This window comes from Corapipo altera, unplaced genomic scaffold (assembly GCF_003945725.1).
Source record: "Corapipo altera isolate COAL_440 unplaced genomic scaffold, ASM394572v1 2b, whole genome shotgun sequence".
Lineage (NCBI taxonomy): Eukaryota > Metazoa > Chordata > Aves > Passeriformes > Pipridae > Corapipo > Corapipo altera.
In genome coordinates, this window is record NW_020884874.1 from 6201649 (window position 1) to 6273737 (window position 72089).

The window sequence follows — 72089 nt, forward strand, 5'->3', positions numbered from 1 at the left end:
ACTTTAGCCTTTCCTGAATTCATTCTTCAGCTGCAGGCACTGAAAAAACAGCAGATAACGGAGCGTGTCAAGTCCAACCTTCCCCTGGGTTGCCACTTCGTTTTCACTTCTGAGTTGTGGGATTTATCCCAGAGATACTAATTTGTAGGAGTCAAGACATTAACAGTCTATTAAATTTTCACTCACACTCCACCAGAGAAGCTACTTTTCCACCAAAAAAGGTTCCCCCACACACACTGGTATTTATATTCTGTCCCTTGCCCATCCTCTTTTCTCAGAACAGGTTCCTATACTTCTTTCGCTTTGGCTTTTCTCAAGGAAGTTCAGGAGAACTACAGTTTGAAAAACTGAAATTAACAAAGCTGTACTAAGACTTTTCTGATTAACAGTGTGTCAGTTACAGAAAAAGGTTGAAAGGAATTTCCCTGCTTTTTTGTACAGCCACACTTTGGCAGATATGACTTCTGGGGAGAGGAACTCAGTCTCAGAGTCACAGTATAAAGCTGTTTTAGGCACTAACTACTCCACCAATCAAACACCTTAAATAAAAAAATATTCATCAGGCAAAATTGTTTCAGTGGAATCAAAGCTTCCAACAGCAAGAATTTCCAAGGAAATCAAGGCAGAGACTGGGTAAATGTCTGCTGCCCAGCATCTGCATGGCCCAGTTGCCGTGCTAGGCTGTGGGATGGCTGATGGGATCTTGACCAGTTTGCCTTGAAACTGGTGAGTGAGAGTGGAACCAGGAACAGCTCCAGTTTTCAGTTTTCATAAATTATGAGGAAAAGCACCTTGAAAATGAGTACAGAATTAAATTAATCAGTAGCAAGTAGAAAATTTTTAGAAAATGCAAATTGTAGTGTCTTAAATATATTCTCTATTTCAACTTATATGTTAAAAATGGTTCTCTTATATCCCGTTACAGTTTATCAAGCTTTATCTCCCAAATGATAATCTTCAGGTACATGAAAATCCACTGTCAAATACGGTACTTCCCACCACAATATAGTCTCCTTAGGAGACTATATTAGATGTGTATCCATTTATTTTTTTTGCAGAGGTGTATGCTTCTGATTTTCTCTGGCAAAAAGCAACCATATTCCCATTACATATTTTAAGTAGCAATGATTTTTTTGTATCTATTATACAGTCATTTCAAAGAAACAAACGCTTAGTGAACTGTTGTGGTCTTTTTTCTCTGCTTTATAATTTTTTATCAGAAAGTAACGCTGAATACACCTCTTTAAGTTATTATCAAATTGTTTTAAAAGAAAGAGAATAAAAGTGAGAAAGAAAACAGATTATGAATTGCTGAGTGAGGATTCATACTTTGAAGTTTAGACATATTTACATTTGTGTGGTTAAGATTCTCTTAGAATTTTTGTGTTTAAGATTACAAGTATTTTTACACAGGAAAATGCAAGCAAGCAGTTATTCACATTAGCAAAATCTTGTGTCAAGATTGTAGGAAGCAGTCCTAGGAGGGTTTATTTCACTTAGAATAATTTGGTAACAATCATTATGCATCATACCACTTTGGAAAGACATCAATTATTGTTACTGCTGCCCACAATTACTCACTAACTAAATGCTAAAATTGAGTCCTTTCATGGTCTCTAAAATCAGATTAAAAGATAAACAACTGCCCAGTTCATTCTGTTTAGACTCCTAAAATACCAGTGTAAAGTATTATTTTCTTCTATAATTCTCACCATTAGAAATGTTGTTGGTTATTTATAGCAGTGACACGGAAAACTTCTCAATATTTTTAAAAATATGGTACAGAACTGAAGTATTCATGTAGTTTGAAAAGATGTTTAGCTTGAGAGAACACTTATTACACCTTCAGCTAATTAGTGCTTGTGAAGAAAGTATTATACACTGCCATCTAACCCAGAAAAAAGATGTTTACTAAACACTGCTTCCTCTCCAGCAAAGAAGTGAGAATGGTAACAAAAGACTATCTCTGAAGTTTCCTTTGACTTATTTGACCAGGTTTCCAGTCTGGTCCTGTTTCTGCAATCTGGCCTGTGCATGGACATGTAAAGCTTCTGGACAGCATTTATGGGCCTTCACAAATAACTAAACAGCCTAGGGAAAAAGTGGGCATTAGGGAAACTCATAAGAGATTAATTTTTGGCAATGAATTTTAGAAGGTAAAACTATTAGCATTTAATCTTATTCTTTTAGACTTTAAAAAGGAATGAATAAAAATTTGGGGGCTTAAACTTAACTTCACTTAGAGACATCATTTATGAAAGCCAAGAAAGGACCAAGATGGTAACTCTTTCCATCATACTCTTCCCGTTCTTCTTTCAAAATTAACAGATGTTAACTCTGTTTTTACAATGCACAAAATCACACGGATTTCTTCTGATTCACGAAAAATATTAATTTTCCTTTTGGATGAGCACCTTTTTTTTTATTATTAATAACCACTCAAGAAATAAATTAAATGATCCAGAACGATCTTTCAACTTTTAGGTCTTTTGATTGATTAAAACAAGGTCCTATCTGTATAATCTATAAAGAGTAGTCTATTCCTTTATAGTGTATTCTACAATTCTGTGATTCACTAAATGAATTATCATGTATTATAATGGATTACCCCACTGTGACCCCCTACTAATGCCGTTTCTTATGGAAATGTTAATCATATAGACAGATGCACACCAACATCGATGTAACTTCATGGTTTATCTGGACAGGACATACAGAGAAAGAAACTCATCTCCTTTAAACCAAAAATGTCTGCCATATTTTGATGGGTGTCTGTTGCAGAGGATTACTTTTTAAGGTGAAGTTATTATCCAGAAGCTTACTAACTGGGAAATGAAAATTGGGGACATTTCAACATATCTCAAGATCAGATAAGGTGGATCAAATGGAGTCTAGATTTCAAATGAATAAAAGGACTGGTGGGAGTCCATGAATTCTCATTGGGAATAGTTTAATTAATGAATTATCAACTGAATTGCAATTACAGATGTTATCTGTAGGACCTGAGGACATTGGAAATTGATTGTGCTCATAGAACATACAGAGCAACTACCTAGTCTAAATGAGTTTCTTCTGCACTTACCTCCATATTAGAGTTTATGGTTGATGACATGATCTGCAATGGAAATGATATGCAATTGCCACAATCAGCTCTTAAACAGTAATTACATTGGTTTAATTATTAGGGATTCTAAGAGATGATCATTCTAGTTTGCCGAGTTTGCTTTTTTTATGTGAATGAGATGCAAAGAAGCATGCCTGTGTGTCATCACTTCACACTGCCTATGCTTTACTTTGTAATATTCTTTCTCCTATTGAAAAGAAGTCCCACAAAACAAAACATACAACACTAAAAAAGTGGAGACAGCCCACTATCTGAAAATTCAGAGAACCATGAACCTTCACTAAGCGCTAGTTCCCTCAAGTGAAAAACTTTTAAACGTAAAAGAACTTTTATTTTGCTCCATCTAACCTGAGACTGTACAAAACATATTAATGCTATTAAAATATGCTGTCTTTCATTCACCAGTTGTATATCTGATTCTGATTTGTGGTAATCAAGCATTTCTTGTCACACATTTCTTACTCATTGTTTGCATTATATAGGTATGACTTGTAAAGACTTGCAAAAGGTATTTCGCTCCGTGCCTGTAAAATAGACTCCAGTACGTCTTTTTATTTCACTCCTTTTGTTGTCACTGTTCTGGAAATTGGGAATTATGAAAGAACAGCCTAAATAAAAAGGGAAGCACAAGTAGATTAGAAGGAGCAGAATGAAAAAATGATTATCACATTCTGAAAACAGATCATGGAAACAGCATTTACACCATACCTAGTCCTAAGCAAGGCATATACTAGTCAAGATTATTGCTACTGATTCATAACTATCACAATAAGAATCACAGACAAGGCCCCTACCGTGTTAGAGACTGCAGAGAAATGGGACAGAAAAATTATCCTGTTCAAAATGCTTCACACTGAAGATTAAGTTAGTGTAAGAAAAAAAAATTCTGGATGTATCCTAAGTTCTAGCTCCAGCAGACTACCTACTTAACAATTTATTTCCACTTTTATTTGAGCTTTCTGTTAAAGATTGCTGTCAGGAAGAGTGTTACAGGGAGATTCACAGTTACAGTCATTGTCTTGCAAGGGTTGACAGGGAGCTTGTTTAATATAGCAAAGAAATCTTTTTCTCTTTTGCATTAAAGTAAATAGACTGTGGTTTAGGCTGTTGATCTTGTTTGTTTGTTTGCTTTTTTGTTTGTTCCCTGCCTCCTTTGATTCTTTTGGTAGAAACAATTATAGAGGGTCAAAATTTAATTATCTTTTACTGTGTTTCTCTCATCCATAATTTTCAATTTGTTAGATCTTATACAGAGACATTTGCAGTGATGGATGATTGAGGGCCTTCAAAAGTTCCTGTTGTTTATTATCCCAGGTCCTTTCACCTGTGGTTCTTAATTGATTTTCACTGTGGCAACTCTAAAGTGTCCCCTTCAATTACCATTTATTACCTTGTCTCCTGTCCTGTTCCATTCCAGAGTATTCTGTTCTGTTCCCTAAATGCCATGGCGATGTATAAATAACTAACAAACTTAATTTAATGAGTCTTTGCACACAATGCCTGTCCTAGCCCACTTTGAACTCTTACTGTAAAATTAGCATTCCAAGCTACAAGTACCTTTTGTTCTTGTTGATCTCATTAGCAGGTATATTTCTTCATACAAGATTAACTTAATTACATGGTTGCAGAAAAGTTTGACTCTTCTTTTTCTTTCTTTTTTTTTAAGGATAAGTCTCCAAACAATCCTGAAAATCATAGCTAAAAAAATTATGGATCCAAATTATATGTTATCAGATACCCTACCATGATAGATCATTTATTAGAAAGAGTTAAAAGAACCATTATATTTATAAACAAGAAAGATTTTCTACAGCAGGATTTGAAAAGCCAGAAACATATTAAAGGTAACTTCATTATCTAAAATGCCAAAAAGTTTAAAATGGTGTGGTAAGTCATTAAAGGTGCATCATAGACACTCACAAATATAGAATATGTAAAGCAAAAGCATGATAGCTGCTTCAAAAATCAAGTAAATGTCACCACAAAATATGACAGGGCATCTCCCCTGAGTGTAAAACATGAAAGTCAGAATCAAGGCGATCCATAATAGCCCACTTAAATTCTCTGCATTTTCTAGGTTTTTCATTAATTTTACATTTAATAGCCTCATTCCCATAAACTCCCCATTTTTAAAAAGTAGATTTCAGACTTATAAAATTTATATGTATATTTGTTCTCATCTTAAATGATTACCAATTTACCTATTTCCATACTTTCGTGATTTGTATTCTTTCTATATTTTACACCCTTTCCAAATAATATTTCATCAGCCAGGAGTAATAAAGTATACGCCACACTAATGATTATAAAAGTGGAAATGAAATGTGCTCAAGACTTAAGAAACAGTTTCTTAAGTTTCTCAGATTGAAATATGGTACTACATAACTTATTTGTGCAAATACAAATAATTGTTTCTCTAAGTGTAAATCTAGTTTGCTTTTCTACTAGAATGTCCAGAAACAAATATAGTCAACTCTTATAAACAAATAAATGCATTTTGTCTGTCTGTTATATTGTTTCAGGGCCAAAACTGTGTTAAAGAAAAAAATCAGCTTTGCATTAAAGATTTTTGCTCATTTTTGAATAATTGTTAACAATCAATTTTTCAGCATTTAGAGGTATTTGCAAATACAGGAGGTTCTGTTTTGTATAAGAATTATTATGATCAAATCCTCTAAAGACAAAAAATATACTAGTCATTTTTATCTGAGGAATGTAATTTGTAGAAAGATTTCTAAACTAGACTATGATTCAAATGAAAATATAAAATACACTGCATAATTAAAGAAATATTTTTGAAAGAAAAATGGGAAGCTATTGTAAGCCAAAAAGGTCTCTGTGTAAAATAAAACAAGACATGGATGGAAGTAAAAAATCCCGCTTGAATTAGCAGTAGACATGATAAACATTTTGCACTTGGGAACTGTGATTATCTTATATTGCAGTCAGACATTTAATTAGGTAGGTCCTAACTGTTGGTCTATATTAACTTCTTTGAACATACTGTCTGAATTGCCTTTAACATAATTTGAAGGCTCAGAAGAAAACTTCACATTAACTATGCCCCTTTTTAAGACATTTGTATTTAAAAATAAATCAAATATTAAAGGTGGATTTTATTTTCCCCCCATGCAACATTGAACATCAAGAAAATTCCAAATAGCTCTGCTTGTTCTGGTATTGCTTAGGGGTCTATGTTGCCAAGATCTGTACCACACAGCTGATCTAATTTTCCTCATAGTTCAGATGGAAAAATGCCAGAAAGTGACTTTGCCAAACACCATATGCCAAATGGGGACTCCCACCAGGATTTTTCAGAACACATTAAGATATTCATCTGGTACTCTGTAGGGGAACAACTTTCATGCAGAAGAGAAGGGTAAGGAATAAGAACTGAACAAACCAACCTGGTATGTTGTTCAATACATTTACATATACATCAGGTTAGAATTGTTTGTAGGGTGGAACAAATTATTCAGAAGTGCCCAAGAAGGTGTTTAGTTCCTCCCAGTTTTCCATAGAATTTTAGGTTTCTGTGTTCGCTTGCTTCTTACAAAATTTGGGATCAAGTATTTTGAGCAAGTAATGCACAAAGTACAGTTGTCATTAAGCTATGATATTCTCAAAAATTTTCCTGATTTTTATCAAACAAGGAGGCAAGAAGCACAATTTTACGTATTAAATGAAAGGTTCTAGTCACATATTTGCAAAACTTCAGCAGCTGTACCTTTTACCATAAGCTGGGAGTTTCTAGACTTTAATTTTGCTCTGACTGTTCTACTATACAAGAAAGAATTAAGTGAGAGACAGTTGCAGGAAGATGTTATCTCAGATTAAGAAAACTAAGAAGTCTCATTAGCCTCAAGAAGTAGAACAGCAGAGTTTATAGGGATAGTTGCCTCAAAGATGCACTTTTAGCAGCCACCTTGATTTCTTTCAATTTTTGTTTGGTCAACTGAAATTCTTACTCTGCTCCCCTGCACACTGGAGTATAGACAATCTCGTAGTTCAGTAATTGCTTCTGAACTGTAAACACTCCAGTCCTGGTTTTGAAAAAATAGTAGCAGGACAGTAGGACTGCTGTTCACTAAAGTAGATTGCCCAATTCTTAGAAAGTTTTGATATGTAATAGAGTCAATGCCAAAAGTAGGATTTTGAAACTTGGTTTGCAACTGCAGTTTCTATGTGGTTTGCATAAGTATATAATATACTAAAGAGAAAGTGGGTCTTGTGGGTTTGGGGTTTTTGTCAAATATTAGGGTACCATAATCAGGACACTAACAGACAAAATTCACAAATGTGTCACCTAAACCTCTATTCCAGGAAGCTGGATGATTTCTTACAAAAAAAAGGAGAAGGAGAGGAGAGAGGAGAGGAGAAGAGGGGAGGGAAAGGGAGAGGATCGTGGTCAGGAGTTTTTATTCCAGGGTGTTTAACTATAAAGCACATATTCAAGAGAGAACATGACTCTTTAAAACACTTTGTTCAGAATAAGTTGCTATTCTGAAAATAAAAAAAAATTCCACATCCTATCTTCGCTTTTTGGCAAAAAAATTTAGACAATATCTAAGAGAATATTTCATTTCCACTTAATGGAAATTTAGTCTCAGAAACATACAATAATATGAAAATAACCACAGGAAAAACAGAAGTTTTCAAATGCAATTTAGTGGAATCATCACGTTCTATCTTCTCTCTGCTGGATATGAATGGTGTACAGATTCTATCTTGATTTTTGTTTAGTAGACATCAGACTCCTTCTAAAATCACAGAAGGTATTTTGAAGCTCAACATCTAAATTCCAAGCGCACATCATAACCATTATCCCTTGGATTGTGGGAACGTGTTTCTTTCAAGTCATCCTGTAACCTTTTTCTGTGTTATCTAGTCCTTGTGAAATAATTTTGCTGTCATAACAGTTAGGCAACCAAAAATTTTAATCTATTCATCTGTTCATCTTTCTATCCGAGACTCATGTTTGCCCTTTGATTCTCATAATCTTATTCTGGTATAGCTTGTCTGTTCTTATTTTTACCCTGGCTTTTTTAATATCTTTCTTACTCCAATTCCCACTGCATATCTCTAAGGCTTTCAATTTCTTCATACTTTTTTGCCTTTTGGGCTGTGCTTTATATTTTATCTGCTCACCTGTGTAAATTTTCTCTTAAAAAAGGATCTGTGCAGTCTGAAAAGAGAAGAAAATTATTTTCAAGAACATCAAATACCCTGTCTGGAGGTGCCTACAATAAGAGTATTACTTGTCTTGCATGCAATAAAAATTGAGGATTGCAAGCTTTTCTATTGTGGCCTAAAAAATATTCTGTTGTGCTTCAAAAGGAGAATTTCCATACTTAGCCTATGGGTAGAAAAGGGAGATCAGCAAGAACAGAAACATCCTAAAACCCCCTGTTGCTTTCACACCACCCCTTTTGCAAGCTTGAAACAATTTTTCAGACTCAAATATTTCATTTGAAAATTGATAACATGCAAGAGAAATAGTGGTCACATTTGATCAAAAATTCGGGGCACTAAAGACTGAAACTGAATTTTTTACATTGCAATTGGATTCCTTTATAATGGAATTGACATCAGATGTTAAGTAGACCATGAATGCCAGAACTACTGCTAAGAATAAGAGAGGAATGAAGACTTTTAGCAAAAAATTGGCTAGGATATCACATTTGTAGCAACCATCATCAATTTTAACTGGAGTTTTCATTACAAGACAGAATTTTATCTAAAGGTACACTGATAAAACACTCTATACTTTTACAGAGTTAATGAGAAATAAGGAGATTTATAATAACTTGAGAAGACAACCAAAATTATGTTTTTTATGTAAGCCAATATATAAACTAATTCAAGGAAAAACGGCCTTTGATGACCAAAAAAAAATCACATTAATTTGACTGAAGAAAGGCAGGGCAGGGCAGGGTAGGGCAGGGCAGGGCAGGGAACTATTTGTAGATTAATGGTTTTTCAATTTTTGCCTTGCAAATTCAGGGGAAACATGATCCATGGGTTGGTTTTAAGCCTCAAGAACCGAACCTGAATAAGTTATTGTCAGCAATTGTAAATTCACAGGACAGAGGTTCACTTCGTAGGCTGAAGAGTTTGCAGTAAAAAAATATCTTGTTCCCTTAGCTTTGGTGTTGCAGAGCAGATAACCATGGATATCAAAATGATTCTAAATTGGACAAAGTAGTTTCCAGTAATGGCTTGCAGCTAAGGATATAAGTGTAGTACCAAAATGTCATTCAGGTCTTGTAAGTGTTACTTTTTACTATTTGCATTCTGATTGGTAGAATGGGAAAAAAAGTTAGTAAAGGGTTAGTTGAGTCCTACTGCATAACAAAAAAAATTCACTGTGGTGCTGATGTCTCGGGAATTACAGAACAACACACTCTGGATCCTTATGCCAGAACCCAGACAATCAAGTTCCTCTTTATTGTGGCAGCTACTACATATAGTTACTCATTAGGGGTTGTTAAACTTGATGCAGTGATTAGAAAACTTTAAAAAAATTAATTCTCTTGTCCTTAATAACAAGCAAGAATGTTTTACCATTTCAGTTTTTCCATCTGCCAGTTCACATCTCACAGAATCACTTCACTGCTCTTATCTGCTGTGACTGACAAAAGAGTCCTACTGTCTCCTACACATGCATCTTCCCTGCAGGACTTGCCACTAGTCAACTGTATAGCACACAGGAGGTTTTAATCTTCTTTCTGACCAGTGTGGAGAAATATTTCAGCATAGCCCAGACTTACTAATATTCAGTACACTATTCCAAAGATATTACCTCTTAACAAGAGTCCTTTTGAGTCCCAAGGGCATATAGATTTTGCAGTTCCTTTCTATTTCATCAGTGAACATAAATAAAATAAAATAATGATTAAAAAAAAACAAAAGAATTTTTCTTTGATTGACTTGTCAGCATCAGAGCCATTAAACTGTCTAACAGAACATGCACTGAGGTAGCCAGGGCAGATAATGTTTTTCTTTTATTTTAGGTAGAAATATCAGTACAAAATGCACTCTGGGTTACTCTAACAATCAAGTTCCAGTTGCTGGGAGTTGTTTTTCTATTTCATTTGGACATAGTGCATTTTCAAAATTGCAGGGAAATATCAGTTTTCTTCAGTCAGAAAATTCATGCTTGATAGAACATGGACTGAACCCAAGCATGTACGAGATCTATTTAAGGGATAAAAGCTTTGATTTAAAAGATTTAGATTAAAAGTTTTTATGTAAACTTTGGTTTATATTCAAAGGCTATAAATCTCTTGGTCATATGAAAACTCTTGTCTTTTTACAGAAGTTAGTATAAAATGTGGTATAAAACTGCCTAAATTGGGGGGAAAAAATCCAATGCAATGGTCCACATAAGAAATTATTCAGTTTTGTTTGAATACAATTGGAATATGTGAAGCTTATACTGGATATAAGGGTAAAAAAATATCAGCATGTTCATCCAAGACTGGAACTAGTTGTCCATAGCCATTGTGGCATGTGATCCTTAGAGGTGGTCAAGACTTGACTGGCCATGGCCCTGAGCAACCTGATCTGATTAGACTCGTTTTCAGCATGGGGTTGGACTAGATGACCTCCAGAGATCCCTTTCAACTTAAATTATTCTATGAATATTTTATGTCTTTCCCCTTCATTGGAGATAAAGCAAAGGATAATTGTCTTCTCTTACAGCAAGCTGTGTATGCAGCATCTTGAGCTCAGACATATTACTTGTCTCTAAGCATTCCCCTGCAAATCAGCATGAAATTTCAAGTGCAGTTGTCTGAGTACTTTTATGCAGAATCCTGGAGACAGATGCGGTTAGAGGGGATGGTCTGTGCTAACATGCTTGTGTTCCTGGGCTATTTAATACCAGAGTTCACTAACACCATGAATTCACAATTTCATATGTTTATTTGAACAGTCCCAGTAGGTATTTATCTGGTGCTACTAGTAGAATCTATAGTTAGACAAGTGTTACCTCTGATGTAGGAGCATAAAAACCATACAAAAATATTTTGAGAATTATATTTATATGGCATAATGCTTGTGAATCTTTATATTTATAGTGATCAATCTCTGATAAACACCTCAATGAAAATGAGTCCTCAGTGGGTACTTAAATACATAAAGGATAATGGCTTTTTGTGGTTTGGAAGATGAACACAGCATTGGACCAGGAACTGTGAAAAGATGTAGATGTAGTGAGGATGTAGGCATAGGCCATGGGCTCCCAGTTTGAGAGATCCCTGACCTACCATGAGATGACTGAACAGTGCAGTTGGATATAAACAGCAGCACGTCTGGTGCACCAGTTTCCTAAGCACAAGCAGAATACTCTGTCTAACATCTTGTCTCCTCATTCAGATGATATAATCCTTTTTCTCATCTACATGGTGCCTGAACAGTGAGTATAGAAGACCCCTTGAGAAGAATTGCCTAGTTCTCTGCTTCCACCTTGTTTCATTAGCAGGCCAACTTTTTGTAGTCTAAGTAGACTACTTTTTGTAGTCAAAGTAGGTCAGCATCATTATACTGAATATTGGTGATGAAAGCCAACAGCTAATCAGTGTCTGAAAACACTTTTGTAAAGACATTTTTTAAAAATCTGATAAAGTTTTTAGAGAATATTTCAAGGACTGTGATTGTTTTGCATGGTCGAATGGGATCTGCCTCTTTTATTGACCATATCTGTCAAATTCTCAACACTGATCCTTTGACCTTCCTGAGTGGTTCAATCAATACTGATTTATTATTTTTTCCTAGCTGGCTTCTGATGCAGTATACATAAGAAATTTAGGCATCACTTGGATTTCCCTGATATTAGAAGGAGCTATTTATTTCTTATGTACAGAATTCTTATGGTCTCAAAAATATCACTCAATGTATCTGCAATACAGCACTGTGTACTCATCAGAAGCCATTTTTAGCAGTAAAAGATAGTAGCTATTTCTCATAAGGACAATAAAGGTGGCTTATTGTTCTATTTTTAAAATGGAAGAACTCCTGTTCTAGGGTATCGACATTTGCCAAGGAGAAACTCGAAAAGGTTTAATGCTTCTAATAAGAATTTCAAAGCTTCAATCCTATCCTGGCTGCATACAGACTTCACTGGTTCCACTTTCAAACAGCTTTCCTTTACTTTGTAGCTGTACTCTTCTCCCAAAAGACTAACTTTTTTAAGAGGAATGGCCTTTGTATTCCCAATAAAAGAGTAGCAGCATATGAAGATGTTTATCCCAAACCCGATACAATCCAGCATTGTCTTACTGGGCACACTTGTACAACAGTGGTCTTTTCGTAAGAACAAATGAATTTTGGGACTGGTTAGACACACCAAAAGAAAATATTAATATTGCTGAGATTACACCCACATTTAGAACAGAAAGTAAAATGGTATGAAAGAAAAAGCTAAGGCAAGCATTTTTGGGTAACGCTGAGAAAAGAAAGAAGCCAGTAGAATGCATTTTAATTGCTATGAAATGAAATGAGCAATATATAACTTCCTTGAATCCCACTTAGGATTAGGAAAGGATGATATGAAATTTTAACATTTCAAAATAGGAATTCAAAAAATGATCTGCACAATAGATACATTTTTAGTGCAGTAAAAAATAAGCTCTTCCTTGGAATGTAAGAGACAGTGTGGTCTCTGCCCCAAAGTCCTTCTAACCTAATTTTAAAACACAATAAAGGAGAGTGGCAGGAGGGAAGAATGCTGGTAAGAATTCTAAGGAGAGGATTACAAGGTCACTTATATGTCAGGCACAAACTTGTGATTCTGTTATTTGTAATCAACTCTGGATTATTGAATTCAGTTTGCCTTGGAACCTCATTCATGGAATGTGCCGCTGACAGACATTGCAGTGGACATTAATGTATCTCCTCAGAGCTACAAAGTTTTGATACATAAATTACAAGCAAGCCAAGAATTTCAATTTTACGCTTAAGAATAAGGACAGTTTAATGTGCTGAATCTCAGACTTGTGTATATTGAACTCCAACACACACACAAGAAAATTAATTACTTTTAGAATACAGATGCTAGTATTTCTTGCAACACTACTCACTGGATAATACTGTTTTCCTAAAGATAACTTTAACTTCTGTAAATAACTTCACAGAACTCCTGATAGCTATCTGATGTTCTCTTCTGGTTCATGAGTTTGGGCAGTTGTGCTACTCTTTTGTTTATGTCATCTGAAGAGCATTTTGCTTTCATTGTGCGAAATGTATAAAATGTAACTAAAGGTACTCAGGAGTCAATAGCAAGGTCATAATTTACTGTCAAGATTCTACTGACATTTACAGACCATTTAAACTTTGTTCTGTCTTATAACATCAGCATCAGCACAATCCTTGAAGTGCATCACTGCCTGCATTCTGGCTGTAATGGAACTCATATGAATAACTAGCAAAGAATTAGTATTCCTGTTTATGATTTATCTGTGCACCAGCTGTAAACATTCTAGTAAGAAACACCACACTATAGAACAGCTAAATTACAATGAACATTGAGCTGAACCTTTTAAAAAGAAAACTTTTATGGTCCTGGTCCTCCTTAGTTCTAACTTCCAGATATATACCGTAGCATGCAATAGCCTTGTCCTATTATGGGCTTGTTATAATGCACAGTTGAATTTTCTCCCTACATGAAAAACACACTCTCTGGTATCTCTTGAGAGAAAAAGTCTGATCATCTTCACCAGTCATAAAATAACCTGTTGTATTCTCTGATTATTATGGTTCCAGATCCTGTAACGCAGTATCAACAGTAATTCTAGCTCTTTCACTTTTCTTATTAGTCACATTAAAAAAAATTATCCATAATAATTAAATATATCCTCTTTAGTGAATTCATTTAAATGAGAACCTACAATGCAAGAGATGTCTCTTGTAAGTTGCAAGCTGAAGAAAACTTCCTGAAAGATGAAAAACCATGGGAACTTCCCATACATCATTCTGGTGTATTCACCAGTCATTCATGAATGACTGGTTCAGAATATGGAGAAGAATTATGACAAGGATATCCTATACTCTCTAAATTTTCACAAAGGCCTCTTCCTCATTCCACCATTTCTAAATGGTATATTAAGGCTTCCAGTTTGATGATTTGGCATTTCAGTCTCTAATATGCTGATAGATTGAGTTCAGCTTTCTAAGTAACCTTGTAACTGCAGCAGTGTAATAGCTGTAACTATAATAAGACCTCTTTTGCTGGGAGTACTGACGGTCATTCAGATTAGTCCAATTGACTGGTTAATATCATTCCCTCATTATGCCTTCTGAAATGCTTTGAGCTGTGGATAATTGCTTCTGGTTCTGGGAAAAAATGAAAGTTTCTTTCACAACTTACTGGTTTGGTGGTAGAGCCTGTATTCAAATTAAATTTTTATGGGGATGTCTAACAAATACATCAAAGGACACAGAATGGTGATGCTGCTGTCTTAGTCATGTTTTTTAAGGATTTATTACAACTTCAACAGGAACATCTGTCAGTTAGGGTTATTTCCATGGTCCCAACCAAAACTGGATGACTTGGAAAGTAATATAGAAGAAAGCAATGGGGTTTTTTTCCACAAGCACAAAAGTAAAAACATCTTTCACTTCTGCCAGGTCTTCTCTCAGAGAAAGGTCTTCAGGGAATTCAACTAAGCAGTTTGTCATGATTTAATTACAGCCAGCTTCAGGGGTTTTTTTTTTTTTTTTTAATTTTTTTCCCCTTGGATGTTTTATGTATTGTTACCAAATCAACTGGTTGGGAAAAAATGGAGAGGGAGGATAGGACACCATAGGTACAACGCCTTTCACAAATTATTGATTTTTTTATTAATTTATTCACAAAAAATCAAAATAATAACGCATACACACACACATTTGTAAATGTACATTTAGTGCCTTACTCTTAACTTACTCAAAGTAGCAAAAGCAACATAGTATATATACAGGTAATAATAGTAACACTTGTTAGCAAGTGGCTTCAGCAGTGAGTACCCTCACCGCTCTGAAATTTAAAAAGTTATAGGTTTTATAACCCAGATTTCAACAATCACTCCATGGGCTAACCCAGACTATTTCTTTCCTTTCCAGTCATCCTGACCAAACAGTACATCCAATCCTCCCTTCTTCACTCTCTTTGGTTTTCCATAAATTAATTTTATCCAACTCCCAAGGTTGCATGCCTTTAAGCCCTAGTAACTGACCTCTAGTGAGTTTGTTTAAAGACTCTGGGCCTTGGGTACCTCTGTCAAGTCATCTATTACCATCACCTTTCTGTGCTCCTTGTATGTTACATTTTTGTTCTAGTGTCATAGATAATGTGATATGACTTGCTGTTAATGTATGTCAAACACAGAACCATAGCATGACCGAAGTTGGAAGGAACCTCTGGAGGACACCTGATTCAATCCCCATGCTCAAGCAAAGTCTTCTATAGCAGCTTATCACACACCTACAGCAGATTAATCACACACTCAAAAGATACATGTGTAGTGGGTTGACCCTGGCTGGATGCCAGGTACTCACTAAAGCTGCTTTCCCACTCCCCTCTGCAACCAGACAGAGGAGAGAAAACATTAAAAAGGGTTCATGAGTTGAAATAAGGGCCAGGAGAGATCACTCATCGATCACCGTCATGGGAAAAACAGACTTGAAGTGGGGATATTAATTAAATATATTACTAACAGAATCAGAGCAGGAGAATGAGAAGTAAAACAAATCTTAAAAACCCCTTCCCCCCACCCCTCCCTCCTTCCCAAGTTCTATCACCTCCCCCACCAGCAGCACAAGGAGATGGGGAATGGCAGTTATGGTCAGTTCATCAGAGGTTTTTTCTGCCAATGCTCATGGAGAGGAATCCTTCCTCTGCTCCAGTGTGAGGTTCCTCCCATGGGAGGCAGTCCTTCATGCATTTCTCCAGTGTGAGTCCATCCCACAAGCTACAGTTCTTCATAAACTGATGCAACACGGGCCACTTTTCTACGGGGTGCAGTCCTTCAGGCACAGGCTGCTCCAGTGTGGGGTACTCACAGGGCCACAAATCCTACCAGAAAACCTGCTACAGAATGGGGTCCTCTCTCCATGGTTCAGCAGGTCCCTGCCAGGACCCTGCTCCAGCATGGACATCCCACAGGGTCACAGCTGCCTTTGGGTATCCACAGCTGCTCCATTGTGGGTCTCTTCCATGGGCTGCAGGTGGAACACTGCACCCTGATGATCCTTCATGGGCTGCGGGGGCACAGTTGCTCTGCCATGGTCTGCACCACAGGCTGCAGGGGTATCTCAGCTCCGGTGCCTGGAGCACCTCCTGCCCCTCCTTCTGCACTGACCTTAGTGTCTGCATGGTTGTTCACATGTTCTCACTCTGCTCTTCTCTGGCTGTAATTTTTATCTGCACAATAACTATTTTTCTCCTTAGATAAGGTATCACAGAGGTGTTACTATCGTTCCTGATTGGCTCGGCCTTGGCCAGTAGCAGGTCCATCCTGGAGCCAGCTGGCATTGCCTACGCTGGACAGGGGGAACTCTCGGCAGATTCTCACAGAAGCCACCCCTGTATCCCCCTCTCCTACAAAAACCTAGCCACACAAACCCAATACAACATGTAAATGCATTTTAACAATATCTCACAGAACTGCACGAAGATAAAGCTGAAACCAGTTTATACTGCTATGGTTATGCTCTTATTGCTCTTGCTTGAGGTTGGGTTGGATTTCCTCAAACCAAACAGTGTGAGTCAGGCAAATCTATGCTGCAGGTCTTTGCCCTGGATCATATAAGTTGTGTGCATAACCATCTTGCAGAGAAGAATGTTCACCCTCTTAAGTTTTCTCTAATAGAATTATAAAAATGTATAGAAATTTCAGTTAAGGAAGATAACATCCAGTTGTCTGTACCAGTAATTGTCTTGGATCTTCAACAGGAGCACATAACTTTCTCACTCCGCTATTTATGAGATTGGCACCGCTTCTGGAACCACATCATCCTGCCTGCAAGTGAACTGTTATTTGCAGACTATGAACTAGATCAAAACACTAATGGGAGAATTGATTGATTAATCCTTAACTATATACTCTGTCTGAAAATAGAAGGCATCAGAGGCATTGACACAGTCTACATACACATCATCTTAACAGACCCTCGTGTGAGCCGAAAGGCTGTCCATATGATTATACCATATCCTTATAAAACATTTTTCACAGGAGTCTGTGATTATATGCACAGGGAGATCTGTCACAGCAGTATAAATGCACACTTCTAGGATTACTATGTCACTTCTTGGAGGCTGAGACTGGCTGCAAAAAGAACAATTTTTTTTAGACTTGGCCCAGACCACTACTGAATAGGAATATCAGTGACAAGTAGAGTCTGATCTGCATTATAATATATGCCGCACAGGGGTGTTTTATATTTCTGCCTAGACGATACAGAGTGTCACTGGCTCCTCACTTTGGCTCTAAGTTCTTGGAGGGTCTCCATACAAAAACGGTTGAAAGGTTTAAGCTCACTCAAGATAGAGAACTCCCAGGGCTCGTTAAGATATCTGCATTCGGAACTGTGTGCTTTATAATGTTTCTCAGACTATGAACAAGATTAGAGATCACATTCTTCTAGACTAAATCTAGACATTGGCTCATCTTTCCCCCATGTGACTAAATTCAACACAAGCAGTAAGCCCACTTATAAGAAAGGCAGTACACGTGTATGTGGTTACGACAGCACAACTCAGGAAGTACATAGGCAAGCATGCCAGCCTCCAACATGCACAGGTATTGCTCATTTAGAGTCTTCTCAAGCATCTTCTCCATTTCTTATAATAAATATTCTCACTCTTTCCTTCTCCCACCCCACAAACCTGTTTCTTCTTTACCAATCTACAAGTGACTGTGTAAATAAAGACCTCACTCTCCCTCTGCTGTAATGGACTGCTCCTGTGGATGTACCTAGGCAAATCAATATTACACAGAGAAAATATTTATTAATTTCTAACACTGTAGCTTGCATAGAACATTACTGTATCCTAATGTTGACTTTTCAAAAAGGCATTTTTATTCACATTAAAAAAACACACACAATTTAAAAAAGTATTTCTTTTCAAAAAAGAAGTAAATTATTGTTAAATAAGGAAAAAAAAATAAAACCAAAACAAAAAAAAACCCAACAACAACAAAACAAAACAAAACAAACAAACAAACCACAAAGTGCAAGTTTTTGTTTTTTTCTTACTAACCCTCAGATATAAAAAAAAGCGTAGTCAGATATGTGAACTGTTCTAGTCTTGGTACAAAAAACTTTAAGGAAAGTGCTAAGCAGCATCTAGACACGTCTTTAGCTGCTATTTCTATACGTCAGACTTGACTATTTTTCTGTGGTTTTTAGAGGAAATATTTTTGACTAGACACCTCAAGTCCTCATATTCTAGTCAGTCTCTGAATAGTGAGACAGCATTTTAACTCAGATGTCAGAGGCAGGATGTGTAAAGGATCAATAAAGTCTGCATTCCACTTTTTGTCCTACAGACTCAGTGTAAAGAAGGTAGGATTTAAGTGGTGATCAAGCCCACAGAGTTTTACATTCTTGAAAATCATAACTGCTGATTTATCTCCATATTTTCTCTTTCTTTCCTCTTTTCACAATCGGATTGTACTATACTTACTAAATAATCATAAGAATATTTATGGCAGGGTATGAGGGTAGCAGTAAAACTTACAGTTACGAATGCATTAATAAGAGCAGGCAGTACCCTTGGGATGACCTGTGACCTTTCCCTAGGAGACATCTAGCTGTAATGGATTTTTATACCTGGCTAGTTTGAACATGTCATTACAAAAGATTTGGACAGTTCTTAAAGATTTGTTAATGTATTCATAGAATATAATTAATTAATTATTGGTCCATTGACACAACAAAAAGAAAAGGCTATTCTATTCCCATGTGATACCTCAATTCTTTTGATGGTGTATAAAATACAGTTACAAGTTTGTGTTTAATAGAAAACAATTTAACAGGTAAGGAACTATAATGGTTTTGTACTCAAATCCAAATTAATTTTTAAAACTTTTAATTCTCTTATGTGTTCTGAAGTCAGTTGCTACCAGTGAAGGATTTTGGATGCTGTAGGGTTCTCTGGCACACAACGGTCTCTCACAAAGATAGGTGGCTAAGGTGTCTCTTCATGGCAAACTGCAGAGAACACAACTTCACTGAAAATCTCTGAGAGTCTCGGCACAACCAAATAAATGCACTAACAATTATTACACTCAACCTGCATTTACATGTCTGATTTTTTGGCCATACGGATCAGTCCCAATGCTTAATGTTCATGGTGACTTTATTTTTTCTTAACAACAAGGGAACAGAAGGTAAGGACTTTGTTGTTTTCAAATTATGAAGAGTTACATAAAAACTGTCTCCAACGTTTTTTTCATATAACTTTCATGTGTTAAGCATGCAAATATTTAAATAGACTTCTTTTATAGGAAATATGCTGCAGCCAAACTGCCTCGTAGAGGGAAATTTCTATAAATAAATACAATTAAGTTAAAAAGCCATGAACAGTAAAGCATTAATAACTATTAAATAAAGATGACCTATTTAACAAGCTGTTTACTTTATGCCTGTTTCAGAAAAGCTCACATTCTTTGTCTGATCCCAGTCTGCAGAATGGGAAGAATACTAAAGAAATTAAGAATATTTTTACTGCTATCAGAGTAATAGGCTCCATGTGTCCAGAACTTATAATAAAATCTGGCAGAATCCACATGGAAAGATTGATAGCTTCTAAAATTAGGATAAATATTAAAAAGAAGTTACATGAAAATATTGACACTGTTTGTTTTAAAATATAAAAACTCTGGTTCGTCAAAAAACTTTCAGGAGTTTTCATCTTCAGAATTGGTGGATAAATGAATGGGGCTGTACAAAGATTCTGCAGTGGAGTGAAAAAACATCTATCTGCAGAAACAACTAAAGCAAATTTATAACTAAATTCTTGTGCAATTAATATATGCTTTGGAATGACTATGATGTATGGTAAATGAGAAGATAGCTGGTTGCCAGATGCATCTATTTCTCTTTCCTAAACCCAGCTCTCACAGAGAATATTTCTTGCATTTGGAACTACATAATCACAAAGGTTATCAAAAAAAGTGGGAGGGATAAGAGAAGGAGGAAGAGATACAGTTTAAATATCCACATAGAGGGAGAGACAAATGGATCTGGATGATTTAAAACATATGAAGACATGGTCACCTAAGTTATAATATTTCTTCTGTCAGAGACAGATCTTGATACCCCACATAGTGACAGCTAATCTGAGGATCCTAGAGCAGGAGACAAAACAGTGAGCAGTATATGCCCAACATGCAAACTGAACCAAATGTAAGAGCTGACATCTGTGATGTTACACACCCTCCCTGGAGGAACTAACTTTCTAGTAGAAACTCATCCACTATGAAGCCAAGAATGCAAGAATTACAAGATTAAAATGAGGACTGGAAAATGCAGCGCAATGGAGGAAAGAAAGTTGCTGGGCATGAAAGTACACGCAAAGAGAAGCACCTGGGGACATTTCTTTTCTGGCATTTCTTTTCCCTGACTCACTCAGGCTGTAACATCAGGCTCCCTAAGGTTCCTATCTCGCCAGTCCCAAGACTCATGTATTTTTTGCCTTTTGGTGGCCTGACAGGAAGAGGATATGGAATGAAATTTTTCTCTTCACCGTGATTCCCATTCTCAGACATCATAACCAGCCTGTAGTCTGCAGTCTAGGGATTACAGAGCTGATGGGGTACAGGAGGCAGATATGAATCTTTGCACACTACATAGAAGTGAAAACTCACTTTCTATGTCATCAACAAATAGTCTGATATTAGCTGCCATATAGTTATTTCTAATTCCACACAGAGATGGTCATCTAGCAGCTCCCAAGTCCACATCTCAGGCAACTAAGCTTCTCACTACATCTGGGTTGATGTTTTCATCCTGTGAGGACTCTAGTATGTGGCACATGCACAAGATTTGTCCTAATGGCTAAACTGGTTTAATACAAACATAGCAATTGTCTGCTCTGTAAGCCTGTAAATAATCTGCCATCCTTTCAGAATTCCTGAAAAATTCTTACTGCACCTCAGTTCCTTTTTATTTTTCTTTAGTATTCACATCTCAGAACAAAGGCAGAGCTTTTTTGTTCTAGAAAAAAAACTAATTATCCAACTAGGATGGCATTGGATTTTCTTCTTTAGATTCTTTCATATCTTATCTTGACATTTAGTTCAGAAGTATGTCATAACAGCTAAATTAGGACACTGAGGTGAGAATATATGAACTCTTTCAAAGCTCCTCAGATCTCCAATTATAACTACATTGTTGACTGGGGTAACATGGTTAATGTGTGTGCCTTCACTTTACTCCAGATACAAGTTATAAGCTTATCTGTATTGGAAAACTGCTGGATGTGAAGTCTTCCAATACCTGATTATAAATTGCTTTCTGAAAGCTGCATAAAAAGAAGTGAAACTTACAGCCAATGCCAGGAATTATTATTATCATTAATAACAATGAGATGTGCTATGCTGTTAAAGCAGTCTTTTTTTCTTCCCTTGTTGGATTAAGAAACCTTTCAATAGTCTTTGTGTAATCAGAGATATGGAAAGCATTTTTGGATCCTTCAGATGAAAGGGACAAATAAAAATGTGACATGGATGATCACAGTGTTAATCATGGCATTAAATATTCAGTAACCAAGCATTTATAATTGAGTGAGGGGAAAAAATTACTTTGTGCTACACTCCAAGCTCAGGTTTGCTGCACGTTGTGAACAGGGTAGAACAAGCTGAGCAGGTAAAGGTGGCAGAGGTATTCTAAGACTTCTGATTTTATTGATTGCTGTTCGTGACTAAATGTCATCAGCTGCTTGGTGATTTACAACACATTGGTAATAAAACAGAGGGATATGAGTACAGACATAGCAAGCTTTTTTTTTTTTTCTCTATTCAGCCCTACAGTTTACTCCTTGCTTAAGACAACACCATAGTGACAGTCAGCATGCAGCAGAATATAATGAAAGTGAAGAACCATGGGCAGATTATGCTGACAGAAAGATGCCTTCTTTCATTGCACTGTAAGTGGTAGTCTGTCAGATAAACACGAGCCAATGTCTTTGAGCTCCATCTAACAACACAAACAACCCAGTCCAAACGCCTGAAAAGTTTTGATGTTTAACTGAGGGAAAGTTGCAATGGAATTTTCTACAGCTGCTGAAGACAAGAGAGACATCTATTACATAAAGTTATTCAATAAGCTGAAAATCCCAGTGGCCAGTATGCAACATTATTGAACCAAAAGTTCACAGTTGTTCTTGCTAGTTTATTTGTTTGCTATAGAGGATGGAAATTTAATAGGTTTTTGGAAAACCCCTAAAATCTTCCATAGTGGTGAAAACATTCACAATATATTTTCTATCAGTTTTCTTCATCGAATCAGGACATTTAATAAAGACTCTAGTAGCAATATAAGTGTGCAAATGTTTGTACTTATATTTAAAACCTAAATGAGCATGCAGGCAGAAAATTGTTTTTTAATTACAGAGAATAATCTCCAGAAAGTCTATAAAAGTGGGAAAACAGAGTATGGTGGTGTGTGTCCAGCAGAGATAGAATTCTGCAAATGTGAAATACGCTTTTTAAACTATTCCATGTAGTCAATAAAAAGAGAGAAAATTAAAAAGTCTGTGGTGAAACACATAGTAACACAGATTAGTGATGTGAAAATGTGAAACTACAGGAACAAACAGCCTAGGGCCTACTCTGTTTGAACTATTAGGTAATCTGAAGACTGAGATCCACTTTTAAGATAAATTATTAAAGAAATTGCCTCCACTAGTGATCATGTTTGAATCTGTGCAGTTTAAGTACCAGTACTTTAGGGACTTGTTAAATTTTACCAAAAGTATTCTGATATTTTAACCTGGTAGAATAGAAATATCAGAAAGAAGGACTTCTTCAAGTAGAAGGTTTTGTCATTAACTATTTTGATTTCCCCTGCTTTATTCTTTCTTTTGTTATGTTTTGGTTTGGTTTGATTTTTTAATCTATATTGACAAAGTACTTATTTCTTGTAAAACCAAACAAAGCAAGTTTTTACTTCTACTGATTGATTTTCCAACTCTACCTGAAAGTCGAGGCAAAACAAGGCAAGGTAAGGTAAGGTAGGCATGCAGGCAGGCAGGATCTTACAGTCACCACATTTTCAGCTCAGCTTAAGTTTCCTGAGACTTGCTACTTAGTCTAGAAATTACAACATTTTTGCACTTAGCATCAGGATTCATTGTTACAAACTGAAACAAAAAGTAAAACTTTCCAGAAATATGCTTCAAAGTGATGGAGTATTGATTACGTAGCTAAAATTTTATTGAGATAAAACAAAAACCAACAGATTCATAACATCATCTCTTAAAAGATCTTGGAACAAACAGTTGTGGAGTTCAATGTTCATTAAAAGACCTTCACTTGTGAAAAATCTATTTCATTTATATTCTTGTGATGAAGTCTGAACTTCTTTTTACTTGGTAAGAATAATATTTTTATTTGTAGACATAATAAGATGGATGATGTCCTTAACTATTCAAAGCTTTTCTTTCAACTGCTATTGTAAATGCTATTATATGTATACGTCAGCAGACTATATTTTGCAAACAGATGCAAGAGCACACCAGTACAATTGAATCAAGGCCAGCTTTAAGCTGGAAACTGTATAGTTATGTCTAGTGTTATACTGATTATGCACTATTAAAACCCTTCTGAAAAATTATGTGCATTAATTCAGTCTATTTTTTTTGTTCATCACACTTTTAAAATTTACTCATACAAGTTAGTTCACTGCACACAGCAAAAATCCTAAATCAAAATAAGCCCTTTGGCGGTTCCTCTATTTGCCATTTAGCTTTATTACCTCTGGTTGATGACAGGAATTTCTTTTTTCTCTCAGTTCTGCCAGATGACATGATCCCATAAGAATCATAAGGGGCTGGACCCTGAAGTTACATTTATGCTAATATATTAAACAGTCAAGGGACCATTCTTTCTCACAGTAGACAGCTGGCACAGCATAGCTTGTCCCAATAAAGTTAATCTTTCTTAGTTCTAAACTAGTGTCAACCCACTCTGTTCACTGGAAGTGGTCCTTGGCCCATGTCAACACCTATGAATTATAGATTCGACACTGCAGATGGCAAGACACTGATACTTATCCACATGTATTACTAAGCCTCTAGCTAGTAGGCAGCAAATACCATTCTTTAAAAGTGTTGCCTTTGGCTAAATTCAGAATTGCTACATGTAACTCTGCTAAAGGAGACTTTCATGTCTCCTGCAGAATGTCTACTGATAAGATCACTATGTATCACATTCTGCATCCATTGTCTGTAGATTCCATTGTTATTGTCACAATGCTTATGTGATTGCAAAGGAAACAGAAAGAAACTAAGTAATCAGTCTCTACCAAAATAATGACTAGTCATTTGGTCTTTTAAAGGGACTCTGTGATACATCCATGGAGATGAATACCAATCTATTGTGTTGGCAGTTTTTGTAATATTTATATACTATTGTTCTTGTTTTCCCCCAAAAAATCTTCTGTTTTGTCCATACTAGATCCCCATCTGCCCCAATATTCACTAGTGTGCAGTGAAAAATAATCGTACATAGTGCTTACTGAATGTAAGTTTTCACTTTAAGCCTATTTGGTTTGTGAATACTTAATAATTGAAAGTGGTTAAGTGATAAAACTGTGTGTAAAATTTATGCTTATAAATACCAAGAGAAACTAATTAAAAGTCATTTATATTACCTTTGCCAAAGCTTGAGGTTATCAAACTGTTTAGAAATCATCGTTAGTTTTAAAAGACATAGGACTAACTGTAGGTTTGATTGCTAAGTCATTGTCTAGATTTTTCTTCCCAAGAGTAGCTGTAGTTTTATCTATGCAATCCAGATTCCAAAGGATTTGAAAAGGAATGTATGAAAAACAAAGTATATCAATTGGAAACCTTATAAATAAAAACCTAAAACATAACCACACCATATTGCAGAATATTTTTTCATAAAATCTCAATATCCTTAATAAACTTTTTCTCAGAAGCATTGTGAGCAGCCAACTACATAGACTATTATATTCCTTACAGAGAATCAATCATTCCAAATCCATCTTTATCTAAAACAAGATAACAATGATATTAACACATTCTTTTCCTCATGAATACTAACATTAAAGAAATGAAAATAAAATGTGATTTTTAACAAACAATAGAACATCTAAGATACACAAGCAGTAAGAAAAACAGGGAGAGAGGAGATAAGCTGAAAGCTTTTGTCTGTGAGTGATCAAAACCAAATTATATTTTCCATAGTAATATGAAAGTGTGCATTAATCAATACCCTAGTCCAATTATTTTTCACTCTCATCTACTATCTGCTTCAAACATTTTTAATCACTGAACATCCTCTTTCTAAGGATGTAAGTATGGGAAGTAATAGCTGAATTTGCTTTACCAGACATCCAGCTAAGGACAGGCAGTAAAAAGGAATAGAAAACCCGGGAAAAGGGTATTTGGAATTGCATTATTTCACTGTTCCCTCCAGCTGGGATTGAAGGTAAGCTACCCAGTGTCAAACAGCTATGATTTTGCTCACTCTCCAACTTCATTTTTTACTGAAGAAATCTTCCAGCTCTCTTGAACTCGTCATTAGTATGAGTAAAAATATATAATTAGGTGTTGATTTGGGGAAATTACACCAACACACAAGGCATCTATAATTAGCTAAACACCACATATTTGCAATAAAACTGAATTTTTGAAATACACAATTTAATTCTTCCCTTTACTAGGAATACAAATAGAAATGCAACATTTGTCCTTACATTTTGTCTGTATTTTTCTAAATTTACTACAGTGGAAACTGGTTTTCTCATTCAGACTAATTCTTGCAGTCCTTTGAGGAAATCATTATGTATTTGCAACCCTCGTTTGCATTATGTTTGCAAGCTAACCAACAGAAGTGTATTATTCCTATAAAGATTTGAAGCTTCCTGAAAAAAATGTGTCTGTGATCAAGTCCTCAGGAACTTGTATGTCCCCTCTTGTTATATGTATTAGTCAGGAACTGGAGGGATGCTCAGGTTATAACTTCACAGTGATGCAATTTCACTCTATTTGATTACATTTCCCATATATATTCATTCATAAAAGATAAGAAGAACTGATTTTTGGTCAAAAGATTTAAGAAGAAGAATGGTACTTGTATGCACACTTCAGATCTTCAACAGAAATGTAATAAAACCATTGTCATTTTCTATTTTCTGTAGCAATTGAAAGCTATCTTGGACACATACAATTATTGTATAGCCGGTATATTTTTAAAATGCATTACTGCATTACTATATATAAACCAGCATTGTATTCATGTTATTTTGTGGGCTGACATAACAGACAACCTGCAGAGAAAGCAAGCCTGAGAAATTGGCAGAACCTGGATGTATAAGGGAAGAGTGACAAGTAGAATATTCTTAAAATAACCAAAAATGGGCTAGATTTGTAAATAACTTGGGAATACAGGGCATATTATCATATCAGACAGACCTCATTCTACCCAAGGTAGCAATTGTATCATAAGGTTTTCTTTATATATTTTTTCACTATTTTTGGAAAAATGGAGAAAGAAGAGACTGATATTTTGGTTGAAGCTACTAAATAGATATAAGCAAAGAATGGTTGGGGTAGCATGGAAATCATGACAGTTTGGGGATACATGAACCAATGTTTGCAGGCAGAAGCAACAGAACCTTTAGGGAAGCTGATATAATGTGACAAACATTGAGAATAGAGAAACTGAGCCACAAGTGAACATGTTCTTGCAGGATTTTAGAGAGTATGACATAAAAATGCCATGAAAACAGTTTCAGATAATGTATTTCCACTCTCCAAAAGTCTTTGACAGGCAAGGAAAAAGGAAATTATTCCAGTAACTTGAATACTTCCATGCAAATACCAACTATAGTCAATAGGATTTGACATTTAGCAGACTGCCTGACACTCGTATACCCGAACAATGGTTTGAAGTTAATACTTTCTCTAACAGTTTGAAAAACGGAACATCAGAATAACCCACAAAATTCTGCACAACAAATCACTAAGTTTAAATCCATGTTCCTCACAGACTCTAGAGAAACAATCTCAAACTGTCCAGAAAAATTTTTTGTATACTAACTATTCCTTAACATATTTACCAAAAGTCACTTGTAGATGTAAGTAGTGTTAAAAACAATTGTTTATGTGAAAGTCCTTTACAGATTAAGAGGCAAGAGCTTCCTAAACATGTTATTTGCTAATTTTGTTCTACCCAGTAAGCACTGGGTGGAAAAAAAGGTTATAGTTGTGTCTCATAAGGCTGACCTCCCTTTCATAATCGTCTTCATGAAAGCAGCATCAGTTGTTATACTCATTGGTACCAATAAAAACAGCTTTTTCAGCTGATAGGAAGCAATTTTTATAAGGACCACTAAAAGCATGCTTTGTCACATTGCTTCCTTATAGGAATTACGGCACTTCCTTGCAGGAAATATTGTAATGAAGATGTGATTAATTTCCCTGAAGCTTAGAAACTTTCTCTCTGTGGTATCAACATGAAGGTATCAAAAAATGTAAGAAGAAACACATGTTATTTACCATCTAAATGGCAGGTTGAAGTTTCTAGAGTGGTTGTCTCCTATATACAAGTACTCTACAGTGCATATCTAGCACCACATTATAATTACACTGAAAGTAAAATTTCTCTTGATTTTTCTATGTTCTCTGAAATTATAGGTAAGGTTTCCACTGACTGCAGTGGTGCTGGGCGTGGACAAGATATAACTATGTACAGAGGGTTCCTTTCATTTAAATGTTGTTATTTAGCAGTTCTGCCAACATGGGAATAAGTATTTATAATTATTTTTCTTTTTGTTTCCTTTCTTCATACATCATGTCCTCAGCCAACTTTTCACTTTTTTTCAAAGACTCCAGCCAGGTAGACATGTCATTAACCTCAAATACGGAACTTTGTCAGAAACACTTTTTAAAGGAAAGATAGCTTTGTCATTTCATTAGAAAATTTGCAGTGAAGTTGGGAAACAGTTTTATCTGAATCCTCTTTTAATCATCAAGCCTGCACGGTCTCCCATCATAACCTCTGATTTCTGGATTGAGGTTAAAATAATTTCCTTTGCAGGAAATCCTGACACCTGAAGCCCTTGTCATAACATTAATTTAGATACTGAACTCATGACAAATTTATAGGAGAAGAATTTTCTTTCAAAAAAAGTGTGCTTTTTTTTTTCTAGAAGAATATTCAGAATACATTTACATATTTCTGATGAAATATATTACTTTGTGCTTTGTTCCTTACAGGCTTTAAATAACTTTTCCTTCTTAGTTTTTTGGATTTTGTTTGGGTTTTTTAATTATTATTTCATCTCCTCTTTGTTGGTATCTAACTCTCCTAAGGTACTAAGGTCATTCAAATAATGACATATCTGTCTGTCTTCCTGTTTCCAAGGTTCAATCTTCCCCTAATGGACCACTTCTTCCTCAGAAGGATTACCTCTTTGGGATATATGTCACTGTTGAAAGTGTCTTAGGAATCCTTCAGTATTAAGTGTGACAAATGGATTTAACCATACTGTTATGTTCTTTATATTTAATTAATTTAGATACCCTATAAAAATGCCTTTAAACTCACCGTTTGTTATGAGACTAGAACTCTTGATAAAATGGAGAAGTAGTACAGAGGGAGTAGGAGTAGAATCTAAATAGCAATAAAACCTTTTGAATCCTGATCCTGATCCACCCATGCTCCAAGACTGCTGTATACAAACCAGCTTCTCCCTACAGGCTTTGCATCACAGTTATCATGACACTTTGAATGAGGTAATTAGATTTGTTCACATCTGCCTACAAAGCAACATACAAATGTACTTTTAGATGCTAAAGGATAGACACCTTCGTTCTGGAAAGTGTAAGTGCTGCTCAGCTCTCTCGTATTGAGCAAGCAATTTGGAGTGTCATGCTGGGGACAGGGGCATGTGCCTGACCACAGACAGGTTCTTGCCAGTGGTGGTGGTGGTCATGAAGCTCATCCCTTGATATGCTGACCCCATTCCAATTTGAATTCCTCCTACCTTTTCACACTGCACAAAGAAGACAAAGACACTTGATGTCACAACAGGGAACAGCAGTGCAAAGGTGTTCAGGATGAACACAGAACAGAAAGAAAGGCTGCTGCACTAACAAAGTTCTGTGGCCAAGATAAGAAGCCCAGCAAACGAGGAGTTTAGTTTCAAAATCCCTGCATTTATGACTAAAGAAACTTATGTGACTATTTTCTAGCTTTAAAAAGGAGTAGTTCTCCCTTCCTACAGACCACTCAACAAAAAACACTTAATTTTTTAAACAAAGATATTCCAAACTTGAAATATTTCCTATTTTGAGTCACTGTTCTAAATACTTCATGGGAAGAGTCTTCAGATCTCTGGCACTCCCTTTGTCTTAGTACAAGAATTTCCATCTGTACTTTCTTATTATATCATTGCTATTGCCTGCTACTACTGAATATCTCTTCTCCTACTTGATGGTGATAGTGATGGAGACGTAAGACACTGAAATGTTAATAAGAGAATCATATTTACTTCATGATTCTACCCTAGCATTTAGATTACTATTACACACAGTGACATTTCAACATTAGACAAGGAATTCCTATTTTGGGGGACTGTTTTCCCCCAATGTTGTTTTTTTTCATATAATTTTTAAAGCTACAAATATTAATGTATAGAAAAAACTTGAAATTTTTGAATTAACTTATTTATGGAAGGAAGTATTTTCACAGCTCCAAAACTAACAAACCATTAAACATAAAGATGAGTAACCATCACTAAAACATTTGGTTCAAAAACTGCAATTGCTAACTTTTGCATTTTTAACCGTAATTTTTAGCTCAGATATGATAAAGAGCAATATAAACACCCTAGAGAAGACCTCACAATTCAACAACAAAAAATAAATGTGGAACAATTAAACAGAAAACTGTAAAGGTCACCATTTTCTTTTTTTTTCTTGGGATTTCCCCCAGTAAATCTTTCTTGGAATCGAGAAATGCATTTGGAGAAAAAGTGAAAACATTCTATGAAATGTAGATAAAGGTCAGTACGTGTGTCTGTGTGTTCACTTAATGAAGAACAACAGAAGGTTAGAGATTATCCTGTGTCATGGTTTGAGAGCTCCAAAATCCAATTCCCTAGTCCAAACAACCTCTCAACCCAATGTGAGATGGGTTTTCCAGACACCACACGAGACTCAAAATGGGGGAAAGGGAATATATATTACAATGACTGTACAAATAAATACTACAATACATTATATACAACTTTAGCTATCTCTACCATGACATAAAAGTATTTACAATGGATCAAATCTCTTCTCCCCTCCAAATAAATGTCCAGGAGGGAAGAAGGAAAAGATCTTTTCCACTTTCAGAGCAGCGTTCTCTTCAGAGTAGCAGTCTATCTCTCTCTCTTCCATGCAGCAGCTGTAGCTGGATCTCTGCCAGTACACACGAGGGGTATTCAAGCCCCTTGGCCCCTCGTCTCCAAGCAAGGGTCTTTCTCTTCCGTGGGCTGAGTAACAGGGACAAAACTCGCTTCACCACGTCATATCATGGGGTGTAAGACCCCCATGAAGGTCCCTTCCTCAGGGGATTCACCCCTGAGTCAGAACGTCTTGGGCAGCTTCCTGTTGAAGGCCTCCACCTCAAGAGTTCTATCAGAGCTTCTGTGCTCTGATCTCAGGTTGCTAGCTTAGCTTGGCAGCAGCGGCGAGGGGGGGCCAAGGTCACCCCCTCCATATTCCTTTAATCGTCCCGGTCCAGCTTTCCAGGACACCTGAACTTTTCAGCTTCTCTCTGCAGTGTTCTAGCACTCTAAGACTCTTTCAAGTAAGAGTCCATCATCCTCCTCTCTCTAGGAGGGGTCTCCAAGGAGTTTGGGGTTTGTTTTGTTCAGTTCTTACCCCAACTTTCTCTCTCTCTCTGTGTAGAGCCTAGTTCTCTCTCTGTTGCTGGCTCTCTCTCGGCTCTCTCTCTCTGTATTGCTGCATGCCTGTCGTTGTTGCTTGGTCTTATCTCTTCCGGCTCTCTGCCACCGTTTCTCTGGTCAGTGCAGTTCTGTCACTGTTGCTGCTGCTGATGATGGTGGAGAAGCATCCCCCAGTTTTCTAACTACGGTACTTAGCCCAGTCTTACACTGTTCCAAGGCCCTGTAGCCCCCAGCCAGGGGTTGGGGGAGGCCCAGACCCCAGTGGGGCTGCTGCTGCTTCTCCTCGTGGCTTCACAACATGGCTACTTCTTCTACAACAACTACAACTACCTTCTCTTCTGTTCTGCTTGTGATATGTTTATATTTTGCAAAAGCGCTCATTGGCTAAAATTCTCAAGGGTCACCACTCCCTGGGGTTTTACCATTTTATAACTTCAGGGAGAAAACTGTTTTTCCCCTACCACATCCTGTAACCAGATTAGAACATTTTGTTTGTGGCAAATGAAATTAAACTAATAAATATGTAAATCAAACTATTATTATGTAAATTATACTATTTCAATATTCTATTTTGTGGAAAACCTTTTCAACACTTAAAAATTACTGCTGTCTAAGTATCATGGATTTTAAGAAGAAATTTCTTGGCCACTTATGAAATGTTGGGAAAATATTGGGTTTTTTTATCGCATTCCATCCCACAACTACCTTACTAACAGATCCAATCACAACCTAAATTCTATTACAAGAAATTAATGGGAGAGCTGTACATGACAGTTACATTTTCTTTAGCTTCTTTGATCACGGAAAATGCCCTGTGAAATGAATCTGGGCAAATAGATAATCTTTGTCACTTTCTTTCTAGGAAGTCATCATTCAGCCAAATCTTCCTCTCTCTCTCATACATGTGGAGAAAAATACACAGAGTCTCTTTTTCACATTTCCACTTGAATAAGAAATAGAAATACTAAAAATAAAAGAAATTTTTTAACAGATTCTCTTTATTTTATTGACATCCATTTTATCTAATCATGGTATCTCTTCAAACACTTTCATAACAAAATTAGCAAGTATTCATAATCCTACTGAGAGAAGTTCATCTAAGTATTGTCATTGAATTTTTCATATGGAAGGATTTAGCATTGCAGACTTGTGCTAGGTTAATGAAGGGTCTGCATTCATTGCAAGAATAGCTATATACAACATTTGTGTACAGTTGCAATATCAGTATTATTTAATATGAGAACTAAACAGTCACCCTTTGGATGTGACAGCCCTTCTACATTAAATTGTTACATAGGTGAAACTGGCCTTTCTGCTTTTTGGTGCTGTTTCAGGCAAATCCTATTAGCAAATTTCATGTTGCTAATCACTTTGGGAGATCAACAGATCAATGCCTACTGGCCTTTTGATGACAGTTACCATGTTAATTAGTAACATGAAACAGGAACACAAAGGCAATGTTGCTGTTTCTTACCCAAAAGCAATGCTTAGAAGAGTCCTGACTGGAAATCAAATGTTACTTCCACAAATTCTCTCATTGTACAAGAACAAGCCATAGATTGCATCACTTCCAAATTTGCCTCTATTAACTTACTCTTGCCTAGAAATTATAAGAAATGCTCATCTTTCTCCTATTTCATGATGGATAGTGTGAACAGAAGTACTGCAACATCAAGAAGATGTGATAGCCCTAATAACAGGAATTGGAATATTTCTCAGTCCAAAAAGTGCCTCTAGGATCTTTTCTGTAACTTGTATGTCCCGACAGGACAACTGAAAAAAAAATAGAAGAAGAGAGTAAAGAAAACATTACATATTACACTCTGTGCATTAGAAATTGCTGCAGAATGTCCTAATATGCTGCCTTGCATAGCACAGTCTCACCCTGCACACAGCTGATGGGTTCACACTGAAGATGATGATGGTGCAGTTGATGGAAGCTGGCCATCAACTGTCATGTTGGAGAAAAAAATGAGGAAGTATGCAGCAACAAAAAACCCACTCACACTTCTCTTTCTTTAGTCTGATATACACTACATGAAATCTGCCTGTATTCTGCAGCCTGGAATGGTGTGTGGAAATCACACAATTTCAGCTCTAAGGCTGCACCTTCTCCAGCCTGCCCACACAGCAACAGTGGCAAGCATATGGCTCTGAGAGAAAGAACAGATATTTCTAACACCATGAACCTGCATCATATTGCTTCCTATTTTTAATTTAATTAATATTCAAAATAATGCACAGGCTCGATGCTCCTTTGCATACTACTTAACCTTAAATCAGATGTGCAATAGGAAATTTGGAATGGGGTCTGACTTATTACATTTTTCTCTGTGGGGGCAGGAAAAATAACTTACTCTCCACTGTAGAGGAGGATATATAAATGGTGTCAGTAGATGGCTTGGCTTAAAATGCTCTCAAGAGTGGGACTGGAATGTCCTGTGTAGTTTTGTATTGCCCAGACTATTAAAGCTTTATTTTGGAAGGAAAAAACTACAATGTTTCAGTGAGGATGACAATAACAGTGTGATTTTATTGTGTAAAGTCCAACTTATCAAACTGCCTGCAGGGCATTTATCATAGAATTTGAGATCACCAAGGACATTGTGAGCTTTGGATGATGGACAAATATGGTTATTAAAGGTGGATTTACATTTGTATAATTAAGCAACAAAGGCAAAAAAAAAAGTAAGCAAAAGGGATTTGGAATTTTAAATTGATAAATCACTCTTTTAATTAACTAGTCTGAATAATACAAGTGTTGATTTGTCACTGCTCTCCTCTGAGACATAAGATATTTTATTAGCAAGTGGGTGAAAATTGCTATCAGTAGCTTTGAAAGGAAATCAGGTATTGCTTTTCCAGAAGCAAATAACCCTGAGCAGAGAGAAGTTTCCCCACATGTTAATTATATAAAGGTTCTGACATTTTCTAGAAAGAGTAGTGAACATGAAGATCTAGAGATACACTCTTAACACTAATGCTTTTCACTAGCAGATGAGGCCTGAGAGTTATTTGAGTTTTCAGAGAGAAACGCAGGATGGACCAAAACAATCAGAGAGGTAAGTGTGTAATTGGTGTATGATTGAGATTTTTGTAGGAAAAATAATCAGCAACTTCTGTCTCTGAGGAAAACTGTTGACCTGCACGGTAGGAATTGGATTTTACTCAATAAGTAGAAAAGCAAACAGTAAAAAGTAATGACAACTTAGGGAGGGAGTGGGGGTATAATCGTAAATGAATTGATCCAAAACAAGCATAACTCTAGAAAAGTAAAATATAGACCATAAAATAAGAGTAAAAAAGTTAACCTGAATCGTAATTTAAAATACGAAAATATACAAATGGCAGGAAAAAAGGTGTCAATTAGTCTTTCAATTCTGTGTAGAAGCGGAAGGCAATATGACCCAGAAAATGTATGTGATATATAAATAACGAGTAAACTAAGAGATAATGTCAGACTTCAACATTACATATTCAGCCAAAAATTCTTATTTAAATTTAAATCACCTAAAGGCAGTAAGGATGATTTCAGTTCTCCACATATACTTACTTCATACCTCCTCTGATCACCAGAAGTAAAATTTTCAAAGGTTCCTTAAGACGCTACACAGCATTGCCCTGCAATGAAATGTAAATCTCTGGTACCTAATTTAATTCTGGAAATGAAAAAATTTTCAAAGTGTTTTGGGAAACTACTTTCATTCTTTCTTTTTCTTAGCTCTCTATGTAGTGACATTATCTGACTACACAGAGGTATTATAAAGGAAAGAATATATTAATAGAGGTTTTCTGGTTTATAGTGATCACAACCAGAAAAATGTGGATAGCTGGATGGAGCACTTGAGGTGACAAACAGAAGTAATTTTCTCTGATTCATAAATGACACATTGTAGACTATAAAATAGCTGGAGAAATTTTTTCATCTCATTGCAATTTTTTCTATTACAGGAAAAAAAAGAGAAAGAAAAGGATTGGTAGTACAGGAAATCTCTTCTGTATTGAAGAAAGAAAAGCCTCCTTAAGAAACAGCTATTCCTGCGCAAATTCAGACATACTGCAGGCTTTCTCAGTGTTGGGAGTTCCATCTACCAATACCCTCAGAATGTTACAGATGGTGGGGATTATTGTCCTATCCCTTGTTTTTTAAACCAATACCTATGCTAGGATGACTACCTGAAATTTTGTACCTCATGTGTGCTCAACCTCACTACGCTGTGAATATAATTTACTATGCAGCCGACTCAGGCTTCACAGAGATGGAGAGGAAAAGCTAGTGAGAGTTCCTGCACAGTATAGTATTTAGACTACTCTCTGGGTTGTTTTTGCATTCTGATCTATGTACCTAGCCCCTTACCAAGATCTTTGTCTATTTATTAATTGTTGTGAATTTTCTGCACAAGGCAGCAAGAAGGAAAATTGTACTAATTTTAAATATGATATCTTTCTATAGGCATACTAATTGATTAACTAAATATAATATTACATCTGCTGCCTTTATTGTGTTTCAAAAGCTCTGGCTTTAAAATTTCATCAAGAAATGAGACCTGCTAACACCAACCATTATCACTAGTGTGAAACAGTTTCTATTGAATTGGTGTAAACATAAAATTCTGCATGCATATCTACTGTTATGTGGGATGAGTTCTAACATCTACACTGTAGGATATTGAGATATCCAGGGTAGTTCTGAGAAACAGTATACTCAGGGCTACAGTAAGAAACAAGAAAGGAGTTTTCGCTGCTGTTGTCATTCAAAACTCAATTGAACTGCAATGAAACATAAATCCTTTTAAAGCTGATCTTTCTGCCACCCAAATATGGTAAAAAAGAACTTTTAAAAAGGACTACCACAGTGACACATAATCATCAGCTATAGCTCTGCCTAAATGGCTGGAAATATAAGACAATGGAAGGTCAGGAAGAAATGTTAAGAGATATTTCAGATGTTGGGCTTTGTGATTTATTAAGCACCTTAAAATCAATATGACACTTCACAGGTGCCTGTGACAAGATTACAGGACATACAAGTAGAACATGAAAAAAAAATCAACTTCATCTGCCAGAAAAATGTGGACAACATTCATTGGAAGACATTACAAATGCTAATACACCATAGCTAACCAAGAGATGCAAACCATTTTAACTTCATTAAGATATGTGGCATCCAAAATTATATATAATAGAGGTCATTACATAGGATGAGACTGCACGGTAAGATCAAAAGGAAGTGTAAAATGGATTTGGCTGTCATTTACCCACTCAAGGAAACAATGGCACACTGTTGAGAAATCAATCCTACAGATAGAATCTAAATATTAAAAACACAGAAGACCTACAAAAGCTCTTTGAGCTGTGCAAAAACTTAAAGTGTATTAGATGAATGTTACTTACTGCAGATAAGAGAAAATGAGTCAAACCAGATCATGAGTGTACAAGCAAGTCCTGCTGTGAACCAAGTTACTGAAAATTCTAGTATCAAATACTGCCAAAAGAGACAATAACAGCTAAATGCTGTTACACATTTGAAAAAATGTACAAATCACTAAAATCAAAATTATTTTTTTTTTCACTTAAAGTAATGGGCTCTGCAATACGAGGTGTCCCACGGAAAAAAAAAAGCCCAGTTTCACCATGCGAGCATTGGTCTTTCAGCACAAATGCAAATACATTGACATTCCTACTCCCCATCAACCACCAGTGCTTCTTTTAATGATGCTTTCAGTTTCAGAATTACAATTTTCATGATAATATACAAATGAGAATACTGAGGTAGATATAAGACATGGCCGATCTCCTTGGGTCACAGCCAATAGAGCCACATCATAGAATCACACAGTAATTTTTGTCATTTAAGGTGGGAAGCATATGAGTAAAATCAATAGAATCAAAGAATAGTTTGAGTTGGAAGGGACCTTTAAAGGTTATCTTTGGTGGTCTGAAAACTAAACATGATTCCAATATAGGGCAGAAACTGGAATAGTTTATTGAATGCGAGAACACAATTTTAAGGGCCTCAGGGGCTGGACATGTTAATGAGGTGGACCAGCTACGTTAATTAAGGGATTGCACAAGGTTTTACTGCAGTTTCCAAATAGTTAATTTTTCTTCAAGCAGGATTACACGGTGGGGGGGAGGATTACAGGGGTGTAAACATGGTTCGATAACAAAATTTCAAAAAGTCCTTTGTTAATTGTGCTGGTGCCAGGGTAATCCATAAGGTTGTTCTTTAATAGGTCTTATGATAAGCGTCCAGTTTCTTCACATCACAAGATTCTTGTCAGCCCTTGTTTTCCAAGGTTTATCGTTCAAATTGACCAAGCTTTTCTTTGCTGAGAGCTGGTTTTTGGCCCCTTCAGTTATCTAGTCCAACTCCTATATTTAATTGTCTAGATTTCCTCTGCATTCCTTCTAGGAGTAATTCTAAAAAGTGTTTCACCTCACCATTAAGTAGAGGCCTGATAATTCATTCATTATCAGAATTGTAATCATACCTTTCTCTGCAATGACTGTAAGAGGAGTTGACAAGTTCAGATGCATACATCTGAAGCCAGGTGAAGTGAATCCTTTCTACACTGATGTCTACATTGATACCTACAATGTGTAGTGTTAAGATAACCAGCCAAGCTCTTGAAAGTTGTATTTTCAGCATTGCAGTAGAGTGTGGAAAACAGGATATAATCAAAATAGGAACAAAAAAAGCCTGAGTGCTGTCGGCTGCTACAGACACACAGTCAAGAGAAACAGCAGATCCCTGACAGTAGCTAGGAAGAGTGCCTAAAGGGCTAGAATTTCAATGAGGGGAGGGGAGAAAGAAGGATGTGCAAGTCCCCTTATTATCAAACATCCTCCTACCACTCCAGGTACAGCGGAAGCAGTGCATTAAGATAGTTCTGCCCAGACTAATATACTCTGCTTCCTATCATGAGTTGCAGAAGTTTTAACTTCTATAAAAGGGCTACTGTGGTACAGGGAGATTTAATTATTTCACACTGAGCATTCCCAGTAAGAAGCAACCCTGGATCAGTGTGGCAAATGTGTTTCAGCTAAAGCTATGAGTCATTCTGAGTGAACAAAAGTAGTCCATTTAAGTCTCACTGCTGCTGACTATATCTACTGAGTAGTAGTAGTAGTACAAAGCCTTTGTACAAGTAGTAGTACAAGCCTTTCTGTACAAATTTCTCTTACCGACTGCATTCAGATGAACCTGTTGTTATTATTTTGCATTTAATAGGATTTCTATAACCAGGTATAAAACACACATCTAAGCTCAGAGAAATGCTGTAAGCATTAGGTAATATTGTCTAAGATTTCAAGACGTGCCCTAGATTTTAAGACCTGCCACCTCATCGTTTAAGCTAAAGATTTTGAAGTGTTTTGTAAATATTAATTATTTAAGCCTCACAAGACCTTTGAGAGTATTAAAAACACAATTTCCATTGATGTCACACAGTTTTAGAGTTGTGATGAAAAGCAGCTCGGGGGTCCAGGCATTAGAAGACCCAGCTGAAAATGACTGCAAGTGCATTTGTGTAGAAAGCCAAAAAACACAGAAATTGACCCAGAAAGCAGCATAATTGTTTTCTATTAACATTCAAACAATGGCTTTATACATGTTTCTTCCCTGAAAACAAACAAGTCACATTTGTAGAGAAGGTCCTTTCATTGAAAGCTATTTTTCAGTTTAGAGGGAAAGCTGGAAATTGAACAAGGAAGTAACTAAGGAAAGGGGATCTATACCTCACCTTCTTTTTTTGCAGGGAAGAGGATCAGAGACACAAACATGGCAACTGGCATGGATTGAAAATAAGGATCTCAAAACCCCATCTTCTTGCGCCTCTCTCTACTTCCAGTTAACATGGGTGTAAATTTTAAAGTAGAGTATATGGTATAGATGGTGTGCATAACTAAATCAACCATCTGTGTGTGAGGAAAGGTGTACCCATGAGAGGAAAAGTTTATACATCAGCCACAAAGAACCTTTGCCTACTGAGCATGCTCCATACTTACACACTTGTGTTCTGTATTTATACCTGTTTTACTTATTTCTATTATAAGGGATAGAATAGGTTAAAACAAAGGTTTAATCTAGAAAAATCTAGGAAAAAATTATCAACTCCAAGTTTTGCTGTTGTCCTCACTGTTGATACAGTCCAAAGATCTATATTCTGCTCACAATCGAAAATAATAAATATGACTAGGATCTACCACACGAGAAGTCACAGGAAATACTTCACAGATAACAGAAAAGGTGAGAATATAGATGGCTTATAAATTACAAGCACGATTACCATCATGCAGCATTATTTTTCCATTACTTTAGTCCTAATGAGCTAATCAAGGAAGATATCACAGATTATCTACTTTCTCAGATAAGTTGTTAAATACAAAATGTAACAAGACTCTGCAGCTGAATCACAGAATAAAAGCTACTGAAGGTACATTTGCACATGTCATTTCTACATTCTCTTTAAACAAGACAACTGTCTTGTGCCTTTTGAGCTTTCATTCAGAAATACTTCAACAGCAACAAGTGACAGTTCTAGCCCTCAAAATTTAACTTAGTTTGTTTGGTTAGGAGTCCTCATCAGTTACAGTATTCATTGCTATTCTTCAGGAATCTTAAGAAAATAGTAGTTTTATTTCACAAGGAAACTGCAGACTTTCACGAGATGTTATTAACTCTTCCATTCACTTAACTGAAACCTTCTTGGAACCAGCAGCCATACAGTGAAAAATCTATGCCTGCAATAGAGTGTAATGACAAATGATAGCGATCATATTGTTGTTCAACATCAACAACAAATAATTAAACAGTGAATGAATTTGACAGAAGACCTTTAAGACGTTGCCAAACTCTATATGGATAAACTGAATGTTTACAACATGTCTAATGATTTCATCAGTCTTAATCGTACCTGTGACTGGATGAAAGGCTCATATGTTCTAAAAGTAATGAAGAATGTGTCAAATGATTGAATAGAAGCAATTAACTTCTGCCCAAATATTTATTCTTTTGCAAATAATCAGAAACTGGGGAAAAGGATGGTAGTTGCAAGAGAGTCTATTGTTTTCACTGAACAAATGTCCTTACACAGCAACTGTGAGTAGTAAACACTTTGAATATACTTATATTAAAAGTTTCATTCCCTCTACTGTAGGAATATTTTAAAAATACTTTGCATTTTAAATATAAAAAAGAATTGCTCAGTATTATTAAGGTTACATAACACATGCTGTTATTACTGGCATATAAACAATATATTCAGTGTTCAAGGCCAGGTTGGATTTGTCCTTGAACAAATTGGTCTAGTGGAAGGTGTAGTGCCCATGACAGGAGGTTGGACTAAATTACCTTTGAAGGTCCTTTCTGATCCAAAGCATTATATGATTCTGTGATCCTATTGGTTGTATTCTTGATTCATCTACATGATATAGGATTATTCCCTGTAGATTAAAAGGAAGCAACACAAAGCTGAATAAAGTAGTTGTTGAATCGAAAATATAATTTAACAAAAAAGTATGTGTCTTCAAAAACAGAGCGAGCAAATCAATATTTTTGCATTCTTATTTGTGAAGACAAAGTAAACAGGAACAAAAAAAATATGTAAATGGTGGAATATTTTTACTAGCTATAGCAGTAAACCCAACAAGGAACATACATGCACACATGAGGGTGAAAATATCTACAAACATCCTATACAGTGGTAGTATGATTATAAAAGGTTTGTATCAGGTTGAATTACTGAGTTTCAGTGGCTATATATTATTCACATTCACTAAATTTAATGTTAACACTTAAGACAGGACATCTGAACAGAAGAAAAATATTAAGCATTGATTCACTGTGTACGCTAAAGTACAAACTGAAATTCATTACAGAGTAGAGAACCAACTGCAAGTTGTCCATGGAAGAAAAAATGCTGCAGAAATGGAGTGTCTATTAGCAGACAACTCAAAAACTGAATGTCTCTGGTTCAAAACCCAGTTAAGAAATCCAGACTGGAGAGCAAGATGAACAGGGAGGACTTCGGACTTCATGAAAACACCAAGTCTTTATGAAACTACTCTGAGAAATATTCTGAACTATTCTTTACACTTGTGAGGGAAACAGTCCCAACGTAATGAGAAGATCATTCTCTTTACTGGATGGCTTATGACTTCAAGGATCAGAAAAAGGTCAGAGGCAGGTTTTGTTTTAATGTTTAATGTCTAAAGAAAGATAGACATTTTTTTGACATGTCTTTTTGAAAGTCTTTAACATATTAAATTTTCCATTTTGCTAAATGGATCCTATAAATAGATCCTATAATAGATTATAGGTTGGACTTTATGATCTCAGAGGTCTTTTCCAAATTAATTGATTCTATGATTCTGTGATCCTATGATCCTGAATAGATTTCGAATAGAAAAAAATGGCGTAATGCAGTGGCCTTCTAAGTTTTAGTCAGACAAGAATATTTGAAATTTTCCTCATGCCTGGTGAAACACAACTGCAGTTCTGTATCCAGTACAGGGTTTCTCAGTTCAAATGAAACAGCAAAATACTGAGGCAAATCCAGCAAAGGGACATGATGATGATTAAGAGACTGGAGAATCTGACATGTAGGAGGAGGCTGAGAGAGATGGGGTTGATCAAACTCAAGCAGAAGAGGTTCATGAGAATTTGAGCAATTTTTATATTTATACATGAAGTAGGTATATTGATTTTATATGGCAAGGTTTGACAGCAAGATGGCTATAGGGGTGGTTTCTGTGAGATGCCAGACATTGTCCCACACTGAACAGAGCCAGTTCCTAGTGGCTCCAAGGCAGATCTCCTGCTGGCCAAAGCTGAGCCCACCAGTAATGCTGGTAGTATCTCTGTGGTAACACATTAAAGAAAAAGTAAAAAAATGCATTCTTTGTAGAGAAGTGAGGTTATGTGAGAGAAACAACTCTACAGACATCAAGATCAGTGGAGAAGGAGGTGCTCCAGGTGCCAGGCAGAGATTCTCCTGCAGTGTGTGGAGAAGACCATGGTGAGGTAGGATGTCCCTCTGCAGCCCATGAAAGTCCAAGGGTGAATAAATATCCACCTGAAGCCCATGGAGGACCCCACACCAAGCCAGTGGATATACCCTGAAGAAAGCTATGACCTCTTGAAAAGTCCATGCTGGAGCAGACTTCTGGCAGGAACTGCTGCCTGTGGAGAGAAACCCATTCCAGAGGGGGTTTTCTGACAGGATCTGAGACTCCGTGGGAGACCTGTGCTGGAGCAGTCATGTCCCAAAGAAAAAAAGCATGCCATGGAAAGGATACACACTGGAACAGTTTGTGAAGAACTGCAGCCTGTGAGAAGGACTCAGTGTTGAAGAAATTCATGTGTAAGGGATCACACATTGAAACAAGGGCAGACAGTGAGAATAAGAAAGTGGTAGAGACAAAGTGTTGTGGACTTACAGCAACAGCTATTTCCCAGCTCCCTGCACTGCTTGGAGAAGATAGAGATGTCGAGAGTGAAGATGAGTCCAGGAAGAAGGGAGGGATGCTGGGAAGCTGTTTTTAGATTTGTTATTATTTCTCGTTATCTTGCTCTGATTTGATTGGTAATAAATTAAATTCATTTCCAAGTCTCTTTTGCCTGTGGTGGTAATTGCTGAATGTTCTCCTTGTCCTTAACTTGATGGATGAGTTTTTTTATCTTATTTTATCCTCCTGTACCATTGAGGAGGGAGACTGATGGAGTGCCTTGGTGGGCATCTGACAGCCAGACAAGGTCAACCCACTGCAGCAGTAAGCAAAGGAGATGAAGCCAGACTCAGTGGTAAGTGAAAGAACAAGAGCTAATGGGAACAAACCGAAATAAAGCAAATTCTTTTAAAACATTAGAAAAAGTCTATTTATTATGAGGGTGGTTGAACACTGAAACAGGTTGCAAAGAAAGGTTATGGAGTCTCCATCCTTAGAGGCATTCAAAACCTAACTTGACATGACCTGAAGCAACCTGCTTTAGTTAACCCTGGTTTTGTAGAAGGAGATTGAATTACATTGTCTCTAGAGGTTCCTTCCAGTCTCAACTATTCTGTGATTCTGGGAAATGTTAAGCTTTCTGAGATCGAGTTTAAGTAGGACTTGTGTTACATAGGAATCCCCTTGGTTCCCTGCAGAAAGGTAAATTTCACTCCTTTGTGTTCAGCTATACACATGAGCCTGAAGTTTGAGAACTTAATTTTAAGATCTTTAAACAGAACTTAGGGGTAGAAAAGTTAGGGAAAAAAAAGTGACATATTTTCTATAACTGAGAATGGTGAATTGTAAATATTTATACAGCAACATAATCATGTATATTTACTTCACTGCAGTGTAAAAAACACAGTTAAAATCTTGCAGAAAAGTGTCTAATGCTGTTAATATTCAGCAGTTATTATTAAGTTCAAGATCATGTGTTGGTCTGATTAATTTATTTTTAAAAAGGAATATTTTCTTAGGCCAGAGAACATTATTTGAAAGAATAAAACATTTCTACAGGCAAATATGGTGATAATTAAGCTCTGGCTTGTGTATGCAAAGCCAGGAAATACTAATGCCTTAAAATAACTGAAGCATATAGTAAAGACCAACATGAAGAGCAAACTGTAAAATAAGAAGACTGTAGAATAAATGCCCACAACCAGCAGATCTCTCTAGAGTACTCTTAAATGTCTGATCACAATGAATTATGAATATTTCCTGGTTTTGTTCTTTTCCCTGTAGAAGACTGATCACTAACCTGCCCAGAATATGCTGGATGCACTTGCCCAAGGACAATCTAATCACAGAAAATACAGAAGCAGTATGTGTTAAATCCCAACCTTAATCAAGGCTAAAGGTGAAAGGCCACAATTTCTACCACATTTGAAAAATTTAAAGCACTTATCAGCCCTCTACAGGAGAGGACCCTGATGGCTCTGCATTTTAAAGAGAATAGTCATGTGTTTTCAGCTCCTCTGATTTAGGCTGTGATCATTTTAAAATGTGAAAGTAAAAGGCTACAAGCAAACACAAGAGTGCATATTAGAAGGAAATCACATTAAGCAAACTGCTCGAGATGTACTCTGGGGTAAAGACTTGTAGCCCATATTGATTTAACGCACAAAATAGCATAGCAAATACAGGCATTGCAGATCAAGCTGTGGTTCACTATGATGAGTTAGCTGTGTAAAGCAGATAGACAGACATCTAAGAAAATGAACACTAAACATATGCTGAGAAGGCTTTTACCACTAGTCATAATGCCCAAAAACTTCCCATGCGCATCCTGTGAAAGACTATCTGTTCCCCATTTCAAGAAGTAGTTGTAATGACTTTTGATTGCAAAACCATAAGAAAGTTGAAAGGACAGCTTTAAAACAGCCTTTTCCTCTTTGGATTCTTAGCTGGTATGGGACCACTATAATTTTTTGAGGCACCAGAAAAGTCATCTGAGGCCAAAAATTTCTTTCAGAATTTATCTAGTGGTGATTCTAGTGGAGGGGCAGCTGTCACATTCAGCAGCAGGAGGCTGCTACTTGCATATTCCAAAATTTTCACAACCACTCTGCTGTGGTCTGGGCTCCTTCTGCAGCATTTGAGAGGACAAGTGGATGGTAACTCCTGGTAGCGGCATATAAATGCTGTAGCAGAAGGCACATTCTCTCCCACATATGTGAATCTGCTTTAATATTGAGACAGTTAGTAAGCTTGTTGATTTGGGGAGGGGCGTTTTATATCAAAATTAGTACACTCAAACAGGGTTATGATGAGCAAAGTCATGTGTGAGTTGCATATATTCATTCCTTTATTAAAAATCCTAAACAACAACAACAACAAAAAACCCCATCACAACTACTTATAAATAAAAAGATATCTCCTGTCATTAATTTAAACTCTATGTGCTATCATCAGTTTGTTTGGCAGCAGGGACATGCTGTAATTGGAACAGAGATCATAAGGTAGAATAGAAAATATTTTTCCTTCAATGAACTCCTGAACATATAAATGCTGTCATGGCCCACTGTAGACTTAGATGTTACCATATGTGAAAGAGTGAGGAATGACTGAATGGGTTGCACACAGCCACTCCCAAAGTAGATTTGGATATGATGCATAGGCTAGAAAATTAAGCACTCTTCAGATATTCAAATAAAAAATTGTCTGCCTTCTTACATCTTACTGAAATACACATGGTGGCTAAATACAGGTCATTTTCCTAGAGGTATAGAATCAAATATACCTTGTCTTTTTTATCATTGCCATACTCTTGATAACATTATAACTTTTAGCTGCTAAAGTCATTCCAGTACATTGACTGAAGTCTTCTAAGATGTTGAAGTACTGTAAAAATAACATATGTAGTGTTAATTTATTAGCATTCTGGCTTTAGATGACAGAGAGTAAAGTAGGTGAAATTTCTTTTCCCCTGGAATAATATTTAGACTTCAACTTGAAGTTGTAGGCTAATCTGAAACAGGATTGTGTCTTTACCAAGTAAATTATCACTGTATGGCAAGAAATCCAAGATTCCTTAAGCCTCAAGGAAAACAAACAAGCAGTGTACATATTGCTCAGCGATATGGCTACCGACCTAGTAGTCAGGAGTTCAGCATTTGAGTCCTGCTCTAAATACTTGATTTGTTTGTAGTAGGATGATATGCTACTTCCATTGGAAGGGGGAACAGAGCTGATATTACCCTCTCCTGAGTCAGTACCACAAACATCATGCTCAAGAAAAAAGTACCATTCTGCATATCTTGAGGAGATTCCACCTGTAGTTGCTGCAGGAGAGCAAAGGGGGAAACAATGAAAATCCAGTCAGGAATAGCATGAGGCAAGTGATAAACCATTCAGTTGTACCACAGAGGAAGCCATTCCGGGCATGCACATGCCAGTCTATCCCATACTAATTGAAATCTCAGAATAAAACAACTAAATGAACAGTTCATATTGTGAAACCAAGAGCCTCAAACACCTGTTCACACAATCCAAAATCATCTTACTACTTTGGAGACTCTGAAATGGTCTCAGGATTTTCTTAAAATGAGAAAATCAAACATGGCATTTAGCAAGAGCATTCACAGCATGCCAAACATATCACTTGTATGAGTTAAAAAGGTTTTTAAAAGAACAAGAGGAATTTTTTTTTTTTCAGTGAGATTGCTTAACCTTCCAATCCCCTTTTAAGCAAAGTTTGAAATTTAATTTTAATATTGCTCAGAAGTTGTAAATATTTTAAGGGATAGAGAAACTTCATTCTGAAAACAACTGTTATGAAATGAAAGCAAGTTCAAGGCACCTCTTTTTTCTGGTGTTTGTTAGCACTAGATCAGAATATACACCTAACCTTCACCCTTAGATTATGCTATTTCTAAGATAAATCACAGGTTTTTGCTTCCTAATTATATTTAGAAGTTTATTTTCTTTTATAATGATTCAAGTCTTAAAACACAAACTTATTTTTCACTTGGCTTCAAAGACAAATTATTCTTAAAAAATTTTAATAAAATGTAATAAAAATTGTACAATATAATGAAGTACTCTGGCTACGTATTTTTCAGTTTAATTTCATCTAAAAGTAAACCAGTTTGTGGTCTCTGATGCCTTTCCCCCTCCAAATGTGAGAATGGAAACCTTTGGGATAATTACTTGAAAAACCCTCTGTGGTTCAAACCAAAATGTAAATGTAGATACTGTCATCTGGCAGCAAAAGCAAGAATCCACTAAATTTTGAGAGTGAAAGTTCAATATAGATATTTAAATTTAAATTTTTTAAAAATTTTAAAAATTCTTCTATATCGCCAAAGATGTTTTAGACTGTGTGTGTATTCACATGTAACAAGGGTCACTACTCAGTCTACTAACTCATTTGACAGAGAGCAGTAACAGAAGACATATAATGTCTCATGGTATTACAAAGTTGAAACATATTTTGTGGAAAGTGATGGATATCAGGGTCTTTCACCCCTGAATGTTGTATAAGGACAGGTTTTAATCTTGTTCTGTTAGAAGAGTGGTCTTAAAAATAAACATATGTAAAAATACAATTTCTATAATTTGAATGTACTTCCATAATACAGATACAACTATAGATAAAAATTAGAGCTAAGAAGGGACAACAGGAAATCAATCCATGGTGGTTTTCCAGATTCTCAAATTTTCTTTAAAGATATCCTAACTCTTCATAGAATTAATATTTATGAAAAATATAGTTTCACATCTGAGCATTCCTTCCCCATTTTGACTGCACTTTATGTTATGATAGATAATTCAAAACAAATACTATTAAATCATTTCCTTTATAAGATGCTAAAATTGTAAATTTCAACATTTTCAGGTCTCTTTTCTTCTCCTTTCCCCCCCTGGTTTCAAAAAACATACTGACAAAATCAAAATCAATTTTATGAATAATTTTGATTTTGACAGAATTGCACTGTTCTGCATAAAAGGTCCTGACTCAATTTTTATCTAAACTGCTCTAGCCACAATGTTGAACTTTCATTATCAGCCACAAATTATAAATTCTTTCTAGTGAATCTTTAGAAAAGGTATAGCAGATTTAATCTGCAGATTAATGAAGATTCCTGCTACTGAGAGACCGTAGTTAAAGTGCTCTTTCAGGTATGCTGTTATGCTTTTCACAGCAGTGAAAGGCAATATGGCAACTAGATCTGTGTCCACAAGAACATGAACTTTGTAGCCTTCTGTTTGTTTTGGGTTTTTTTGATTTTCATTTTGTTTTACACCACAAAATCTCTTTATTACATTAAATTTTCTCTGGTAGAAGCCAGTATAGCTGCGAGCTCTTAGTTTCTTTCTTGACAAAACCAAAGAGCTTAACATGTGTTTTCTCTTCACCACATAGCAGAAATATACCTATAGAATAATGCATCTATACCACATAAAGGTTTGTGAAACAGCTTATGTTTTGCACCTGTCGTATTTCCGTGTATGGGTGTCTGACTGGCTCCTCCGGTGCTCAATACTATGACAAAATATATGCCTAGATGAAACATTTCAAACAGTTCTAATTTTCTTACTTCTCAGTTAGCAAGTATATGGAGTTACATGCTAAGATATGGATACATTACAGGTAGTTCCAATCTGTTGGAACTAGTTTGGAAGACAGTTTTGGAAACAATTATTTTCAGAAATAGACCCAAACACACTTTGAACTTCAGAAATGTTCCTTTTGTGCTGCTCCATCTTCTTTTTCCATCTGTTAATTAAAAACTTAAAAGGGTAGAGATACTGTGGGTATACCACTAGACTTTACTATGATAGCACCAGTCCCATGAGATGAGCCTTCTAGAAATTCTGTCTTTAGTGTCACTTGAATTCATTAAGGGCTAAGAGCACTCATCTTTCTGCTTCTGCCTGAGATGCTGGCAAATGCATTGGCAATGATCACAGCTACTCAGCATTGTTCACTTTGATAGGCATGCATCCCAGGCACTGCACATCTATTTCATATTCTGAGCTGTACAGATGTAAAATGTATAGGTTTTGTCTTGCTGATTTCGTACTCTGTTGCTCTGCTAGCCTGCAGTTTATTTTAACTGCTTCATAATTTATTAATATCATTTTTCTCTAATCCTCCTTCAGCAAACACAGCAGGGTACCCTTCATTCAAGTAAAAGTCACAGGATTCCTGTTAAACTCTGCACCTACACGAAAATAAAATTTTAAAACCTCATGGTAGAATTAGATTTAGACTTGGGGGTTTGGGGCTCATTATTCAATACTTATTGAAGCAGAAGTAAGATTTTAAACCAAAATGAGCTCTGGGAATCTAATAATTACCTTACTTCTGGTATGACTGTGGAAAGCTATTACACACCAGACTGTTATACTTTGTTACAACCCTCTATACTTACTGAAAGTAATGTACTTTTTTGTGCAGAGAAAAACTCTTAAGCAGATGTATTGAAAAAGAACAGATGTGTTCACAGAACAATTTTTCCATGCTCCATTTTCCACTATGTATTTTTTTTTGCTTATGGAAGTAGGAGGCATAATTCAGGCAACGGATAAAAAAGGACCTGACTATCCGTAAAAATCATATCTGATTAAACATTGACTGGAAAGGACAACTCATTTTAAGATATTTTCTTGGGTGAATTTATGCATCTATAATTTCTACAACCTTCTTCAAAAATTAATATACTTTAGACCGACCAGTCACCTTTAGGAGCGGAAACTTGTAGTTGGGTTTAGGAAGCTCATTCCTGTACACCTGCAAATACCAAAAACCAAGAGGTTTTTGTAGGTTCCCTACAGCCACTGCCTATGGAAAGCTTTCATATAGCAAGATGAACCTAGGTGAACATATCTTACTAGCTATTAAGGTTTTTGTTACCCTAAAAATGATTTCTTGAAATACCTTTTTTTTTTAATACGCACAAGAAGTTAACAACTAAATTCTAAAGCTTTCAAGTGAAATTTATGAACATCAGCTTTTTTCAAAACTGTTTCACCAGAGACTGATATTAGTTTCCAGGTGATGCCTTAAGGCCCTTCTAGTTTTTTTGATTTTTCTAATTTTTATAAGTTCTATAAGTAGATTTTAGAAGCAGCAGCATTTATTCCCTTATCCTTAGCACAGAAACTACACACATATCCCAACTCTTTTACCCCAATTCCCCATATCAAATTCTGAATTCCATTAGAAATGTTTAGTCTCTCTTTAAGATAGGTCTCTTCTATTTGAGGACATCTAATCCTGGCCTGAACCGCAAGAGTATAGTCCAGAACTGGGAAAACATGTGCCCCCTGTACCCCAAAGAAGATGAAGATGATGAAGAAAAGGGTCTCCAAGACCCCAGCCGCAATTCCCAAGGGGCGGGACCAGGGGTGGACCAGGGCAAAAGCCAGGGGGTGGAAAAATCTGAGATTGGACAGAAAATATTATAAATTGTAAGCACCTGAGCCAGAGGAGCACATGTCTTGTAACCCTAAGCCTTGAAGGCATGAATTAAATTCTTTCCTTATCTCACCTTCAAAACTAAATTGTCTCAGATTTTTTCTCCCTGAGTTTTCTGTTAGGCATCACAGGAAAAATTAAGATAGGTTATTTTCTTTATTTTTAGTGGGTATGTCTTTCACAGACAAAACGTGGAACAAGAACATCTGTCAGAAATTGCAAAGAAAGTCTTCCACTCTGCCATTTATTGAGAAATTCTATCTTCTGCATTCATTTTAGAATGTCGTTAGTTAAAAAGATTAAGTTTAGTTTAATATCCCTTATGGTTTCCTGCAGTCTCATAGTAATTCATTACCATCTGCGATGTTTTGTGATTGATGCTATAAGGCACAATAGGCTGGATTAATCAAAGAGATAACAAGTAGATTTTCATTTCTTGAATATTAATGACTAACTGAAACTGCTATTCATTGATATTCAAAAATAGATAAAGAAACAGTAGGAAATCCGTAGCAAAGGACAACTGGAATCCAATTTCTTCCTCTAAATTAAAATTGGCAAAAAGCATTTCTAGATAACAGCAGATTTTAATATTTATGAAGTCCTGTTTGTTCTATGACAATCTCTATCAACAATACAGTAAAATAGCAACTAGAGACATAACAATGTATTTGGGTTTGTATTTTAATAACTAGAAACATCACTTATACCATATCATAGTGGTCAGTTTGCAACTGATGAGCACTGCCTCAGTAAAATGTTTCCTACAATTTCTCTGTTGGTGGAGAGGATAGCACAGCTTTCTCTGTTTTTCAAGCAACACGTTAGAAGAGACTCAAAAGGCCTCTCATCTTGGCTAAACCAGAAAATGGATAACTAAAATATACAGAAATTAAGTAAGATATCCAAATCCCTAATTTGAGCATGCACATTTTGAAACCACCAGAAGTTCACAATATATCTTTAGGATATTCCTTCCATTCTCATTATTACTAATGTCAGCCTGGCCTCTTCTTAGCCCTGTAAATGTTTGCATTTCTGCTAGCAGAAATATACAAAGCTCTCAGTTCTCAGATTATTTACCTTATCAGCTTAACTCCATTCAAAGTCATTCTCCAGCTGCACAACAGACTGCTGCAGAAAGGTCTGTTCTGGCTGGATTGGGCACATGCATCCCACCAATCAGAAAATGGTCTGGTCGCATTTATAGCTCTAAATGACTTCCAGGAAATCTCCCTGAGAACTACAAGTGTAGCATTTGTATGGGCACAGACCCAATCACATACGTGTCATGCGACTGAATCAAATTTATTAAGAGCAATAAGAGTTTATATACACAGTTCAAACCGTGACATGCAACCTTCTCATCCAATCACATTGAAGTTTTCCACTGAGCATGTGCAATAGAGTGCCAAAGACTACAAGACCCATGATGCCCTGCAGCACTCTTCCTGTAATATGAACCACATTTCCCCTTTTCTTACTATAATTATAACAAGTTGCAGAACAATTTTTAAAACCTTTTTCTTAAACATTTCTTAACATAAACAAACTTATCTTAACCATCTATATTAACCAGGGCCTTAGGTGGTAAGGCCTTTATTAAAACTGGTAATAACTTTATTAATTGTGCAACCTTCAATTGTTCAGGGTTTGTAAATACGGTTTATGTAAGACATTATTTGAGGGTATTTGTGTAATTGGGTGAGAAACATCAATTTTATTTTAAGGAGAATGTGTTAGGGTATGGATACTGTGTTTAATTGCTACTTTAGGACTTTGCTGTGGTTGAAGTGATGTTGTTGTATAGTTGTGCCTTTAATTGAGATACTGTTGATATCAAGTGTAGATGAATTCTCATACACAGGTATGAGAATACACATACACACACATACACATTTTCATTCAAATAGGCGACCGTCTTCCACGCATTTCATTCTCACATGTTCTGTATATTTATTCTGTTCTGGTTTTTAACTATGAGTTAGCATTAGTTACTGACTGTGTGTTTCTTCTGGTTCCGCTTCACCAATTGTTGTTTTTGGTGATTGTTCCTGTTTTGAAGAATAGTTAATGTAGGTTTGCACACATAGAGAAAACACATATCCCCTCCACCCCTTCTTTATTGTTTTTGTAATATTTTTCTTAATGTGTTGTGTGGTCTCTTCACAAAAGCTTGTCAAGATTTGGGATACTATTATAGTAACTCATATGAGGTTGTGGCAACATAACTGTGTTACAGAAAGGTCCATTGAAGGAAGCTGTCTCTCACAGATGCTGGACTGTTTCTGCAGGATTGCGTTTGTGGATGCTTTCATGTTTGCTTCTTGGTTGGAGATTTTGGTCAGCCTTGGCAGGCTGCTGGCCAGCTTGGCTAGTTTCCTATTGGTCAGTAGTGGGTGGATGATGTGGGCAATGGTGCTGAAGTTCTGCAGGGCTGAGGGATCTTTCACAGTTGAAGTCTTGCACAGGTGGCTCCGCAGTAGTTATGCTGGCAGCAAGGGTGTATGTTTTTGTCCCGATGTCCTGTAGGTTGCAGCTGTCTTTGTAGTGGGCTGTTGGTAGATGCTGTTCCTTTAAGAGCACTAGCTGGTTGCAGGCTGTGGGTATTGTTGGCTCTTAGCTTGTTTTGCAGGGCTTTTTAGTACTTTTTCCTTTTTTATCCTATCTTTGCAAAGGGAACTGATGCACACGATGCGTTTGTGAAGAGCTCTTCCTTTTTCCTTTGAATTCTATCAGGACAGATGCTACAGCAGACATCCCAAAGCCTAGTGCTTCTGATTCACCCATCCCTGTTGAAAGTCCCTGTTTGGGAGCGCCACTTGTAGCATTTGTATGGGCACGGACCCAATCACATACATGTCATGTGACTGAATTGAATTTATTAAGATCAATAAGAGTTTATATACACAGTTCAAACCGTGACACGTGACCTTCTCATCCAATCACATTGAAGTATTCCACTGAGCATGTGCAATAGAGTACCAAAGACTAAAAGTCCCATGATGCCTTGTGGCACGCTTCTTGGAATATGAACTGCTACTTACAAGTCTTTGTCAATTCTTGCATTTTTAGAAATGGTCTTTAGACAAAATTTTTCTAAATCAGCACAGCTCAGACTGTAATTCTAACATGTGAGAACTACTCTCAGAGACAGAGAACAGTCATGAGCACATTCGATTTCCTAATATGAATACAGCCATGGGCCAGGAACTTGTACCTTATTCTCCTTAATTCTAGGAGATATCCTTAAGCATCTGAATATTACTAATGTAAGAGGCAGAGAGCATATGAAGTTCTCTTTTGGTCTCCAATTAACCTTATTAATATTTAATTATGTAGCTACTACAGAAACTCAACAGGAGAAAAGTGCAGTGTGAGAGTCCACTGATCTGATTGTTTGGAGAAAAAAAAACGGGATTATATCATCCGCACACAGACAGACAGGCTAGGTTTTTCAAAAATATCCTTTTGGAGTGTAGACTGTGCATGCTGTCATTAGGCTGTTAGTTATTCCTGTCCTAGATATTTCATACTTGGATATTTTGGCTATATCTACACAGAGGATTAGAAACAAAAGTAGATCAGGCTCAGTGTGCCAGGCTCACTGGGTATGAACCCAGCTCATAGAGCAGTCCTATCTGTGTACATCCTACACTGTTTGCATCAACTGCTATATATTTCCTATTTTGAGGTTTTCATTTTCTGTGAATCCTGTTCTCAGATAATGACTTCTGTTATGAACCACATAAAAATAAGTGCACCTGACTCTGGGAAGCAGTTTTTGTAGCGCAACAAGGAGTTCATAAATTAGGTGTCATAACAAAGTAAGCTCTCTAAAGCTGTTTTACTTATATGATTTGATTTGCAAAGCTTCTGTCCATACGCAAATGCCAATGTAAGTGAATTAAAAGTGAAAAGAGAAATAGGAATTTGTGAACCCTCCTGTAAAACAGTGACTGTATTCCATACAGTTGAAATGCATAGTTGTTGATGTGAAGCATTAAACACCTTGCATCCAAAACTTTAGTCATAGAAAGGAGTGGTTTATGAAAAGCAAACACACAGAAATGAAAAGTAGTTTTTTTACATCAGCCACATGGAAGTTACAAAAATATTTGTAAAACATTTTGTCAACAGCAACACAATAAAAAATAGATTTTATGGTAACTGAATACTTTCAGTAATAAAAAGTTGTGTCAGAGCAGAAATTCACCCACCTCTTCAAAATGAGCAGTTATTTTCTGTTCAGTTTCTGGTTTTGCTTAAGAATTCCCTCTTAGCCTGCATTAGGAAAAATGCTTTTAAAAACCTCACTGTGATAAATCTGAGTGCCTTTTACCAATCCCTTCATATGCTATTTTTTTTAATCATTAATATCAATATAATTAAAATAATTAATATTTTTTGATGTGTTAATGTATTTTACCCAGTTCTGCTTATTCTGCCTGTTTGTTGCTTTGCAGTCCATAAAAAGATTTACAAATATTGCATGCTGTACAACATTGGCAGTTCTTTTCATCTTTTTATTTTGTAACATTGGAGAGTTAGAAAAAATGAGAGAGAGCACAGCTTAAAATACATTTTCTTTAGGCTGGGATTGTTTAGAACCTCTAGGAATAAACTGTGTTTGGATTGTATTCTCATCTAACTGGTGATAAAATGCAAGAAGCATGCTCTGAAATTTGCATTATTGCAAGATATTCTGAAAGGATTAAATAGTCAGTAGGATTAGGATCTCAGATGACAAACCCCTGTTTGTTTGGGGAGGCACCAATAAATTACTAAATGTTATTTATGGTTAAAGATACATATAAATATGATTTGTGAAGAGAACACATTGATGATCAAGGTGTAATTAAAACAACTCTTCCAAATTTTGCAGTTAAATAATAGTTTTTCGAACAGGTAATCTTGTGGTAAATATTTTTGAAGTTTTAAACATTTTAAAATTAAATTTTTAGGAATCCAAGAATCTATTCTATGCCAATTTCCCAAAGCTCACATAGGATGTGACTTTTCTTTCACTCTCCAATGAGTTCTGACAGGCCCAAGAAATCATCTTCCATTCTACTTATACAAGTCTACTGTTAAAAGATTTAAGATCTTGAAGAAATTCTACAGGAAAATTTTTAAAAGAAACCTTTCATTTTAGCCTTTCACTGAAGCAAAATACTTAATTTCAAACTGAAAGCAGTTGCTGTTATATCTATCACTTTTCTTTGTATTGTAGAATATTTGAGGAAGATTATGTTTCATAGATATGCTATCACCATTTCCAACTGACTATACACTGCCCCAGAATTTAAAGCATAACAAATGGGCAATACACCTTTGGAAACACAGTTTAGTCTGTAGTATGAGACATTAAGACCCAGAACTAAAATTCTTATGAGGCATATCAATGACACTGCAAATGCAGATAATTTCTAAGCATTTAAGTCTTAAAACATTTCTGTTCCATACACTGTTATTCTGTTTTGGCTTTTGCCTTAAATCTGGGTAGAAACATATATGGAAATACTGTAATTTAATTCCATATACAAGTCTGCTTTGTTTGAGTGACTAACACTTGGTTTTCCCTTCTTCTCTGATGTGACCATGCCGGTTTACTAATCTGGAACTCTCACACGTTATCTGTTTTTTTCCTTTTTTCAATTTCATTTTTCTGCACATTTTCTTTCTTTATTGAAACAAATTCTGCACTGATTTATATATTGTTTCCCTTCCTTTTTCTCCAAAAATTTGGAGAATTTCCATTTCAGTGGCTTCTTTTACAGCTTATGCCATATCTCTTTCTCTGCTGCATCACTCTCTACAGTTCAGTTAGTCTTTCCCAGTTCCAAGTGCTGGTGTCATTTTTTCAACTTTGTTCCAGTTGAAAAGCTGATTGATTGACATCCAGAATTTGAGATAAAAGTACTAGAATATGCCAATATATTTCCAGAGGAGATACTAACAACAAAAAGCATGTGACCATCCAGGTTTTTTCTGAAAGGTGTCTTGAGTCTTTGAACAGCATTTGAATAATCTGTAGAATTAATCATTAATCTGTACAGTGTGCTCTTAGAATTTTCAGATTTAATGACTGTTAATTTTGTAAACAGAAAATTAGGGGGAGGTATGGAACAGAATTATTGCAGGCATATATCTTGGATATTGAATGGCTCTTAGTTACTTCACAGTATTGAAAGATACCTTCAACAGAATTCAACATGACACTTCTTAAGTTCAAAATAGATGTTTCAGATTTTTTATAGTTGTTTAAAAATTTAGTCCTTGTTTAGATCTGAAAGATGATTATTATCAAGATCATTTTCTTTAAGAAATCTGAAAGTTTGTATAGTGGAATGCTGTAAAATAAAATAAGTGTCAAGTACTTAAAGCATCCTAATAATAAAATCCTGACAGTACTCTTACAAAGTGGCAACGTCTCAAGGATAATAAGCTTCTTGCCATATTTTTTGACGAAAGAGTATGAAAAATGTGCTGTTCAAGAAATGAATCTCTCTAGTCCTTTCACTTCTTTAATTTTAAAAAGTGCTTGTGGCAGAATCCATAAATTGACAGGAACATATGGGACAGCTACCACACACAGTGGTCCAAAAAAAATTAGTATTACTGTAAATGGGCACGTCTCTATTGGCATATAAGGAATATATTTATTCTTATAAGTGTAGAATTTTATCTCGTGTCTTCATATCACCAAAGGCTACCTTTAGGGAATGACGTATTAATTTTTCACCTGTCATGAATATTTACTGATTTTCTAGAAGTCCCAATGACAAGATATGATTCCATAAATCACTATTTCTAATGAGTACATTTTGTATTACACCACTAATAAAGCAACAAGAGAAACTAGCATGAGAAGAACTAAGACAGTGGAAGAGACTGAAATAGCCTTTTACATTTAACACATTCACTTAAACCCAATGTAGAGTCTGAACATTCTGAAAGTTTATTAACTCTAGAGAGTACTGAAATATTGTCTCTATTTCTGATGCTTCATACGCCTTCCCAGGTTAACACTCAGGAAGCAACTATGATATGGCTAATGACCTAATTACATTCTGTAACTGAAATTCTTGATTTCAAAAGAGAAAAAAATTGAGTTTAGGAGAAGGAGGCCTCAATTTTCTTCAAGGCAGATAACTGAGAAATTGTAGAATAAAATTGTCTTAGAGAAGAAAAACCACGTGGAGAAGAACTCCACAGTAGAGCAAACAAAAAACCTCTTAAAATAAATCAACTGAGAGTGTGCAAAATAAGAGTGAGGCAGAAATAGCAGTGGAAATTTAAGCAAACAGCTAGAGTTTGTTCTTTTGCATGGAAAAAGGGGGGGGGTAAAAAAAAATTTAAAAAATGGAGAGACAGAGGGAGAAAAAAATCTAGATATTATTCAAAATTATATATTTTTATTTTCTGCCTCTTCACTTACATGTTTTTGTGTTTCAACTTGAAGAAGTCATCAAAAATTTTTCCAGAAATACTTTACTTTTCTTGAAGGATAAAATTTTTCACTTGCTTCCAATTCATGCTATAATTAATGATTAGTTCAAAATTCCTGTTCAGAAGTAAGAGAGATGCTATAATATTGCAGTGAAATATATCAGTATGACATTTAAGCATACCTAAGCAAATTCAGCAAATCAGAACTCAAAACTTTGTACAGGCAGGTCTTCAAATACTGAAAGTTTAATTGGAGTGCCCAGAAAACGTGACTCTGCAGTGAATCATTTTACTAGTGGTGGTTGATCAAAAAGAAGTAGAAACTAAGTCCAATAAAGGATGACCATGAGCAAAAGAATAAGGAACATATTTTCTCAGTAAAGAAGGACATTTTATGCTGCTACATGGCCACTTGCTCTTCCAAGTGATGAATATGAAAGGAGATTTGAGGTTAAATATCATATTATGGGTTTATTTTGGAAACATCCATGTTCACAAGTGGAATGGAAAGGGGTTGGAGCAACAGTTCACTTCTCTCTGAAGTGGAAAGAAGGTACAAAAAATTTTTTTGCTTGCTTATGAGAAAACATAATACTTCATTTCTCTGACACACTTAGTACTAGGCTATTTTCATCATGGATTTCTGAGATTTAAAGTTCTGCTTTTGTTACAAGAAGGAATTCAGATAGAAAAACCTTTTCCTCAGAAAAAGAATTTATATTAAAACAATTTCCAGGGTTTGTTTTTTTTTTTCTTTACCAAATTTAGAAGTACACATGTAGAAATGCTCTCTACTGTATGTAATTACATTATTCCTTTGCAAAAGTGACATTAAAATTAAATACTGATTGATGATAAAAGGTTCTTCTTACTTAGGTTGTTATACTTATATTCTACTTATATTACATTTCTTACATAATTTTTTCTTACTAAAATTACTCTATTTCTGGTGCTGGACCACCATGGACTTCCCCCTGACTTCAACAATGCTTCAAATAGGAACATCTATCTCTGCAAGGGGTTTAGGGCACTCTACAGCTACAAGACACTCCTGACCCGATTAAGGGCATTGTTAGTGTTACTTGAATCAAAGCAACACAAAACTTAAACCAGACTACGGTGTATCAACTGGAACTGAAAAAAAAATAGAAGATACAAAATGTTTAATTGCCCCTAAGTATAGCTCATCTATGTTTTTGTATCAAAAAAAACAACCAAAACCATTTATGCATATAAATGGACATTTTTAGCACAGAACATTTTTAGGGTTGCTGTCTAAACCAGTTTAACTTGCAAGAGCCAATACCTGTCAAAGCACAAGTGTATCTTTGGGTCAGAAATGACCCTCATGCCTTTTATGACATGCTGAGGGGACATAGTGGGTGAGGTGGTAGAGAAACATCTGAGGGGGAAGGAATGTGTTCCACATAGTTTCATAGAGTAGAAGGTCAAGTGACCAATAAACACGGGAGCTAATGCCTCTGCATCTCCTCCTGAAAACCACCCCTATATATATGCTGCTGGAATAAAATGCATTGACTATACTATTACAGTGTAAAATTTACGCGTAACTAAATTTGTTCTGACTCCTTTATACTTATAAGAAGACACAAAGAGAACTACCACTGTTACTTGGGCAATGCTGTGAAGGTTCCCCCTTTCAGTAAAACATGTTTATGAGGCCTCTGTCTGTATGTGGGACAGGGGTAGTTTTGCCCAGTTTTGGGCACAGAGACTTCAGCTCTGCATGAAACGGTTCCCACAGAACCTGCTCACAAGTTGCTGCTATTTGAACATGTAGCTTGCTACAGCAGATCTTGCAACTGAACTTTAATTTTTTGGTAGAATATCTGAAATTATTTTAAGCCCAATCAGATGGGGTACAATTAAAGCAATCACATTCCTGCCAGTGCCCACCTGTCATCAGTGCAATGACTGTGCCGGCATCTCTGCCAGCTGTTAATGGCACTGCAGAATTCACACTCACAACCCAACTCAGACATGCTCCTGCCTCTACACATTAACCACTCGGAAATGAAATACGTGTCTGTCTCTTACTCTCCTTTTTTTCTCTCTCCCTCATTTATCTCCATTTTAAGAGCCAATAATGAGATGAATTAAGTGGTGATGCCCTTTCATTTTTCCTCATTAAGTTTGCTGGCTATTTCAGCCTTAGCCTTGCTGAAGAATTACTTCGGGGATGCAGCCATCTTGCAATTCCTCTTCATTAAACTGGAGGAAGTAAAAGTACGTAAAAATCACATCGTCCCTGTTGTGTCAGCAGTCTGAATGGAGAATTTAATAGTTATAAATGGCCTGTCTCTTTTAAAAATATCTCATACGTGCGAAGGTAAATATGTGCAAAGGTAAATATAGCTTTTTAACACTGCATGTTTTGCTTTTGTTCATCTGTCTAAAACAGTTGCTTACCCCGACTTACTGCAACTGATGAAAACTTTGTTTTCTTAATTTTAAAATGTAATGAGGGTTTTCTTATTCAGCACAAGGAGGAATAAGAAGCCCAAATGTATCTCCACATTCGCTCACATTGAAATTCCATTTCTGTCTCTAGCACTTTTTTTCCATAAGCAGCATGAGAACAGCCATCTGACTCACTTCTAGCTCTGTTACATTTCTGCTGACACTACAGTTAGACAAGTATTCAAAGTGGATTATTTTCCCGTTACAAAGATAGCAATCCATGAAGATAGATATTTTGGAAATAATGTCGGTTTGAAGAATATTTTTTCTACAAGCAAGTTGAAAAACAACATTTAAGCTTTTCAAAACAAGGTTTTCAAATCAAACCAGTAGTTTAATTCAATATTTCTTTTACTATTTTGAGTCTTTTGCAGTAAAGTGTTTAAATTTATTAAAAGTTGAAAAATAGTACAGTGTAAACACATATCTTTTTTATGGTTGTTCAGTTTTGGTTTTCTAGTGTTTCCTATGGAAATTCCAGCCCATATTCATTAATAAAAATAATTTTGAAATAGTTGGAACAACGAATTTTCTGAGAAACATTCTTACATTCAATACATTCTTCTCACAATCAGATGTACAGTTATGTATCATACTCCACTGGAAAAAAAATACATATGATTTTTAATATGACCTTTAAACCACAGTATCTTATCATGCTGCCAATATGAAAAGAAAATTTATATTTTATATTGTTTCTCATAAAAAGTTATTTTAGTGTTGCTGTTCTAACACAATGAGAAAGGAATAGTTCCTGCAGCTATCAACTTTGAAGTCTTTAAATAGAAGTACAAAATGAAGAAGAATACAACAGAATCTAACATCCATCATAATTAACCCAGCTGAATGACACTGCATATATTTGTGTTTAAAGTGCCTTTTTGTCTTTTTCTGTGTTTGTTATTTTTTCAAACAAAAATAAAGGGAGGGAGGAATAGATAAAATTAAAAACAATAAAAGGTCCTTCCTCCCTCCAAATAGGTACCATGATCTTATTCACTACATGAGTTGTAACAGACACTAAGGTGCAGAGCTGGCAGTGAGAACTGCTTCAGCTGTCCTCCCTTGCAATCTCAATTGGGCAGTGGAGTTTTGGTCTCAGGCTACCTTTAAGGGGAGAGATTTTCTTATCATGAAACTCCCTGTCTCCTCTGTTCCTCAATAAATATTATCTGTGATAATAAGCAGGCACAACCATCCACAGCCTTATAGGTCATGGCACAAGTCTTTATTATTCTGCACAGAGAAGAGACTTTTCTATTCATTAGTGTCAAGTTGGGAGAAAACAAGACTCTCTTGCTGTCATTACCAGGAAAGAGCTGAGCAGCACTGCAAACCTGCATCAAAATGGGTACTGGAGTTCCACAAAGCTCATCCACAAAACATGTTCACCTAAACATGAGTCAGTGACACTGTCTAGATATGAACACAGAAAAAAATTCCACTTTCCTGATAAACATTTTGGAGACTGTATACTCTTGCATTTTTAGGAGTATTGTTGACCCTATCCTCACCCTCCACAATGCATAATGGACATTCCTCACTTGAGTTTAAAATAATGTGTTTGTGAAATACTGTTAATTTTTATTACTTCAGGATTCATGGAGATTATCCTACCTTTCAATATCTAACAGAAGCAAGAGAGATTAGAAAAGCAATTTCATTTCAAAAGAAGAAAAGTAAATTCAACCATTATTACTTTTCATTAATCTATACCAGGATTATAAATTATAGGTCTCTTAAATACAATTTGTCACTATAATCTGTTATTTCACACCAAACATTATTTGCATATTTTGATTTCTCATTTGTAACCACCTATGCTCATTCTTCACTTTTATTTGAAGTGTAATTCATTTGAAAGTCTATAAGAACGGTAAAAATCTAGTTTGAAATATGGACAAACTTAAGTTTTATAAATTGGGACTAAAGCAGTAAAAAAAACATTGAGCATTTTCTTCTTTTCTGCAGATGGACCCTAGAAACATGCAAAGAATTCGCATGCCTCAGAACAATAAACATAATTATTTTCTCTGAAACTAAAGGACTGGTAATGGCATTAAAATTTTAGTAACACTGAGAGCCATTTTACCAATGATTGGCTTCTTTATTTTTTTTTAAGATGCTAAATTTAAGCAGCAATATTAGTCACTAGCATTAGTCACAGTCACAAAGAAACATAGACTGACAACTTCCTAAGTCTAAAATAAGATAACTACGTGCTTTTCAGAGTTAAATACAGTAACTGCTAAATCCAGGATGCATAAGGGTTCCTCAGGTATATGTGTTTCCAACAGTAAAAAGAAAGGGGAAAAAATCACCAAGAAAATACTAAAATAACCAACAAAAACCCCATCAAACACTTAAATTTTAATAGTTATAACCAATGACAACTACATGAGTCTTGACAAAGCTGGGTCTTCATCCTCCAAAACACAGCTAAGGATGTGAAGCATTTCTTTCTTTAACTTGTGTGCAAAACGATTTTCAGATCACACACTTTAAAATGAGAGCTGCAAAAAACAGTAGAGCTGGGTAACACTCTTACACCTCATATGCCAGGTGGTTGTCCTATAATGTGTCACGGGACAGACTCACTCACTTTGTCCAGACTTAAGCAGAAGATATAACCCTGACGCCTATTGTGTTTTATTTGGAAGGTTCTTCTGAAGTCTGTGTTTCTAGCTAAATTTGAGAAAAGAGTGCCTAAACCTGCATTCTCAGCTCACTTTGAGATCATTGATTCCATATCTGTCCTGTCCTACATAGATCCTGTTTGCAGGAGAGTAGCTGTAAAACTGAAGTGATTTCAATTCTCTTATCATCAATTGAGATTAACATAATTTCAGTTAGTTTTTCTGGTGTCTTATTGCCTTGTAGTAACTCTCTTTACAGGTATCAACTGAGGATACTTTATCTCATTCAAAGACAAAATTAAAACCAGAGACAAATTGATTTATAAAGGCACCTATTCCCTTCCATTTTAAAGGAAAGCTGGATGACTATCTTAGATCAAGATTATTCAATACCAGATGACTTAAAACATGTAAAAAAAGACCCATTGATTATTTGATTTTGAAATTTTGTTGGGCATTGCAGTACTTCATTATAAAGGTGTACCTGGCAACACTGACGAATATATATGATCAAAGCACGTACAAGCTGCACTTCAAAACACCACATTGCACTAATCCGAGCAACTATATGTCTGCTTCAGCTGAGTTTAACACGCACTGTTTCTGAACATCCTTGCAGAAACCTTTATGTAGGTGAAGTAAGCCTTCACACATGTTCCCACTGTTGTCTGTCCCTGTTAACAAAATCTGTCATCACCTTCTCAGTAGCAAGGAAATTGCACAGCAAAATATCCATGGAGGATATTTCATAGACATTTAAAATTCTCATTTAGATGTTCAGCTGTTTCTGTGCTGTTAAGCCTCCTTTCTGAGAGGCTTGTGATGCATTGGATTGAGCTTGCAACAGTAAATAAACAAATCCCTTCACCTTTTTAATGCAGAATTTAGACCCACCATCCAAAGTTTGCCACTGTGTCTTGCTGTATCCTGTCAGAAAACATGGGATAAAGAGTATTCAGCCACAGGCAATAAAAACTTCTGAAAGGGTTTTTATGTATGATAAAAAGATACCTTAAACGTGCAGTTTAAGGTCATTACGATTTAATAATGGATACAATATTTTGAGTGCAGTGCTTGCCAGGATGAGCAATACATTAAAAGAACTAGCTTTTCAAACTAAATTTTAAAGGCTGCAGGTTGCTGATGGAGTCAAAAGTAAGTAAAAGAGCCTGAATCACATGTTCAGATGATTATAGCATGTTTATTTAATTTCTTTGCCAGGTGCTGTGCTTATGTTTTCACTAGTCAGCTTTCTTCTGGCAAAGCACCTGCTTAGGAAATGAAATAAATACAGTATGTCAGTAGCATGAAAGAGAGGCAAACCTTTACTTCATTGGACTTTAACCAACAAGAAGAGATAAAATTTAAAAGCTTCTTACTACTTTGCACCTGATTTTGACACCACAGTAACATCCTCCATCCTACAACCCTCCATGCTGATTTAGGAAATCATGTATTTAGGTTTCTTCTAGACAGGTAGTAAAAAATTTAGGGTCAAGTCCCCAAAGCAGTGAACACACTGCTGATGGGTAAGAGTAGGAAACTGCCATTCCCTGAAAAAAGAAGGCCCACATTTCTGAGACCAGATCATGCTAAGCATTTGTCCTCCCATGCAGTATGGACAGATTGCCTGATGCAGTGGAAATGAAGAGGGGAGACTCCCAGTAAACCTATAATTGATTTTGCTCAGGCAAATGTTGACATACAGAGTTCCTTTCCTTCTAGATGATCTTTAAAGTCCCTTCTAGCCCAAATCATTCTATCTCCATCAAGGAGATGCTGTGTGTACCACTGTGGAAAGTCTATGCCAAAGATTAGCTTGAGTAAACCCTACTTCACACTAATCTAGAATTTCTGCCTATTTGCACCTTCTGAATCTGTTCAGAGCCAAGCCTGGACTATAACACGTTGTAGGAATGCTTGAGATGCTCCAAACCATTCTCCAAGCTTGCCATGAGTTAGGATGGGAGAAAGCACACCAATACGGTAATACACTCCTCTCCTCCTAAATAGTAAATTGTCCCTAGGGTGCTTCATTCCCTGGTATAAACATAACCTACATAATGTGAAGGAGTGTCCATAGCCATCGAAAGCAGTGCAATTTAGGGTGCATAAATTCTCACAGAGCATCATGTGAAATTTTTGGGATATTTTATAAAGATCAAAAGAAATTAGGCACTGCACCAGGCAAAAATGGCAGGGTTTGGTTGGAGAGGGACTATCTGAGGTACCTTATGTGGGAGGTGTCCATGACCTGCCTGTGCTGGGCACCAGCTAGAGCTGGCACTGATGCAAACTCCTCAGCACACCCCAAAACTGCTGTCGGCAAGGAACCTGTGGCATCTCTGCTCAGGTGGTGATGAGCCACTGCAAAAGGAGCTTGTGGCTCAGGCTGAGCACAAGGAAGGGAAGGAAAGGTGTTTCCATAAACGTCTGCTATCTTCTTTGTTGGTTTTGTGTTGGTTTTTTATCTTCTCTCTCAATACATAAATCAGTAATTAAGGCTTTGTGTTAATTGGCAATAGATTAAATTACAAAAAGTTCCCCAAAGTGAAGTCTGTCTTTTTTTTCCTGAAAGCCACTCAGAGGGGAATTACCTTTATCCATGGGAGTAATGTAAGCAAGTACCTGAGCTCATAGAGGTGGCTTCCCTTCACAGTAGTTGTGGTGCTTCTTAATAGAACAGGCAGTTAAATATGCGGCTATTTCTCTGTTGACTGCCTACAGGAGTCCAGGCCAAACACAAAATATCTGCTTTGGTAAAGTCAGAAGTTAGCTGAGATCAGTGCACCACTTGAAAGAAATCCCATTTCAGGCACAAAAATTTTCTTTTTTGGATTTTTATCATTGCTAATAGTGGTTTTGTTGGGTTTTTTTCAGTGTTAAGTTAGATCCAGAAACATGTATGATTTTTAAAAAGTTGTGTGTCACAGTTCACCATGTCAAGGTTGAATATAAAACTGTATTGACTTGTGAAGTTTGTAAAACAGGAAAAAGAATTGTAATACAGTATCTTCCAAAATTCCATATAAAAATATTTTGAAATAAAAAAAATCACAGTGTTTATGCAGTCAAAGAGCTGGAGCTGTACGTTGCCCATTAATCTATCTGTTTCTAGACATGGCATGGGAACTCAAGTCACTTTGCAATGCCCCCATTGTCTGATTTTGACACAGTTCAATTAAAAGCATACAGTGAACAGCTGGTATAAACACCAACTATTCTTCTTACTGAACAGTATGAAGCAAGGAAGCAACTTTTCAGATTGTTTTCTAAACCACAATTGCTCAGCTCATATAGACAAATTAAGAAGCAAACAGAATCTAATCATATGCAAATAACGTTTCCAAGATGCAAATGTCAAACACTTCCTCATGAAGTACAGCAGCTTGCAACTGCATAAGTAAATTCACATTTTGACTAGGATGTAAAGGGAAGACGTTCAGCAGCCCTCTACATGATTTTCCCCATTAGATGAATGATTCATAAATATATTAATTTTCTTATGTCATTTAGAGTACAGTCATTCATTCTTTGCCACTCAATGCTCAGTATAAGCACTATTAAAAGTATACTACATTAATTATGTAAATCTAATTGTCAATGGCCCTTGAAATGACTATATAGTTAACATTGTTATATAGTTAACATAAACAAGATCAAATCTTAAGGGGAGTCTCTGGGTCTTGACCTAACATAACTATTAATACTAATTTAACAAAATTCTGGAGCATATATAAAGTGCAATTACTAAGATTAAAATTTAATAAAATTTACTTTTTTACCATTGCCTTTTTCAGGACAAGAGATTAGAGTGTAAACCAAGGTAGATGGGTGGATTATATACATATTATTTATGGACAATTGTAGTTTTTCAAAGTATTTTTTTTGTGAATCCCCATGCACCACTACAATTAAACTTTTCAAGAACCAATTAAAAAGTTACACAGATCATATAAATCACTTATGATGTTCTTAACAGCAAGAGGACCTCTAGCCTATGGAGCATTACCTCAAATGTCAAGTGGAGTTCATTTTTCATTCACAGCGTAAGAATTGTGAAATTGCGTAAATAGATGCCAGGTAGTCTCTTACCATAGTAAATATAAATGTTTGAAACAACAGACTGTAACAATTGCTGATCCTCATATCTAAATTCAATCTTTATACCTAAATGTATACTATATTTAGGCCAGAGCTTATAATTCTGTTTGAATTCCATAGTTACAATATTATACTGCATACTTGGGCACTGAGATGCAGGTGAACTAGAAACAGTGGTATGCAATGAACAGAGCCAATAGTCCTTGTAGTTTATGTTACATTCAGGGAGAAAAACAAATAAAGAAACAGAAAAAAAATCAAAGCACTTCACCCTTGCTAATAAATGCTAAGAGGACCAAACATTCCTTACATGGCGACAGCATTAATTCATGCATTTAGCAAAGTTCAAAAGTTAACGTTATTAAAACAATAAAGATGTTAAAAATGTTTATCTTATTCATTGTGGTAAGAGTAAGCAACTTGCATATACATTTTATCTTCAAAAATCTGTCTGAAAACTGTTACTGCAACAGAAATGAAGGGCACAATACTTAATATATGATATTTACATATAGTGTGAGTATTTACTTGTAAATTCTCCAGGAAGAGAGCAATAATCACAATTTTTAAATCTTGTGCAGTATATTCTATTAATAAAGTATTCACATAGTTCTCAGAAATGTACCATTAGGAAGGAAAGCACTTGGCAAAAGATAGTCTTGCTGTTTAAGTTAAAAATAAAAAAAAAATGCAGGTAAGGAGATATTGGCCTTTTGAGTATGCTATGGTGAGTTTTGGGTATTACCACCTTCTCAACATATCGGTACAGGGAAATACTAACAATGGTTTTGCAACTGATAATAGAAAAAACTAAGAATTTAAAATTTAAATGGCTAAGACTTGGTGAGCTGAACTTAGCATCAGATAAAATACACAAATGTAAGACAGGGAACAACTGTCTAGATTCTAACAGAAATTACTTAGGATTACAGTAAAACATTAATTACTGAAGATTACTGGTCAGACAACCTGACCAGTAGCAGACAATATTGTATGGTTGTAACATTATCTATGAGAATTGGCAGTCATCTTCAATACATGTCTTTCCTGAACTAAGAATACTGGACAAGTTTGCACAGTATTTAAGGAAAGATGTACAACAGGTAGAGAGACATCAGCATATAGCAGCAAGAATGATCTTGAAAATTTTGTCTACTAGAAATGGCTGAAGGAGTGCTGTTTAACTTAGAGAAGGAAAGACCAAAGAAAGATGTCTTTATAAAAGATGGATAGATAGATGGATGGATAGATAGATAGATAGATAGATAGATAGATGGATAGATAGGTAGATAGATAACGAACCTAACACTGCAGCAAGAAAGATGCTGTGGGTAAAAAAGTGGTTTCCCTTGGAGTTAGAAAAGTGGTAACCCCCAAGGGAGTGGTGTTCTTGGTGTAGGGCCCAATCAGAAGCTACATTTTGCTCCTTTGAAATCAACATATTGCAACAGACCGGAAAAGAAGGAGATGACGTAGTTGGAGAAGAGAGGCAGCCATGCTTTGAGACCATGAGGAGAGAGGAGCCACGAGCCCTGCTGGGGGCCAAGGGCCCCCAGCCCTGGCTGGGGGCTGCAGGAACCTGGAACAGTGTTAAACTGGGCCAAGTACTGTAGCTGAGAGCTGGAGGAAATTTCCTTGCTGTAAGTGGACAGCCAGAGACACTGAAAGCGGCGGCGGAGCAGCACTAAGCAGAGAACTGTGGCCAAGAGCCAAAAGAGATAACAAGCAGCAGAGATGGCACGGAACCAAGCTAAGAGACGCAGAGATGTCTGATGGAGAGACAGAGCTCCAAGCTCAGCAGAGACTGGTTTGGGGTAAGACTGAATTACTTTCCCAAAACCCTGAGACCTCCTAGAAAGGAGGGATGGGCTTCCAAACTCTTAGGGAGTCCCAAAATGCAGTAGCAGCTAGAGAGAGAGAGAGAAGAGCTGAGAACTCAGAGTCATCCTGAGAGCTGGACCAGGATAGAACGCGGGGGAAGTGGCCTTGCCCCCCCTGCTGCCACACTGGCAATTGAAACAGAGCAAAGGAGCTCTGGTAGAACGCTTGGGGCAAAGACTGAACTGAGGGCTGCTCTAAACATTCTGACTCAGGTGGAGCTTGAAAATCCCTGAGGAAGGAATTTTCATGAAGATGCCCTGCACTTCATGATATGACGTGGTAAGGTGAGCCTTTGCCCCGGCTATCGCAGTCCACGGGAGAGAGACCTTTGGCTGGAGCTGAAGGGCCGAGGGGTGAGAGGAGACTCCTTGTGTTGTAACGGAGAGAGAGATTTTTCCAGCTACAACAACTCCAGCTATGACTGCTGTCTGGAAGAGGAGAGACACTGCTGCCCTGAAAGTGGAAAGGATCTTTTCTTCTTCCCTTCTGAACTTTTATTTGGAGGGAAAGAAGGGACTTGATCTAATGTAAATATTACTTTACCATAGGAGAGATAGTTAGAATTCTGTATATAATGTATTATAGTATTTATTTGTGTAAGTAATAAACTGTAATGTAATTCCCCTTCCCCCATACTGAGTCTTGTGTTATGTCTGGAAAACCCTCTCACACTGAAATAAATTGTGGGAGGGGGGCTTGGACTTCGAAATTGGATTTTTGAGAGTCTCAAACCATGACAGATGCACTTTAGATGCTGGGGAAAAGTTTGCAAGAGTTAAGATGGTATAATAACAGAATATGTTGCCCCAAGAACTTGTAGACTCGCTAAAAAGATTTCAGAGTCAGTTAAATACACAACTGTAAGGTATGATATAGCTGATCTTGCCTAAGGTAGGTAACCTTTTCAAGCCCTTTTCATCACAGTTTCTATGTTTTTTGATAATACTATATGCAAACAAGTTTAATACTGTTTCATGAGCTGGATTCTTGCAATATTTCTATTCTGGGGAAAACGTTGTATAAAAATGGTAATATTTCTAAACTGTAGCATACCTGACTACTGTCTGATCTTCTAGTTGTCTCTGTACTAGTAAATAAAATTAGTTAGATATCTAATTTGCAGATTGTGAGGAAAAATAATGTGTGTGATCAGCAAGGATTTTTACAGCTAAATGCTCTGACTTACCTAAACGAGATCTCTGTACACAGAAAGGCTACTGGTCCTCAGAACACCCTAGCCATGTGCTTCTAGAGACAACTCTAGTTAGTACTGGTCAGCACTGTGTCAGAGACAGGCCAGCAGTGAGTACATAGAACAGGACAGTGCTCAAGCCACAGCATGGCTTTGGTTTACATATTTGAAAAGTTCAAAGTCCATCTAACTTAAAAGTTGTAACTTGGTAAATGTTCCAAATCACTGGAAATGCCCTCTTATCAGGAGCACATCTCAAATGCTGTAATTAGTGTATCAAGTGCAGAACTACAAAAAGTCTCCGTAAGTTATTTAAGACAGCTTTGACCATGTTACATTAGATGTTATGATGAGAAATGGTCTACCCTTCAGAAGTTTAAGACTGGAGAAATCCAAAAAGATTGTTTAAAGCTACATTTTCTTACTCGTCAGCCAATCTTTCCTGACTGAAGTTGGAACTTGCAGGGGTTGAACTGACTTGTAGAGTTTCTGCTTTTCCTTATTGTATTTGTTCATCATGCACACAACATACGGTGTTATGGTAAGAAAGGACGAAATGATTTCTGAAGTTTGTTTCCAATCATGTCCCAGTGTTTCAAAAGCTCATGCAAACCTTAAAAGAAAATAAAAATTACAGGTTTTTACCTCAAAGCTACCACTATGCACAGTGAATGACATAATACAGTTTCTTCATACATTCAAATGACCCAGTTAGATGTTCACTGATACACTCATTTTTGTCTCTAAAATACTCCATGACTTAATATTTCTGTTAATTTTAAAGTAATTTTCTTTTGCTGTCTAAAAGAACCACAATGTAAACATTGTACATTTCAAGTGTATACAAATCTGTTTAAAGAAGACAGAAATTAAACCCCATCTGCTACTGTAAAATTCGTAATCAACTACATTTTCACGAATTTAAAAAAAACTTTTAAGTATTATATACTTGGTTTTTGTCAACATTCTCCCTTCTGTTTTCATCACTGAAACTTTTTTGTTATTGTTTGTCACTGAAATTCCCCTTCTGACAGTCTATAATAAGAAGCTAATCTATATTGAACTCTATTAGCATTTGTGAAAAAGTTTATGTATAAAAAACACTGAAAAGATCTTTTAATGTGGTAACTAGAGTTATCAAAGAGTAGATTCAGTTTATCAGTCACAGTACTATTGTCATAATCATCGCTTAGGCAACTTTACTCCATTAAATATTTTTAAATTGAAGTCTCATTCATTAGTGGTTGAAACAGCATGCTGACCTGATTAACAAAAATTAATAGAAAATGTAATTATTCCAGTTCTGCTTAAGTAAAATCCTTTCATTTCCAAACAATATTGCACTGCTAGTCTCCAGATTCTTTCATTTTTGCTAAGGAATACATTTTTCAATTAAAGACTGCTAAAGCCATTGATTTACCCTTTGTGATGAAACTAGGCCACCAAGCACTACTGCAGTAGCAGGGTTGAGTTTTTTATTTTTTTAAATAAGTAGATCTGAGCTAAGACTACAAGTTCCAGGTACTAGCAATTGCTATTTGCTTCCGTGAACAGGGATACATGCCCTGGAAAAAAGCTGTAAAATATTTTGCCACAAGCCTCAGAAAAAATTTTGATGTTAGCTTTTTGCTTGAAAAATAAAGTAATGCAAATGTTGCAGATAGAGTTTAATAGAATTATAATTGCTTAAAGTAAACAGCTTTCAAGGAGCTGCTAATTGATGCATTGGTTTGACTCTGACAAAATAGATAATAAAATACTTTCCTCAATATTCACAGAAATACATAGTAAATTAACTCCTAGAATTTTTATTATTCAAGAAGTTAACAAAGAAGAAAATAATATCAAATTAAATCTGTGAATATAAAAATAAGCAGAATAATACAAACTCTTTAAATGATAAAAGTTATGGTAAACTGCAAAGTGAAAGATTTTATATGAAAAAAAAGGTTGAATTTTCTGGTGGTTTTGTAACTTAGAGCAGAGCAGTTCTTTTATATTGGAACAGTTTTCCAACACAGGAGTTCTGTTTCTGGTGAGTTATGAACAAATGGAGAGTTGTCCAGTATGCACAGAAAATACTTAAGAGCATAAAATAGTAAGTTGATAAGCACCTTCCACTCTTCCAAATATACATTCACTTCTTTTTTTGGCAACAGATTAGCAAAG

The 72089-nt window shown here is 36.0% G+C and overlaps 1 long non-coding RNA gene across 1 annotated transcript; it reads right to left on the reverse strand.

Annotated features, from left to right (window-relative positions):
• Window positions 1–29185: 29185 nt before the first annotated feature.
• On the reverse strand, window positions 29186–40677 carry LOC113960074. Its single transcript, XR_003531971.1, has 2 exons — window positions 40614–40677; window positions 29186–29356 (listed from the first exon to the last, which is right to left on the reverse strand). It is a non-coding gene; the product is annotated as an uncharacterized LOC113960074 (long non-coding RNA).
• Between the last annotated feature and the right edge of the window lie 31412 nt (window positions 40678–72089).